This window comes from Gorilla gorilla, chromosome 14 (assembly GCF_029281585.2).
Source record: "Gorilla gorilla gorilla isolate KB3781 chromosome 14, NHGRI_mGorGor1-v2.1_pri, whole genome shotgun sequence".
In the NCBI taxonomy this organism is placed as follows: domain Eukaryota; kingdom Metazoa; phylum Chordata; class Mammalia; order Primates; family Hominidae; genus Gorilla; species Gorilla gorilla.
This window is the reverse complement of record NC_073238.2, coordinates 120672517-120744605: the sequence shown is the minus strand read 5'-3', so window position 1 is coordinate 120744605 and position 72089 is coordinate 120672517.

The following is a 72089-nucleotide window of genomic DNA, read 5'->3' as shown; positions in this document are numbered from 1 at the left end:
ACTTTGTTTACCTGCTTTTTAGATGTAATTGGCATAGAAACCATAAAGTTATCTTACATTTCTTGTATATGCTAGGGAGCAAGTACCCAGTGCCACACTGTCAGTGAAAATTGCATTGCAAATATTTGTGCATGTTTAGAGAGTCTAAGAGGATTTTCTGCCATTATTTTGCCAGTGATCAGAAGCTTAAGCTGTGCGACTTTCATGCTAGTAATGGCTCACTCCAGGTTGAAATGAACATTATGTTGTGTAGGTCTGTGTTAATTGTCTCTATGCTCTCGTATTTCGAAGTGGGATGCATACATGAAGTACTGAGCATTATTTGATATTAAAAATAAAATTCATTCACATATTTTGCTCAATAAAGAAGTAATAAATAAATGACATTCTCATACTCACAAAGCATCATTTGAAAGGGTAAGATGATCTAAATATTTTTGAGTTTGTCTTGGCGGAAAAAGAAATGACTAACCAATATGGTGACTCTCTTAGTTTCTGGGATACCAAAACTATGTAGGAAATGTTACTGTATCATTTAGTAAAGAACCATTCCTCCTTTGATAACTGTGGTTTGATTAGCTACTTTAGGTTAAGTGAATGTGTAGATGTCATCAAGACATCAAAGTTGAGACCCACATGGGCATCGTCTATATGCATTCTATCTTGGGCGCTTGGATGTCTAGTTCTCCTCTCCATCTGTGGTTAATAAGCTTCTTTTGATATTTAAACATGAAGATATTTGTCTTAACTTATGCTTTCACAATGCTTAGAACTGTTGCTTTGGTTCATTCGGACTATACTTGGGAAACTGCTAACCTTTTTTTTTCTTTTTTACCGATTTTGCTTAGATTTTAATTTTCATAACAGCATTATATTTTTACCAGTAAGCATTTGATATGCAGATTTATTTATTAGTGCCATCTGTTTCTGTGAAAGCTATTTAAGTGCTAAGCAGTTGCTTGAATGATGTTCAGGTCTGCATGGGGGGTAATTTTGGAAATCAGAATCCTTCAAAGACAAATATTCAATTACTCTATCAAAGATCGTACCCAAATTGGCTTATTTAGCATTTTATTGTGATCCCACCATAAGTGTGCCATCTGTATATACGGGTTTTGAGGAGGTTCTGTCTTTTCAAGGTTGATTGTTAATAAGCATTTTCTTCTGTCACTAAATTATCTTTTCAATATATTTAGAGTGTTACTAGACTGAGATTATAGCTCAGCGAAATGTATTTAGAAATGCTAGTGAAAGTCTCTATTACCTTCTCTGGATTATTTTAGTCCTCTCTAGCTGCATATACAAAACTTCACCAAATTAAATATAACTAAACATTTTAATGGGCTAAATTCCAAGAGTGGAAGTCGGGTGGGGAATGGTGTCTCCTCGCCTCGCTCAGTGTTTGCCACCTGGACAGAGCGATTGGGAAGTCACCGAGCTTTCCACCCCATCACGTTGTGCCTTACTCAGCTATTCCCAGCCTTTGTCTTCAGCTTCCCTGGGGCTAGAATACTCTTGGAAGGGTATGACAAAATTCACTCATTCTACCCAAATCCTTTCCAGTTCAGTTTTAACCATGACTCAACTTCCCATGACACTTCTAATGTGCTTTGGTGATAGAGTGAAGGTCTCCTATGTGATAGAGTGAAGGTCTCCTATTGAGTGCTTTCCCTTTTAACTTCTCTTAGAATTGTTTATGAGTTTGCACTACCTATTGTATTTTAAGCTATTTGAACGCAAACTCTTAGTCATCTGTATACCTTCTATGCCATTATAATTCAAAATTATTATTATTTGAGATGGAGTCTCCCTCTGTCGCCCAGGCTGGAGGGCAATGACTTGATCTCGGCTCACTGCAACCTCCGCTTCCCGAGTTCAAGTGATTCTACTGCCTCAGTCTCCTGAGTAGCTGGGATTACAGGCCCATGCCACCAAACCTGGCTAAGTTTTGTATTTTTAGTAGAGAAGGGGTTTCACCATGTTGGTCAGCTTGGTCTCGAACTCCTGACCACGTGATCCACCTGCCTTGGCCTCCTGAAGTGGTGGGATTACGGGCATGAGCCACCGTGTCCAGCCTCAAAATTTTCTTATCCAATTAAAATATTAAAATAAGGAGCTGTTGTTTATGTACCATGAAGTTTTATAAAGTAAAAAAGTTAATAATTAGATGTTAAACAGAACTCAATGTCTTCTACTTTTCTCCTTTTTTAACATTTTAATATTTATTCTCTTAAGACCTAAGAAAAAATATTCCTCATCCCACTAATTTACATCTTTTTGTAGGTTTTAAAATGATATTTACTAATTGTACCTATTTTGTGGGTACATGTGATATTCTGATATAGGTATACAGTGTGTAATGATCAAAGTAGGGTGATTGGGTTGTCCGTTGCCTCAAACATTTATCTTTTCTTTGTATTGTGAACACTACATGTCTTCTCCTCCAGCTACTTTGAAATATACAATAAAATAATGTTAATTATAATTTCTCTACTCTACCATCAAATCCTAGAACTTACTGTTTCCCTCTAATTGTATTTTTGTTCCCATTAACCAACTTTTCTTCATCTTCCCCACCCCATTTTCCTTCCCAGCCTCTTGTAACCACCATTCAACTCTGTAGTTCCATGAGGTCCATTTTTGTAGCTTCTACATATAAGTGAAAACATGCAGTTATCTGTCTTTTTGGGTCTGGCTTATTTTACTGGAATGACCTCCAGTTCCATCTATGTTGCTGCAAATGACAGGATTTTATTGGGTTGTGTGTGTGTGTGTGTGTGTGTGTGTGTGTGTATGAGACTTGATAGTATTTTATTGTGTATATATACTGTGTTTTCTTTGACCATTCATCTATTGATGGACACATTAATTCCATATCTTGGCTATTGTGGGTTGTGATGTAATAAACATAGGAGTGCAGATATCTCTTTAATATACTGATTTCCTTTCTTTCAGGTATACTCAGCAGTGGGATTGCTGGATCATATGTTAGTTGTATTTTTAATTTTTTGAGGAACCTTCATACTCTTTTCCATAATAACTATACTACTTTACATCCACAAACAATGTATGTAAGAGTTTCCCTTTATCCACATTTTCCCCAGCATTTTTTTTTGGGGGGTCTTTTGATGATAGCCATTCTAATTGGGGTGAGATGATAGCTCACTGTGGTTTTGATTTGCAATTCTCTGATGATTAGTGATGTTGAGCTTTTTTTTTCATAAATCTGTATGTTTTCTTTTGAGAAATGTCTGTTCAAGTCTTTTGCACATTTAAAAATCAGATTATTGGTTATTTTGTGCATTAGTCTGTTCTCACACTGCTAATAAGGACATACCCAAGCCTGGTAATTTACAGAGAAAAGAGGTTCAATGGACTCACAGTTCTACATTGCTGGGGAGGCCTCGCAATCATGGTGGAAGGCAAAGGAGAAGCAAAGGCACGTCTTACACGGTGGCAGGTAAGAGAGGTTGTGCAGGGGAACTCCCATTTATAAAACCATCAGATCTCATGAGACTTATTCACCACCGAAACAATGGTATGGGGGAAACCACCCCTATGATTCAATTATCTCCACCTGGTCCCACCTTGACCTGTGGGGATTATTACAATTCAAGGTGAGATTTGGGTGGGGACACAGAGCCAAACCACATCATTTCGCTATTGAGTTGTTTGAGTTCCTTATATATTCTGATTATTAATCCCTGTTGGATGGATTATCTCATTTTGTAGGTTATCTCTTGACTTTGTTGATTGCTTTCTTTGTTGTGAAGAAGCTTATTCGCTAGATGTAACACCTTTTGTCCATGTTTACTTTGGCTGCCTGTGCTTTTGAGGCATTACTTAAAACATCTTTACCCAGACCAATGCCCTATGGTGTTTCCCCAGTATTTTTTTTCTGTTAATTTTATAGTTTCAGATCTTACATTTAAGTCTTTAATTCATTTTGGGTTGACTTTTGTATCCACTTCCTTTTTTATTTAATAATATATCATGGAGTTCTTTCCAGGTCAGAATATATAGACCTAACTAATTATTTTTAAAGTAAAAACTCTTAATATATTCCCCTCATGATTAATATCTTTTTTCAGATTTGCTAAAATTATTACTGTTGTTATTTTGCAACTATAAACAATATTACAGTAAATATCCTTATGCATATATGCTTATTCACATATCTTTCATCTCTTCAGGCTAGATTTCAAACACGGAACAGACAGGTCAAAGTTTATATGTTTTATTAATTTTAGAAGATATTTCCAGAATATTTTCCAAAGAAGATGTAGTAATTTGCCTATTTACTGGAAATATGTGAGAGGGCAATTTCTCTTTATCCTTGCCAGAACTGGATGTTATTTCTTATCTATACTTTGATCCTACTGTACTTAAAACAGACTCGTATATAAATCTTCGTTGACTAAGTAAATCACTTTGGTATTTTGAAGGCACATTTTTCTTTACATCTTTTACTTAATACTAGTTTTCCTTTATTTACATAGATATTCATAGTCTTTACTCATAATGTAAATTCATAACTATGAACTTGAATCAGTTTAATTCATACGATGTTACTGTTTGTTTGTAGGTTTGAATATGAACATTTTTGAAATTTTTCTTACCCCTTGTCTCATGTATATCTCCATTACTACTGCTTTTATTATGATAATTACTAATAACAGCATTTTGTAAGGACAGTGTTTTTGCCATTGTTATTTCACATGGATTGCCACAGAACGCGAACACAGAAGGGTGAGGTCAGTAATTTGCTTGTTGTGTTTCTGGATTCTTAAGGGTAGGTCTTTGCTGACTTTTTTACTATGATGCTGTTTGTGTGCTTCTATACTGTCCCTGTACTACATGATATGTTATTCTTTTGCAAGGACCTTTGCTGAAAAAACTGCAAAATCCCTTTCACCATTAATTTGAATAATCTAATCATTTACAGTTTATTTCTATAAGCCAAAAATATTAATCAAAGTGCTTCAAAGTATAATACTAATATGTGTCTGGTGTTTATATACGTCGTAAAACATATACAACATTCTTTAAAGAAATTTTTTTTACAATAACCCTGTGATACTGGTGCGATGGTGTCTTTAGTTTTACTGACACAGAGACTGAAGTTCCTGAAGAGGGTCTGAATGGTGTCTTTAAGAAATTACAACCAGTAAATTTGAGAACTAAGATTTATAGCAGGATCTCTTGATTCTAAATCAAATGGCGTTTGACACTGGTTTTCAGAATCCTACATATACACTGCTCCTTTAAATATTCCAGTGTAAACAGCACTTAACTAAACAAGCATTTTTAACATTTATTGGCTATGTTCTGTGTTGACTGTAGTTTTAGTTAAATTTGTCTTAGATATAATGGAAAATGCATTAATTCTAAATATATTCAGTTTTTCTCAGAAGGAAGATGAAAAACCTTTTAAACCATGAAGTTCAGAGGAGAATAATAGACGAAATCCTTAATTATTAAACTGTTAGGAATTACTATACTAAGTTTGACCAAATTTTAATTTTGCAAATTAATATCACTTTTTGATCAACCATAGACAATGTTGCTGACTTTAAGAAAATCATCTCTCTTGTTCTGTGTGTGTGCACACACACGCATCCACACGTATGTTATAGTTCTAGTCCTATTTCCTGCTTGTTTTCTTGACTGTATTTGTATACAATAATAGTCTATATTTTTAGTGAAATGTGCGTCTAGAATCAGATATCACTACAGTTATACATGTTTAGAGTGAAAGGAGCATACCTTAAGTGTATTCTGGTGTTTACTAGATTCCTTCAGACTAAGCGTATGTTAAGATACATTTTTAAATAGGTTATCAATTTTCTTTATCAGGTGATTGGTGAACTTCCTGGTTCTGCTGGGGAACATGTCTTGACTACTGGAGGGATTGTGGATTCTTGGAGTTTCCCCGAAAAAGCTCACTCGGTGTGCTGTTTTGTTGAACTCATTTGATGAGATGTCTTAGAAAGTGATGTTCTTTAAGAAAAAAAGGGAAACATCTATCATTTAACTATTTACCTCTTACATTATATCTACTTTAATAATACTTTTCCATGTCTGATTTTACAGGTCCTTAAATTACACTTGTTTTTACTATCTGAACAAAAACAAGAACAACAAATTTTGAGTGTTTTTTCTTTGTTTTTGCACTGCTTTAATTTATTTTATCTAGTGTGTAGTTTGGCTTTAGTTTTGACTAAGTGTTCTCTACATTTTTGCTGTTGATACTAACACCAATTTATTAAAGGGTAAGATACCATATGTTCATTTCAGAAGTATCAGTTCCATTTTGTTCATTTTAAATTTTAGTATTTGCAAAGCAGTTTATGATTTACTGTTAACTTGCAACAATTTGTATCCTTGCCATTTTTCATTTTTACTTATTTTTGTATTTCAAAGAGTTTTATTTTCTATACTTTTGATTTTGCTAAGGATATATATATATATATATATATATATATATATATATATGCTCATTGCAAAGAAAAAGCAGGCAGCAGAAATTTTTGTATTTAAGCATAACTGAAGAAATTTGGCATGAATTGTTGAGTCCTAACACACCAATGGATTAAGAATTGCTATCCAACAGTTTAATTAAAGGAGAATGAAAATGTAATATAATGGAAAGAATTATAAACCAAGGTACACCTGGATAGGTACTAAATAGAAGATGTAAAATATGTGTCAATATGGAAATCAAATCAAAGTTATGAAATAATCATTTCTGAGAATTGGTCTACATGATACAAAATATCTGAATAAGTCATTTTTTAAAAACATGGACTTCCAGTTGTTATGTAGAATTGAAATCCCTCATAAAACTGGTTTTTCAAGCACACTCACTTATGATGATAGCAGTATCATTTTGGGGATAATCCTTGAAGTTGGATGCTAAAAGGGCATGTTGATTAACGGCCATTCACTAGTGTGACTGCTTATCTTTATAGATTTGTTTGACTTTTACTGACTTACATTTTAGACTCAGGACTGAGTTTTATCCAGGCAATACTTTCAAATGGAATTTGCTACAGAAAAAATCAATTTAATTGACCCCACTCACATTTAAATTTAGAGGTACAAGTATAAGTATGGTGTCATTGAAGTTTAAATGATGTGTAGTAATGAGATTGCCAACATTGTCTCCTGTTACTGTGACTTTATCCATTATACTTAGAGTGGTCATTTATACCCTTAGAATTGCTCATCAGAAATGTCACTAATAATGTTCCCAGAATAATACAATCCATAGAAAATGTTTATGCTAAAAGTCTTTGAAAAAATAATTTCCTTTAAAATGTGAATGTAACTTTAAAAAAATATCTGTATCTCTTCATTTTACATTTTCTTACTCCAATTTCTCAATTTAGACTTAAGCTTCTCAAGGGGAGGCAAAGACCTGGGTTCTGCTCTGCTTCTTAAATGCTCTTTGGAGAAGAAAAAATTGGTGAATATAAGTGGAGGCCAAACCAATGTGTTTATGGTGATCTGTAAAGCCAATCCCATAAAGATTTAAGAAAACACAAGCTAAATGTTCATTATCTCTGAAAATTAGTTTGGTAGACAGATAAATCTTTGAGGAATTTGGATTTATCCTACTGGTAGGTAAATCAAAATATTTGAAGTCTAACCATTGTTTCCATGTTTTACTACCATTTTATTAGTGTCAACATCCTTGTCATTTATAAAACTATAATATTATTGATAAAAACTAAAGTTGGAAATCACAGAATGGACATAATTAAATGGTTAAACTTAATGATATCTGTGGAAATTATTGGTCTAATTTTCTAGGATCTATGATGACATGATGATCTATGATGATCCCTAAGCTACTCAACTAGGGTAAATGAGAATATTTCTTTTGCAAAGATTATACAATCGAAGCATATTTTGTTTTTGTAATTAACAAATATCAAGTTGGTATTGCATCTCTAAGAAATGTACTTGAAGAAAATAAAGCATATGGCTTCATATGAAGTTCCAGGATCTGATTCTGCCTTGAGTCCCTAGCCAAGAGGGCTGGGCTGAAGAGGGAGGGAGTCCATTGCTGATATTATTTGTTATTATTTATTCTGGAAAGCTTATTAGTGACATTCCTGATGAGCAATTCTACAGGCATAAATGACCACTCTGCGTATGTTGTTTATTATTTGGTATATACCCTTATATTGTGATCTGAGGGTATATCACAATACGAGGGCATATACCAAAGAGTTTAAGTGTAAGAGACATTTACAATTTTAAAAAAACAAAACAATAATAATTAAAAAAGTGGGAGAGTCAACGTTATAGGCTGAACTCTGAATACTTATGTATTCTGAGAGCATTGGTGGAAATTTTGAGGCTGAAACTTCCTAAACTCTCAATTTTCTTGGAAATACACAAGTGTCAGACAGATATGAGGAATGCAGCTTTATATGGCAAGTATAGATGCAGTTTTAAACTGATAAGTATAGATGGCTGAGAAGGAGAAGCTACAACCATTTCAAGTCAAATCACTCAGTGATTAGAAACAAACTTAAAAGACATTCTGAATTAGTCATTATAATTTACAGTCCATGGTTTTATTACAGCAAACCCCAGTAAATGTTCCTTTTTCACATGGCATTTAATATTTCTAGAAGGACACTAGATTGACTGCTTTTTTTGAGAATTGTTTTCCCTTTTTTTCCAGTGATGTCATTTGGTCCACATTTAACACTGACTTTCATAATAAAAGTACTTAGTTTGAGAATTCATTTTTTGAAAGCGTGTTTGTGAATACTCTTTTTTCCTCCTTCCTACTCATTTCCTGGACCTTGCCACCGTTATTTTTCATTGTCATACTTTGTTAAAAAAAATACTAACATAGTTCTCACATTAAAGCCTTTTGCTTGGAGCATTTGAAACAGCATTGATTAGCTGAGCCAGGATAAATTCATAGAGCAAGAAGCCACATGGAGCATAAAGGGGAAAATATATGAACTCCAGTTAATCAGCTGCACACAGTGACTGGGCCAGCTTGAACACTGAAAGGACTGAGAGGCTCTTACAAAACAGCATTCGATCAGTGAGTCAGGACCCAACATTACTGAACTGTTACCATAAGTTGCAAAAATAAATATCAGATTGTGTGCTGTGGAATGATAACAAAATAATTCCAAGGATTATAAAGAGAGATCAGGTTATAATAAATACTCAGTTTCTTATTAAATATTTTTAGATAGGAATAATTACTTTGCTAATGAAAGAAGAAGCTGTGCATCTCTTATTTTAGGCATATGGTGAATAGATATTTGTTAATATATGCATGTATACAAATGTGTGTGTATATGCACACTCATATATTCCCTATATTCATTTGGAAAAGTTAAGCGATGGAAAATAAAGGTAGGAGGCAGAGTATGAAACGGGGAAAGTAAGGAGTCACAAGCTGAGAAGAGCAGTTACAAAAAGGCAGAAACATTGATCCCTATCCAGGTGAGGTATAGACACACACACACACACACACACACACACACACACAATGGACTAATGTATTATCTTCCCAAAGGCAAACAATTACATGAGTTTTGTTGTTGTTGTTTGTCCCTCTCTCGTATCTGATCTGACACTTGGTAACTTACTTGGAACTGAGTGTGCAGATGCCAATGGATAACTTTTCATAAAGAAGACTGATGCCATTTCATTATCATGTGGCAGTTGAGTCTTACTGAAACAACCTCAATTCGTCTTTCGCCAATTCAATTCAACCAATATTGTGCAATATATCAGTTTCTATGCAAGATAACTCAGGGTATGCAAAAATGAAAACCTTTAAGGAGCTTGGAATCTAGTCAGGAAGATAGAATCTGTTTATAATTCACTATAATACACCACAGAATACGTTAAGTGTTACAATAGAGGTACAAATGCAAATACAGATGGTCTCAGGAAGCAGGGAAATGCTAATTTCTATTTGGGAGAGTAGATTATAAAAGCCATCACTCAAAAACTGGCATGTGCACTGGATCTGACCTGTGGAGAGGGAGAAAGGGCAGATGGGGCAGGGGCAGCATGGTTACAGGTATGGAGGCAGAGGCTTTGGAGGGAAGGATGGGGACTCTAGGAATGTCGACTACAGTATGCATGGAAAAGTCAGGGCCAGGCGTGATGGCTCACGCCTGTAATCCCAGCACTTTTGGAGGCCGAGGAAGGTGGATCACTTGAGTTCAGGAGTTTAAGACCAGCCTGGCCAACATGGTGAAACCTCGTCTCTACTAAAACTACAAAACAACTAGCCAAGCATAGTGGTGTGTGTCTGTAATCCCAGCTACTTGGGAGGCTGAGGCAGGAGAATCGCTTCAACCTGGGAGGTGGAGGTTGAAGTGAGCCGAGATTTTGTCACTGCACTGCAGCCTAGGTGACAGAGCGGGACTCTGTCAAAAAAAAAAAAAAAAGGAAAGAAAGAAAAAAAGAAAGAGAAAGAAAGCAAAGAAAGAAAGAAAGAAAAAGAAAGGAAGAAAAAGTCTGAGGTAGGAGATGCACTTGGAAGTGAAGGTCGGTCCTTGGAGACCCTTGCTCAGAATTTTTACTCTGTTCTTAAATGCAGGGGAGAATCCACAAGGATTTTGAGCAAGAGAATGACAATGAAAGTCAAAGCTTTCCCGTAAGAAAATTAATCTCATTTTAATATCAGAGACGAAGAGGAGGTGGATAGGATCAACCTCAGAGCCATCCAATCATTAGTTGTTTTTATAACAAGCAATTACTGAGCACTGATTTGTTCTGAGGGCTAAATAGGAACAGCAATGTTGGGAATTGTATTAGTTTCTCAGGATGTCATGAAAAAGTAGTAGAAACTGGGTGGCTTAAAATAACAAAAGTGGATTCTCTCCTAGTCCTGATGGCCAGAAGGCTGATATCAAGGTGTCGGCAGGACCACACTCCCCCTAAAACCTCTAGGGAAAGATCTTTCCTTGCATCTGCCGGCTCTGTGGCTCCAAGCACTCCTTGGTTTGCAGCAGCATAACTTCCATGTCTACCTCTGTTTTCATGATTGTCTTTCCCCTGGGTCTCTTCTGCTCTTCGTATAAGAGCTATCAAGTGGGCTTCATCCCTGGGACGCAAGGCTGGTCCAACATACGCAAATCAATAAACGTAATCCAGCATATAAACAGAACCAAAGACAAAAACCACGTGATTATCTCAATAGATGCAGAAAGGCCTTTGACAAAATTCAACAGCCCTTCATGCTAAAAGCTCTCAATAAATTAGGTATTGATGGGACGTATCTCAAAATAATAAGAGCTATTTATGACAAACACACAGCCAATATCATACTGAATGGGCAAAATCTGGAAGCATTCCCTTTGAAAACTGGAACAGAACAGGGATACCCTCTGTCACCACTACTATTCAACATAGTGTTGGAAGTTCTGGCCAGGGCAATCAGGCAGGAGAAAGAAATAAAGGGTATTCAGTTAGGAAAAGAGGAAGTCAGATTGTTCCTGTTTGCAGATGACATGATTGTATATCTAGAAAACCCCATAGTCTCAGCCCAAAATCTCCTTAAGCTGATAAGCAACTTCAGCAAAGTCTCAGGATACAAAATCAATGTGCAAAAATCACAAGCATTCTTATACACCAATAACAGACAGAGAGCCAAATCATGAGTGAACTCCCATTCACAATTGCTTCAAAGAGAATAAAATACCTAGGAATCCAACTTACAAGAGATGTGAAGGACCTCTTTAAGGAGAACTACAAACCACTGCTCAATGAAATAAAAGAGGATACAAACAAATGAAAGAACATTCCATGCTCATGGATAGGAAGAATCAATATTGTGAAAATGGCCATACTGCCCAAGGTAATTTATAGATTCAATGCCATCTCCATCAAGCTACCAATGACTTTTTTCACAGAATTGGAGAAAACTACTTTAAAGTTCATAAGGAACCAAGAAAGAGCCCACATTGCCAAGTCAATCCTAAGCCAAAAGAACAAAGCTGGAGACATCACGCTACCTGACTTCAAACTATACTACAAGGCTACAGTAACCAAAACAGCATGGTACTGATACCAAAACAGAGATATAGACCAATGGAACAGAACGGAGCCCTCAGAAATAATACCACACATCTACAACCATCTGATCTTTGACAAACCTGACAAAAACAAGCAATGGGGAAAGGATTCCCTATTTAATAAATGGTGCTGGGAAAACTGGCTAGCTGTATGTAAAAAGCTGAAACTGGATCCCTTTCTTACACCTTACACAAAAATTAATTCAAGATGGATTAAAGACTTAAATGTTAGACCTAAAACCATAAAAACACTAGAAGAAAACCTAGGCAATACCATTCAGGACATAGGCATAGGCAAGGGCTTCATGTCTAAAACACCAAAAGCAATGGCGACAAAAGCCAAAATTGACAAATAGGATCTAATTAAACTAAAGAACTTCTGCATAGCAAAATAAACTACCATCAGAGTGAACAGGCAACCTACAAAATGGGAGAAAATGTTTGCAACCTACTCATCTGACAAAGGGCTAATATCCAGAATCTACAAAGAACTCAAACAAATTTACAAGAAAAAAACAACCCCATCAAAAAGTGGGCAAAGGATATGAACAGATACTTCTCAAAAGAAGACATTTATGCAGCCAAAAGACACATGAAAAAATGCTCATCATCGCTGGCCATCAGAGAAATGCAAATCAAAACCACAATGAGATACCATCTCACACAAGTTAGAATGGTGATCATTAAAAAGTTAGGAAACAACAGGTGCTGGAGAGGATGTGGAGAAATAGGAACACTTTTACGCTATTGGTGGGACTGTAAACTAGTTCAACCATTGTGGAAGCCAGTGTGGTGATTCCTCAAGGATCTAGAACTAGAAGTACCATTTGACCCAGCCATCCCATTACTGGGTTCATACCCAAAGGATTATAAATCATGCTGCCATAAAGACACATGCACACGTATGTTTATTGTGGCACTATTCACAATAGCAAAGACTTGGAACCAACCCAAATGTCCAACAATGATAGACTGGATTAAGAAAATGTGGCACATATACACCATAAAATACTATGCAGCCATAAAAAAGGATGAGTTCATGTCCTTTGTAGGGACATGGATGAAGCTGGAAACCGTCATTTTCAGCAAACTATCACAAGGACAAAAAACCACTCATAGGTGGGAATTGAACAATGAGAACACTTGGACACAGGAAGGAGAACATCACACACTGGAGCCTGTGGTGGGGTGGGGGGTGGGGGGAGGGATAGTATTAGGAGATATATCTAATGTAAATGACGAGTTAGTGGGTGCAGCACACCAACATGGCACATGTATACATATGTAACAAACCTGCACGTTGTGCACATGTACCCTAGAACTTAAAGTATGAAAAAAAAAAAAAAGAACTTCTGTGATACTGGATTAGGGCCCATCCTAATGACCTAATCTTAACATGATGACATCTGCAATGACCTTGTTTGCAAGTAAGGTCACATTCACAAGCACAAGAGGTTAGGACTTCAATATTTCACTTTGGGGAACACGGTTCAACCCATAACAGAAATGGAAGGCAGAGCCCAATGGCAAAGGTAGTGCCAAGGCAGATGTGATCCCCACAGCCTAGAAGTTGGGGAGAGAGGAGGCCTAAAATGCTTCCAGACTGGTTCTACCATAAAGGAAGGTAAGAAGGTAAGATACCTTAAGATTCGGTCATGGGGAAGGGGCAGAGAAGGAAAATTGCATGATCTCATACTAGGTGACTTCAGTACCAGTGAAGTTTTGATTGGATTTGCGAGCTGATCTAAGCCAACTCCAAAGTTCAACAATGGTAAGGGAACCCTTAGGAATTGACTTGTAGGTAAGGGCTACATATATTCTTCATTACAACCTGACTGTCTCTACCTCATTATGCATTTATATCTTTATTATAGCCGAGGTAGTTATGATTAAAGTAACTATCAGACTGAAATCCTCCCAAAGGGCAAACATTATTAGCAAGCAGGAAGAAAAAAAGACATGTCTAGGAGAGATTTTTAAGTGCAGAAATATCTCCACTCCGTCTTTTAAATGCTGAGAAGCATTTTGCATGAAAGGTTAATTCTCAGATTGATGCAATGGTAATTTGACTTTAGGATTGGCCGAGTCAGCTCAGGAGAGTTCTCCCTTTGTAGCTGGAGTTGAGGGGTAGGGTGAGGGAAGTGGGAAGTACAGAAGAGGAGAGGGTTTCAGGGGCACAAAAAAGGCTAAAGGTAACCATAGGCATGCTGCCTAAAGCTATCATGCGGCTAGGATTGCTGTATTCCAATATTTTCTATCTCATCATGTAAGGACAGGAGGCTCTATAAAATGTTTCACAAACACTATGCATTTCACCAATGCAAATTTATTTCTGGCATAGTTTATATAAATAAACCTGTGTAATTTAGATAAAGGTATTTAAAGCATTTGCTGTAGCTACTATATAGATTATGGATTACTGGTTAATATATTTCAAGGACTAACAAAGCAACACAAATAGATAAATTAAAATTAATGTATACACACAAGGACTCAACACTGTTTATCCTGAAAGATTTTAAAGAAATTACCAAATAGACAATATACAGGAGAATGTCCTTTTGAAAGCAATCTCACACACAGGGGTATGTGGCTCTTCAATGAAAAAGAAAAGACTGGAAGAATGGTAAGTCACTGAGACAGCTGGTGTAAGGAAATAGGGCTGAAGCCAGAAGCTGGAGGGAAGGCAACTATAGATCCGAAGTCTCAGGAAGAGAAGCTCAGCAAGGAGCCTGTGCCGGGTGGATGGAGTCTGGAGATAGAAAAGCTGGGAGTCAGGAAGTGTGAGTTTCGGGGATGAGGGGTTGGGAACACCAAGCATCACAGAGAAGTGAGAAGCATGAGGACTAGGAGGTGGTCCTTGGAGTTGATGAGGAGGCAAACTCTTAAGACTTTCAAAAGATTGTGCTGTAAGGATGAGAATGAGAGTCCCACAGTGCAAGGAACTTTGATGGGTAGATGGCAGTGAAGGCGGGGCTGTGGGGAGGCAGGTGATGTTAGTGATGGAGGAGTTTTTACTTGTTACACCTGCCCTTTTTAATGAGTGCAATTTTGTTGGGCGTGAGAGTTAATGGGACTGATATGGTGCAGTGGGCTTAGAATAAAATAGGAGCCCGGTATTAAAGCAAAGTCTGAGGCTGAGGCAGAGGCCACACAAGCAAGATTTTAAGGACAAGAGTGTTTGGGGATTATGAATGACCATGGATAACTCAATGATTATTATACTCAGTGGTTCCTCTGAGTGAGTGACCATTGACTATAATAAACGACCTTGACTATAATAAAAACAGACCATGTAATAGATGATGTTGACTATAATAAAAACTAATATATGTAGATATGTAATTTTCCCTTTCACTTGTATGAACCACGATTAAAAAAATCTTATGTATTTCTCAATAAATACTAATTGAATTAAATTTCCTCTTGAGGGATATTGAGTTCCTGTTTCCATTGGCAATATAGTTCTTACAGTTTTTGATGGAATAGTAAATCGATTTAACATGATAAGTTTTAACATATATGAGATTTGCAATTAGTCTTCAGGAAACATATTCTTTGCTTTTTTGGAGGAAGGGCTACTGTGGATTATCTTGGAATACTAAATCTCAGTACTTAATCATACTTATAAATGTAGTCAAAAGTATTTCTTGGGCAGCGAAAATATATGAAACAAGGGGCTGAATGCTATTGATGGGCAAAAGAATGTGTAGAACATTTTAATCTGGATGTGAACCTTATATTTTCTTTACAAGGACTGTGGAGATTCCTGTTATTTCCTGGCTTTTGGAGAATACCTCAAGCAAAGATACATATAATGTGTGTACAATACTTTCATAGCATTGTGTGCACTTATAGCTATGTTTTGCATACTCTGCATTTATTCACAATTTTAACATATCATTCCCCGTCTAATCTTAGTGCATGTTTTTGCTCCATCCTGTAGCTTTATTTGTGAAACATATTGTTGTTTATAGAAGTAAATTGACTTTTAATTGTAAAGGTTTTCTCTTTTGTTGTTTGCTAGTATCTATTTGTACCTACTTTTCTCACTCATTATGATTTTGATTCAGGCTGAACATTTTATTACAGAAGAGTTGAAGACCTATCATTTCCAATCATCTCTGAATTATCATCCTCAAAGTGTCAATGCTATTAAGAAACAAAAAACAACCTTAAGCTTATTAATAAAAGCAATTAATATCTGCATAGATACAATTTACTGACCACTTCCCCAAAACATTTTCTCATTTGATGTTAAAATATCTATATGAAAACAAAAGTATGTGAAATAAATACAACAAGAAGTTTTGTTGATCTTATTTTGGCAATGAGAAAACACAGCCCTGGAAAGCTCATTGTTGGGATGAATAGTCCACCCAAACTTCTGCTAGTCATCCTATGTACTTGGCAAGTCTACATACACGTTGCTTCCTGCCAAGACATACACCATCCATTTTGTGGGATATTCTTCTTTTTGTCTTAAAGACAAGGCATTTTTCTTTGATACGTGATCAATATTACTATTGCTCTAATTGAAACTATTATTTCAGTAGTTCATCCAGAGTACAGTTGTTCACATCTTGATTTGGGTGATTTTCAGGGTTAATTATTTTATTAGCTTCCTATGACTACCATAACAAAGCATTCCAAACTAGGTGGCTTAACAAAGCAGAAGTTTATTGTCCCAGAGTTCTGGAGGCTAGAAGCCTAAAGTCACAGTATCAGCAGGATTATGCACTCTCTGAAGATTTTAGGGGAAAACCCTTTCTTGCTTCTATCCAGCTTCTGGTGATGGTCGGCAATAGGTGTATCCTTGTCTTGTAGGTGCATCTCTTCAGTAACATGATGTTCTCTGTGCCTGTCTTCACATCACCTTCCCTCTTCATATAACTCCCTGTTCAAATCTCTCTTCCTAAAAGGACAGTCATTTTCTTAGGGCCCACCCTAATCTAGTATGACCTCATTTTAATTAGACGACATCTTCAAAACTCTATTCCCAAATAAGGTCACATTTTGTGGTTCTGGGTAGACAATCATTTTTGAGTGACACTATTAATCTAGTACATTTCTTAACATTGAAATTACTTTGGAATGTCATAATTCAGTTTTCTTCAAGACAGAAAGCTCAATTATGGGGTTTAATAGTGAGCAGCAGCAAATGACTTTATGGGATACTGTGAAAAAAATTATTAGTAATGCACTTACAGTGCTCTGAGGACCATGCCCTTCCTCTACCGTGCCATCCCCTTTATTCAGCACATCTGCGGGGCATTTGGAAATTGTGTTTGTTTTATGTATGATCTTAAATCATCTGCTCAGCTTTCACATCTTCTTGTCCCATGTTCCTCTAGCCACTCTGGATTCCTCCATGGGTCATCTCTTACTTTACTTCCAGTTGTACCTGGTTTTTGCCCAAAACAACTGTATAGTCCAGCCCAGGAACATTCTGCTTTCTCTTCCTGGGGTCGGTGGAGGGTGAATGTGGGTCAGACCACACTTTCTGTCAGTCACCATTTCTTAGACTCACTTATTTGTCTGCAGTGTTCATACTCTGGACTGAGTGTTCCACTATGAGATCCTCTATTCCCTTTTGGGAAAACTGCATTCTTCTCACAGGACTTATCTTGCCTAAGAAACCAAGGATCCAAAGACCCATTCCCTAACAGTTCACTTCCCAACGCTGGTGGAACTCACACCATGAGCAGGAGGGTGAGCTAGGCTGGGGTTTCTCCAGGTCAGTCCAAAGGGAGCTGAGTACTCCACTCTCTTACCTTCTCTAGGGGCTGATTTGGAGAAGCAGGATTATTTTTTATTGTCAAGCAGAAAAATTTTGATTGGTTCACACACACACACACACACACACGGACACACAAACATACATATCTAAAGACTAAAAATAGTTTTCAGAGGCAATTTAGCCTAGAAGCATATCAGGAGAAAATTATTTTTTAAAGACAAAATTATCAAACCTGATGCCATGCTTTTAAAACGTTTCCTCTGGTTTCCATAATGTTCTTCTGGACTGATGTAAAAGTAATGGATCTGTTACTATGCTTGTCACTTCATGATGTCAGTAGGTAGAACTTATAGAAACTTTGAAATTATGATGGTTTACTTTGTCCAGATTGTATGCCTTGGCAGGTGGTTTTCATGCCACTATTTCTCTAAAAATAAAAATAAAAATAAAAAAAGAAAAGCAACAGAAAGCTTCACGGCCAACTTAGCAGGCAGTGGTCTATGGGTTGACGATGTCAGTGGTGAGTTTTCTTCAACTTGCCTACACATTTGTCTTGGACTAAGGTATTAGCTTACCACAGCCTGAGCTGGCTGCCTTTCTATGGTAAGTGAATTCATTGCACTTTGCTGAAAGCTGGCTCTAGTGCCTGGCCAATTGATGGCATGTCAGTGGCATTATTTTTATGAATGCAGGAATAATATCATGTAATTGGAGAACATCAAAACAAATGACCATCTACAGTGGGCTCCACTCACTGAGTTAGGAAATTAATGATGCCTTATTGAAGGAACATTGCATGAAGTTCTGTGGCATATGCCTTGGTGGTGCTACGTAATTGCATAGTCCACAAACCAGAATGATTGAATTTTCTCAGAGGTGCATTCATCTATGTCTAGTATTGATTCCTATTTATTGTTAACTAATTTGGGGGTTATGTCATTGTTTACATGAGCCAGAAAATGACCAAAAGAGGGAAAATAATACAAAATGAAGGATGTAAGGAATCTTCTAAAGAGATTAACAATGAAATTTACTCTTTGAATGTCTGGGTGCAGATTTGGTTTTTAAAGCAGAATTTCTGTCTGCATCTTTAATCAATGGATTTATTCACTCATAGACATATGACACATATTGGTAAACATTCACCCTTCACCAGGCACTGTACTATGCTCTGAGCTGGGTACAAAGGTGAATTTTAAGAAATCTTGCCATTAAGGACTTTCTGGTCTAATTGAACTGGTGACTCATGCAACATCTCCCATCTTCTATGCCTTATAGTAAGTGCCAATGTCAGAATGCTGACATTAAATAAAACTCTATCATTCAGTTGATAGTTGCTAAGAACCACAATTAAGATGGGAAAAATGCCATAGGCATTTAGAAAAAAGAGAGAAATATAACTCTTGGAAGACTGGCCTCCATTGGGGAGTCCTACTTTCTTACTTTCACTTCATTCTTAAAACGCCTGCTGCATTTGTTTGTTTGTCATAACCATAGTATGACAATGTTGATTCTCCTGTCCCCTCCCCCCCTCCCCTCCCTCCCCTTCCCTCCCCTTCCCTCCCCTCTCTTTCTCCTTTCTCTTCCCTTTTCTTCCTTTCCCTCTGCTTCCTCTCCTCTCTTCTCTTTTCTCCTCTCCTAGTTTTTTTCTCTCTCTTTCGTCCATCTCTCTCTCTCTCTCTAATTCTATCTCTCTTGTGAACTCTCTGTCTTTGTCTATCACAATCTCTATCCCTATCACTATTTCTCCTTTTCCTCTCAAAATGTTTGCATCTCTTTATTTAAACGTAAGACAACCTCTCTGTGTACCGTCTACCTCTCTGGCCACACTTTTTAGTCTCCTATTTAAGGTCTACTTTCTTTGACAATCGTGGCTCCCAGAGTTCTAGCAAAGGTTCCCAGGTCTTTGAATACCACTCAATCTTAAAAGGCTAAAAACTGTATAATTTCATTTATAAGATATTCGGGAAAAGGCAAGACTGTAGGGATAGGATATGAATCAGAGACTGCCAATGGCTGAGGCTGGGGATAGGAACTAACTACAAATGGATATGAGAGAACTTTTTGGGGTGATGGAAATGTTCCATGTTAATTGTTGTGATGGTTACACTACTGTATATTTGTCAAAATTTGGCTGTATGTGCATTTTACCTCAATAAGCCTGACATTAACAAAAAAAGAAAAAGGAAACAGGAAACCTGTAGAGAGGAGGGTATTCACATAATTCTTTCCACTCCTTGCTTTTTTTTTTTTTTTTTTTGCATGGGAAGACTTGGAAAATCTTCCCTTTTCCCATCACCCTCTTTATGTTTTACATTTAGTACTCTTGACTAAAATTAGAACATTGTTGTGAGATTATAGACCAAGGAATCATAATTACCCAAGGATATTCTATGTATATGGGGTTCTCATTGGTAATCCCAAAAGGAGATGGCTAAAGCAAAAAGCACCTCTCAAATACTTCTAACTCAGTTATTTACATAACAGGGATGACAGCAGAGTCTACAAAATCTCATTCTATACTGTCTGGCATTTTAGAGGAACTAAAGCAATAAAAATTTAACTGGCTTTTTAAAGCCCTGAAACATTAGTAAATTTCCATGCCAGGTTAACTCATAGCTAAAGGGTTAGAGGCATATTTTTTATGAGTAGCAGTACTGAGGGAGAAGGGCTCCAGCTTACAATGGGAATTCAGTGTTTATAAACAAAGCTCGATGTTTTGATCCATTTCAGAAAACCATTAAAAAAGAAAGACAGTACTTCTCTTTTTTTTTGGATGTGATTTGAGTATATGCTTGGAGAAAGTGGGATTTTCAAAATAGAAATGTATATATTCCCAATTCCATATTATACATCTTGTATTTTAAATGAGCCATGGAAATCTCCTTTCTCACTTCTGACAGACAGCACAAAACTGTTGAATGAACTTTGGGTTAGCATTCCAGAGACGCATATTTCCATCCAGCTCTGCCATGAAACTGGCTCTGTGACACTGGGGAGTGGGTGAGGAGGGCATCTCTCCCTCAGTTTATTTTTTCCATCTGGTTGGTCTGTAAATGAATGGGAAGTTGGATTACATGATCACTGGGGGTATCTTCTTACATTCAAATACATTTTTCACAGCAGTTCAATACCCTGTCGTATTGTGGATTTTCATTACCACAGCCTTCCTCCTTGAATTCTCATACTTTTGAGTGTTCATACTTTCCCACCAAGATGGCCTGTGTTTATCCCTAATGCATTCCTGGGCACTATGGTGACCTGACCTTCTATGGCTCTTGCAACCTGGGTAGCTGCCATTTGTAGCAATCAATAAAAGGTGAATATACTGTCAAGCACGAAGACTTTCCAAAACTCATGTTCTGCTTTCTCAAGTAGTATTCTTCAGCATCTTGACCAATGGCATACTGACTTTCATAATTAATTGAGATTTCAGGATTTAGAATACACGTTTTAAAAGGGAAAATGCTTTTTAGTTTAAAAGCATTTACATTAAGTTGTATACATTATATGTATTTTCTGAATCAGGGTGTCATTTGTCTGTGTAAGCTTTAGCTATCAGGATGCATTTTAGGTAAGAACAATTGGTTTATTGATGAGTCTATGGTAAGTGCGAAAGAACTAGTAAGAAATTAGGAAACTCAAGTATATTGCTGTGAAATAATTACTTCATAAAATATTTGTAATGATGGAAACATCAAGATTGAGGAAACATGAGGTTATTTATCTCCCATTCAATTTCTGGTCAGACCAAATTATTTTTATTTAAGAGTGTATTAGATGCTTGCACTATCAGAGAGTGTTGTGTGTATTACCAGGCATTGCTGTGCAATGAGAATGCCTTGTGCTGTGGGATTCTGGTCTGGAAAGACATAAGAACAGAGATGACTTCCCAAAGATTTTTGATGCTCTACTGTAATTCTCCTAAATTATTTGAGATATTTTCATTTCTTTCCCAACTGTAAGATCCTTAGTGAAAGAGATTCTACACTCTTGCCAGTTGCAGAGCCAATTTCTCTTATCAGGAAGTTCCTGATAAATTGGATATCTCCTGCTTCTACTTACTTCAGCTTCTTCTTGCTCAGCCTTGAGTGGGAGTACAGAACCGAAGGGAAAGTTTATAGTTCTTTCGGTAGTAATCCCTCACAAAATAAAGCAATCTTGGGAAAATGCACACTTCAGCATCAACCTGGGTAATCTGAGCTTAGAGGCAGGGCAATTAAAAAAAAAGAAAGTGAGAAAAAATATAAGATAGTTTTAGAATTAATGACTGCATTATTATTTAACACATTAAGAAAGGGTTCTAAGTTGTAAGAGTTTGTCTAATGGATATGGGTTGAGGGTATGTACCTTACTAGGGTGCTGGCAAGACACGTGGGAAATATAAAATAGTGGAACTATGATAAATAGAAAGTTGGCTGGGCATTATTTTGGAAGAAATAAAGTGTTGGGAAGAAACAAAGTCATTTGTAAATTCAAGAACCATAAATGCAAGGAGATGGTTGAAGTATCTTAAAAAGAAGAAATCCATGGCAGGAAGAAAAAGGCCAGGGGTTGTGCAGGAGTTACCACACATGAACTTGCTGAACAAGATTCTTTCATGTCAATTGGTATTACATTTTTATCATCTTGAAGGAATTTGGATCTGATGGTGATGAATGTCACATTCTCTTTCCTAAAACCATAAAATGGAAACAACACAATGCAAAGGCTCTGGATTAATTATTTTGTGCATCATTAACTTCTCTACAATTAGAAGTCCCCCCCTTCCACATCTCTCAAGCCAATTATGCATTACACAGTAGGTGATGGCTGCGCAACAGTGGAAATATTGGCACAACTACGAGGCCTTTCTTATCTTTTCTTTTTACTATAGCCAACTATTCATTTACAAGGTAGGTCTAGGTCTCTGGTGCAACTCTCTTGGGATAACTTATGTTGTATGATTAATCCTTTTCACATATTTCCATTTACCTTTTCATTCACTCAGTAAGCGTTTACTTGATGTCTAATAGGTTTTAGGGTCTCCTCTAGCCAGAGATAAATCTTAAGTGCTTTTGTCTTATATTTTCAGACTATCGGTCCTTTTAAACATTTATTTAAAAAGTCATGGTAGGAAGCACCTTGAATCTCATGGCATAAAACACATTTATTCATAGGTCAATCCACTACTAATTCAGTCATTTAGCAAATATTTATGGAAAACCTCTTGGAAGCCAGGAACTGGCCTTGGTGGTGAAAACCCAGCAAAGAGCAGAGCAGAGATGTTTCCTGCACTCATGGTAGTTCTTATTCTTGTATACATAATAGAGGTTTAAGCTAGAGAAAGGACTGACAGTGTTGGTTTGGAATGTGTGTGTGAACAGGAGAGAAGGAGAGGATGCCATTGAAAGGTTATGGTGGAGATTTTCTTGAGTGTGTAAACTTTGAATTGGTTGACGCTTCTTAACAAACCTGTGCCCAGGTAAAAATTCACAATACTCCACGAAGGAGCTTAGGCTCTAGAATGGGATATTTGTTTAAAAAATAGTCCAGATTTAGTCTGTTGATTGATTCATGCTTCTCAGTCTCATTATGGAAAGACACTTTTCATAATCATGTCATGGTCCAGTCTTTGTGCCTCTCTCCAAGTTGTCATTGTCTTCCACCATTTCAAGATATTTAAAATTAGACATTTAATCTTGTAATCTACAGTAAGTATAGTAATATTTGATGCCTTCTGACTCAGAGTTGGAAGGGGCCATGAGTGTGTGATTGTCCAGAGGTTATCATTCAAAGTCTTAATAAACTGTATGTCAGATTCAATAAGTGGTAAGAACATGGGTTTGATGATCAGATGTGTTTTCAAATATTTCCTCTTATTAATGGCACATTCATGGAGAAGCCTCAATATGTATATTGGTAAGTGGGAATAATTAGATCTACTTTTCAAGGTTCTCATGAGAGATAAATGAGAAAAACGATGCAAAGCAACCAATCCAGGCTATTCAGTTTTCACCATCAAGCTATGATGACTTTGCAAATAAAACATAACAAAAAGGTTATTTGCTTTGTTAAGAAGCAAAATGCTTACCTTGACACACAATCAGCCCAAACCTGTTTCTGTTTCTGTTTGATTTTTTTTTTGCAAGCATAAGGTTAAATGTTTGCTCTTAAATTTAATGGAAAGTATAGCAAACAAACAAAAACAAAAACAAACAAACAAACAAACAAACTTAGCTTGTTTCAATGCAAGTTCTCCAAGAGTAGATGGGGCCATAATCTGGTAACTTCCCTAAGCAAATACAAATAGCTGGGCAACTCCAAAGCTCAAAGTGAATAGAATGACTAATTTGTGACATCCTCGCAATGAATATTGCTTTTACTTTATTGTTGAGTGTGTGAGATTAACTTCTAACCTGGGAGAGTTTGTCCTTGTAAACTGATGCAGAGCAGGTATTTGTGTTTGGCACACAGCATAAAGATACATACATCACTTTCATTTTGTCTTAAGGCAGGATGAAAAGGGCCACACAGAGAGGATTAAGATTCAGGATGAAAAAAAAATCCTTCAACATCTTGGCTGCTCCTTCTCTCACCAGTTAGATCCATTTCTCTTTAAACACTTGGAAGAGGATAGAAGTTGTCATCACTCATCTGTTTTTGGGAAGTAGCCTCATATTAACATCCAGGTGGGTTGGGTTGGAGAAAACAAAGAAATCTTCCTTCAGAAATGAACCTAGAATATTTATCTTGCCTGGGTCTATGCAGACCTCTTAAAGCTACATTTGCAAAATGAACACTTTACTGGACCAGAAATTTTGACATCCTGTACACTTCACAATACAACATTCAGCATTTGGTTCTCAGCTGACCACACTGTAAGTCAGACAGAAGATGCAGCCCACTTAAGAAACCAGTGAAGAAGGTTTTCCGTTTTTTATTTGTTTGTTTGTTTGCTTTTGTTTTAATGGGCAAAGGAGAATGCCAAAGAGAAATTCCCATATCCTACCATGATGCTTAGTGGGTCAAAATTCCAAATTGGATGTTTTCTCTTGCCTTGCTTAAAGCAACTAAATAAATAAGCATGTTCCAGTTATAAACAATGTTTTATTAGCCTTTTGGAGTCTTGATTTTCTATTCCTGGCACCAGAATTTTGTACTTAACATACCATTAAATAACTCTCTACTTAAAAAAAAAGTATATGAGCTGCTTATAAGTTACTATATAGTTGTGCATGACCAAGAAAATACCAGAATTACGCAAGCACAGCAGGAAATTAACAATGCAGAAGATAACCATGCCTGGTTATAGATAATGCATTCAGTGCTTTAAATAGCAGTTTGCCATCCATGTGTCACTTCACACCAGATGGTTGGAAGAGCACAGGACATGTTTTTTTTTTTTTTTTTGTATTAAAAGGGTACATATAAAAATCTGCTAATAGCAATGCAGTGAAAAAAGAAAAAAGTTCTATAATTTAGGATAAGTGAATCTTTGTCAAATTGCCTTCATCTATATCAAAGCTTTTTTAAAATGTATTCAGTAAGTAAAAATATTCCGTTTAATGAAATATCAAATAAAATAGTGACATTAAGCTTTTTTAGAGTTTTTAGTAGGGACCTGCTTTTGAGCCCAGTGCTCAGCTTGAACAGGTTAATTGAGCCTTCTGGGACAAATCTCAGCATTAGTTATATTATTATTTCATTTTTAATTCCAAATCTCAGGAGAAAAGTTACTGTCACTCCGGCAAGAGAGTACAAGATGTACGTGAAGGTGGAACTTATTGTTTACTGCTCTCCACATGTTGATGTCCTGCCCGCTGCAGACTTATAGGAATATTAATTATGTTCCTTAACCTTCGATGTGTTAAAATAGCATCTGAGTGAAAATATAAGTTTCTGCAAAGCACGAGCATTACTAGTTGGGTTCTGTACTTTTAAACGGTGGCTAACGCAGAGCAGACTGGGATGATACATAATGGCCTAGAAAAGTGGTTCTCAACTGGGATGATTTTGCCCCTCATCTCCAGGGGACTTTTGGTAATACCTAGAGGCATTTTTATTTGTCACAAGTGGAGGGACTGCTGACTGGCAAGAATGCTGCTAAACCTCCTACAATGGTGTGGGACAGCCTCCCTCAACAAAGAATCATCAGGTAGGGCCCTGTGATGATTAATTGTATGTGTCAATTTGGCTAGGCTATAGAACCCAGTTACTTAATCAAACAGGAATATAGATGTTGCTATGAAGATATTTTGTAGATGTGGTTGATACCTACCATTAGCTGACTTTAAGTAAAGCAGATGACCCTCCATGATGTGGTGGGCCTCAACTAATCAGCTGAAGGCCTTAAAAGCAAAACCTGAGGTCCCAGGATGGGAAATTAGTCAGATGTATAGAATACAGAATAAGATTTTGTCATTTGCAACAACATGGATGGAACTGGAGAACATTATGTTAAGTGAAATAAGCCAGGCACAGAAGACAAACTTTGCAGGTTCTCACACATTTGTGGGAACTAAAAGTTAAAACAATTGAACTCATGGAGTTAGGGAAAACATTGATAGTTATGAGAGGCTGGGATGGGTAGGGGGGAGTTGGGGGAAGTGGGGATGGCTAGTGGGTATAAGCATATAGTTAGATGGAATGAATGAGATCTAGTATTTGGTATACAATAGGATGACTGTAGTCAACAATAATTCACAGCACATTTAAAAAATAGCTCAGAGTATACCTGTAGTCTCAGTAACTTGGGAGGCTGAGGCATGAGAATCATTTGAGCCCAGGAGGCAGAGGTGGCAGTGAGCCAAGATCATACCACTGCACTCCAGGCTGGGTGGCAGAGTGAAAAAAACAAAAACAAAAACAAAAAAACAAAAATAAACAAAAAAAATAAACAAACAAAAAAACTAAGTATAATTGGATTATTCCAAACACAAAGAAGTATACCCCATTCGCTGTGATGTGATTATTACACATTGTATACCTGCATCAAAATATCTCATGTACCCCATAAATATAAGCACTATGTACCCATAAAAATTAAAAATTAAAAAAATTATATATCTATAATTATATGTGTATATATATATTTCCTCTTTCTCTGGAGAACCCTGCTATGGACTATTGGTGGCCCCTCAAAATAATTGATATATTGAAGCCTAAATCCTCAATGTGGTGGTATTTGGAGATGGGGGTTTTTGGGAAGTCATTAGGTCACGAGGATGGAACTCTCACAAATGGGGTTAGTGCCCTTATGAAAAGAGACAGGAGAGCTCATGCTCTGTCTCTGCCCTTTGCTATGTGATTACACCGCAAGAAAATGGCCATTTTCTTTTCTTTTCTTTTTTTTATTATTATTATATTTTAATAATATATTATTATTATATTTTTAGGGTACATGTGCACAATGTGCAGGTTTGTTACATATGTATACATGTGCCATGCTGGTGCACTGCACCCATTAACTCGTCATTTAGCATTAGGTATATCTCCTAATGCTATCCCTCCCCGCTCCCCCTACCCCACAACAGTCCCCAGAGTGTGATGTTCCCCTTCCTGTGTCCATGTGTTCTCATTGTTCAATTCCATCTATGAGTGAGAACATGCGGTGTTTGGCTTTTTGTCCTTGTGATAGTTTACTGAGAATGATGATTTCCAATTTCATCCATGTCCCTACAAAGGACATGAACTCATCATTTTTTATGGCTGCATAGTATTCCATGGTGTATATGTGCCACATTCTCTTAATCCAGTCTATCATTGTTGGACATTTGGGTTGGTTCCAAGTCTTTGCTATTGTGAATAGTGCCGCAATAAACATACGTGTGCATGTGTCTTTATAGCAGCATGATTTATAGTCCTTTGGGTATATACCCAGTAATGGGATGGCTGGGTCAAATGGTATTTCTAGTTCTAGATCCCCGAGGAATTGCCACACTGACTTCCACAATGGTTGAACTAGTTTACATTCCCACCAATAGTGTAAAAGTGTTCCTATTTCTCCACATCCTCTCCAGCACCTGTTGTTTCCTGACTTTTTAATGATCACCATTCTAACTTGTGTGAGATGGTATCTCATTGTGGTTTTGATTTGCATTTCTCTGATGGCCAGTGATGATGAGCATTTTTTCATGTGTCTTTTGGCTGCATAAATGTCTTCTTTTGAGAAGTGTCTGTTCATATCCTTCGCCCACTTTTTGATGGGGTTGTTTGTTTTTTTCTTGTAAATTTGTTTGAGTTCATTGTAGATTCTGGATATTAGCCCTTTGTCAGATGAGTAGGTTGCGAAAAGAAAATGGCCATTTTCAAACCAGGAAGCAGACCCTCTCTAGACATCAGATCTGCTGGCACCTTGATCTTGGACTTTGTAGCCTCCAGGAATAGGAGAAATAAACGTTTGCTATTAAAGGCACTCAGTCTATGGTAATTTGCTATAGCAGCCTGAATGGCCTAAGGCAGATCTTGACTGATGAAGTCCCAAATGTCAATACAGCCAAGGTCAGAAATGCTGGTCTAGGGACAAAAACAGACCTTCAGGCAGTTGGAAGACTGTGCAGTTTTGATCTGTCTTTGTATTCCTGCAGCTGGCCACATACTCCACATAGAGCCTTCTCTAGACCACACAGGTGCTGTCTTCTAAACCGTTGCAGCAGTTTTCTACGTAGGGCCTAATGACCTAAGAACCCCTAAGATCTGGGTCTCCATGGTTAAAGCCCTTCACTCAATGAGACTTGGTGAGGTGCAAATATCATTCCTCACCTTCCTGTTCTTTGGGAAGGATACGTTAGAAGCAGCAGCTCAAATCAAATCTCCCCCTCTTATTTTTCTCCCTTTTATATGATGACTCCATTTCTCTGATCCCTGTGGCACTTTTCTAAATTGCCCTCTAAACAACATATTAATGTTATTTCCAGATGTTGCCTTATATATAATTCCAGACTTAAGGTGATACAGCCTTTCATCAAGAAAGACTAGTCTTCACCATCCTCCACAGGTTTTTAAAAAAATAATAACCCATATTACACACACACACACACACACAAGTACATACACATACACACATATGTATGCACACCACACACATACTCTACACACACATATTCTACACACACACACATTCACACATACATACACACACGTACATACACATACACACATATGTATGCACACCACACACAAAATACTCTACACACACACACATTCACACATACATACACACACGTACATACACATACACACATATGTATGCACACTACACACACACATACTCTACACACACACATATTCACACATATATACACATAAACACATATGTATGCACAACACACACACATACTCTACACACACACATATTCACACATACATACACACACATGTACGCACACCACACATATATATATAGATACACACATACATACACATAAACACATACACACATATATGTACTAACACCACACACACACATACCTTGCACATGAGATGTGCAAATGTAGGGACGCTGTCTTTAAGTTTTGAACTTGAAGTTGCTGGTCTAGGATGTTACATGAAAAGCTTGAAACTTCTGGGATAGTTTTTCAGCCTTTTGGATTGGGTTTGAGAAGTGGTTCAGCAGAGGAGCGGAGCCTGCCGGGCTTAGTGTGCATAAATGCGTCTTTGTCTGCGGAATCCTCTAAGTTCAACCACTGTCTGAGAGAAATCTGAGAGTGGGAAGGACAGGGCTAAGAGGATCAAACATGTGTGGTGTCGCCTTCATGGTGATCTGTGTTCCCCTCCGTCTTTCTGCCTGAGGCCCTGTCTTGACAGCTGCCTGTCGCGGTGCGCACCAAACCCTCCGTGAATCAAAGCGGAACTTGTCAAAGGGGCCTTTTTGTGGGGTTAAAGGCGATTGGCCTTTCCTAGCTTGGTGGCCCTCATGGAAACAGAAATGAAGTTCCCCCTCAGGCTACCTCCAGCTGCCAAAGTGAGCAGAAAGCATTGCTGTGGCCAGGGCAGGGTGCGGCCCGGGGCCGTGAGACCCCGATCCAGCTGGAGCCTGCCCCTCACTGGCACTAGGCGTGCATCAGAGAAGGGAGCAAGAGTGGCTGCCGCAGCAGAAATGGGGCATGCAGCCTGCGTGGCCCGGGGCCAGTGAGCACGGGGGGCTCAGTCCTCCTGGGCCGCGGGCTCTTCTCCCGCACAACACCGCCTTGTCCTCTCCAAACAGCTGTTTTCATTTCCCCCTCCTTCCTGGAGTGTCATCCAATTATCACTCCCACACACTTCTTGCAGCTGTACTTTATGGATGACAAACGTTTTTGCTTTATTGTTCAGGGAGAGCTCCAAACATGAAAAACAGCCGATCATTTATCAAGAGGTTTGAATACAAAATATGCAGCGAGAACCCAGACTGGCTTCGGAGGCGGCAGTCAGCAGCACTGAGGCCTGTCTTCTGGAGGTGTGACCTGTTCAAGTTCAGTCACAGCTTACTGGGGGACAGAGTGTTTTGTGAAAGAGCTAAAATATTGTGTTTTTTTTTTCTTTTTTTTTTTTTTAATGCTTTTCTAAAAAGGCTTTGTGCAAGTAACAGAAAGGTGAAAATTATTCACTGTGGTTGGAGCCCGTGAAAAATACGGGGCAGCAGGTTGGTGCAGATGCAGGAAGGGGATGGCTCCACTCCTGGGGTGTCTAACTGTCCTGTTTGCTCGATACTCAGGAGTTTCCGGGGACGTGAGACCTTCAGTGTTAACAGTGGGACAGTTGGCTGGTTACCCTCTAGACACTTCTCTCAACTGGCAGAAGGGAGGCTTGTATCCTGGTTTAGATTAAGTCAAAGACAGTTTCTAAACAAAGTAGCTTTAGGGTAAGCCGATTTTTCAGTGTGTTTTACTGAGGTCCTGGGGATATCACTAATAATTTTTAAAAAGCTCAATCACTTGAACAGTCACAGCTTGCTCCTATGTTCAGACTATCTGCACCACATAGCTACATGTTTGCATAGGGCTTAGAAAAATTCGGAGAAGAAAAACTGTGCCCTTTGAGTTCTGGGAGAGAGAGAGAGGAAAAAGATCGCTAGCAAGAGATGTAAGCATGTGTTCCTTGGTGGTGATGTTTGCATTTGGTTTCCATTCCTTGTGTGCTGTAGAAAAACACAACAGGCAAGCACAGAGCGACAAGTGCAGTGGGGGCAGGGGAGTGGGCAGGACGCATTGTTTTGCTTTTATAAGATAAATCATCAGCATGCATGGGAAAGGAGCAGCGGTCAGTGGGAGGGTAACCTCGTGAAAGGTGGAATGATATCAGCCTGGCTACCCAACTATGCATCCTTTCTGCGAAGAGAACATGACACAGCTGTCCCAAGGCCTGAGTAGGAGATTAACACGGCAGAAATCACAGTGGCATGTGTACATTACTTTACCGTTTGCAAAGTACTTTCATCCACTTTATCCTTGTTCGTCCTCACTGCACACCCTGAGATGTGGGGCGGGCAGGGCAAAGATTAGTAACTTCATTCTTAGAAATGGGGATGCCAGCTGGGTGAGGAGCTTGCTTCGGATCACATGGCTAATTAAATCAGAGAGCCAGTACTGAGTCCTGGTCTTCTGGACCCTATTCCACTAGAAAGTTTAACATTTTAAAGGTTGTCAGTGTGAATACAAAACCATGGAAATACATGCTAGTAGAACCTTCTTGACATAGGGCTCTATCGTCCCAAGTTAAGGTGTAAGAACAAAATCTAGAATAACAAAAGGCGCAGCTTCACATAGCAGGAAGAGCCGTAGTTTAAAATTGAAGGCCAACTCTGCAAAAGCCCTAGAATGGCGACCTTGAGCCATTATTCAATCTCTTTGACCTTCGGTTTCCTTGTTTGAAAAATAAGCAATATGATGGCTTCCGGAAGGGTTGCTGTGAGAATTAAAGAAGATATTGTAGGTAAAATGCCAATTTAACACTGAAAAAATTGTTATTTTTTACTCTTATTACTATGTTTACCAATGCAAATATGGCAAGCAAAAATGAATTTGGATAAGTTAGTTGAAAACAACTGCTGTGGTAACAAGAGGATGCTTGAATGTCTTAATGCAGGGTGTGGCTTTTTCCAAATGCTTCTCCCATTAGCAGGCAACATTCCTGGCTGGCCCAAGCCACCACTGCTAAGAAGAAAGAGTCCCACTCTCCTGTATGGCCTCTAAAATACCCAAAAAGGAAGCATCAGAGACTTTGAGAGCAAAACGTCAGGACAGCAGGCCACATAGAAATATGGACAAGTGACAGTGACACTAATATTCCTGAATGTCATTGTGACATTCAGTTTAGCCCTGCAATGCAAATGGTTCTGTCATATAAGACAATGAGTTAGAAGTTAGCCAGAGGATAAAATTAAATTCAGAGTCACTCATCAGCTATGAACAATGTTACCTGTTCACTTGATTCTGTGTTGAAGCTGAATGTGGCTGCAATAGCCTTAGTAGGTTCTTCAGAAAGAATCTACTTTAAACAAATTAACACACTAAAGACTTCCTTTGGCTTTGAACTTTGTTCATCCCTAATACCACTCTAATGGAAAATCAGGATTACTTTTAAGAAAGTAGTCATCGAATATATGTATTCAACTTAGCTATTTTCTTTCCTTCAAAGGCATGTAACATCCTGAAACAGAAGGTGCCTCAGGTCAACTGCCTAGTCTAGTTCATTCAAGAAAGATGGTTGGCTCTGCTGTTATAAAAATTCCCCAGATTTCCAAAGGGGTTTATAATTTGCAAAGTGCATTTTTGTTAGCGAATGTCAAGAAGGTCCATTGTATAGCATTTTGTTCTCTAAAATCTATTTACCTCATGAACATTTTCAAGACTTCTCCTAACCTAATGTGAAATAAAATCTAGACACAACAAATTAATAACATTTGAAATATAAATGCTGTAAACTCAGATTTTTGCCCTTATCTCATTCCTCTTTTTATTACTTTCATAAAATGATTTACTCTCCTGCCAGATCGCTTTTGTTCTTTTGCAAAATTAGAAGCCTGTGCTTCACAAGCTCTGCTATCATGATGACTTTATCTCTAAGGTCTTACATTTGGTTTTAATTTCTTCTACTTTTCTTTTTTAATTGGACTTTCTGCTCCACCTCTTTAAAATCACATTGTTCCCACACTTTCTTTGACACTTTGCTTACCAACCGACTTGCAGGCTTTCATAGTATGATACATTAAGAGCTCTCCTGTGGGCTGTAACCTCTCCTGGTTCCTGGAGCTGTGGATTGGGAGGGGCTGGATCAGAAAGATTAAGTTTGAATCCAGGCTCTGCCTCTGAGCAGTTGATGACCTTCTGTAAGTGACCCAACTGATCTCATCTACAGCATGATAGGCCGCAACAGGGGCCATTCTTTGTCCCACCCTCTGCCACACCCTCAGGAACGTAATGTTGTCATGCCCACCCACTCTGACTCTGGGCCTGGTCCTGGTCCTATGACTTGCTATAAACAATGGGATGCTAGCGGAGGCTTGAAAACGCACCTGCACATTACTACTTGCAATCTTTCTCAATGCCATTGCCACAGAAGGACATGTCTGAACTAGGCTGTTGAGGGATAAGAAATGTGGACCCCACCTGAGTTGCTCCAGATCTAGCTAAGTCCATCCTGGAACAGCTGCCATCTGGTCTGTCCCCTAAACACAGGGCTCTAGCTTACCTACATTTGTTCACATACACTTGAGCAGGTTCAGCCCTTGTGCATGGGGCCTGACCCAGAACAGCTTCTCCTTGCACACTCCTCAGCACAATTATTGCTATTTTCCACTGAGATTGTTTAGCTGGTAACTTGCAATTCTTGTGGCAATATAGAACTGAATCACTCTGGTTCCTCGCCTTTAGATATGTAAAATATTTTGACTATTTCAAAAGCTATAGAAGATGAAATGCTAGCATGCATATAAAGCACTTCAGCTGGGGCCCGCCATATAGTACAGGCCTGGTAAATATTAGTTCTCACCATTCAGAGACCAGGGCCTGCCATGACTCCTTCCAGTCTCGACTTTGTTGCATCTTTCTTTTGGATAGATTCCTTCCTCTAACATATATTTCTTTTTGTTGGAAAGCGAGTTATTTTGTTAAGCATGCCATATATATCAACTATGACTTAATTATAATTATTCATTTTTTTCAATCGTTTTCAAGATGATGAAGTTACATTTTTACTTCATCCTTGATAGTTACAACAGGTATAGACTTCCTTTTGTATTCCATTATTCATAACTCCAAGATTTGCCTTTGTAGATTCTTGGTCATCTCTAATCTGTTAACTTCTGTTCATGCTATTTTGAAAGTTTTGTTTTGTTTTGCTTTTTACAACATCTTTGCTATTATTTCAGTTCTAACCTCTTTTCAACCAGGCATATCGAATTGAAGGTTTGTCCTTCACCTGTTTTTCCACTCCAACTCTTTAGGGTTAGGCCACAAAATGTAAATGTAAAACAACTTCCATTGACCATGCTGAATTCCCTCTCTCCAATGGCAGGTGAACCCTAAATGGTCAGGCTGCTGGCAGCGTTAAGAACTAGGATCAGAGCTTAAGCCAGAAATACACATACCAGCCATTGCAACACAAACGAATCAGTTCCTATACAGCTCACACATTTTTTTTCAGAAGACAGAAATATCCTCATCTCAGGATCTCAGGACAGTACCTACTCATAAATGTCTGACTAGGTATGTGCTATAGACTGAATGATGTGTTCCCCACAAGCTCACATATTGAAGCCAAGTTCTCTAATGTGATGTTATTTGAAGGTGGGGCCTTTAAAAGGTGATTAGGTTATGAGGGCAGATCCCTTATGAATGAGACTAGTGCCCACACAAAAGAGACCCCAGAGAGACCCCTCACTCCTTCTGCCATGTGAGGACACAACCAGAAGATGGATGCTTATGAGCTAGGAAGGGGGTTCTCTGCAGGTGCCTTGGTCACCATCACAGCCTCCAGAGCTAAGAATAATCAAATCTCGTTATTTATAAGCTACCCAGTTTACAGCATTTTGTTACATCAGTGCAAGTGGGCTGAGACAGTATGTGATTTAACACCTTTGATTTTCTGGTTTCCCTAACAGCTCCCTTGAGTCATAAGATTAATGCAGGACAGAGGTAAAGTGTCAAGAAGTAGTTCAAGGGCGAAGTGGAGAGAAGCCTTAAGTAGATATCCTAACAGGAATGAAGAAGAAGACCTGCTTGTGACTGGGCATGGTGGCTCAGGCCTCTATTCCCAGCACTTTGGGAGGCCAAGGCAGGCAGATAGCTTGAGCCCAGGAGTTTGAGACCAGCCTGGGCAACATGGCAAAACCCTGTCTCTCCAAAATTACAAAAATTAGGTGGGCGTGGTGGCACACGCCTGTAGTTCCAGCTACTTCAGAGGCTGAGGTGGGAGGATACGTTGAGCCAGGGAGGCGGAGGTTGAAGTGAGCTGAGATTGTGCCAGTGTGCTCTGGCTTGGGCAACAGAGCAAAATTTGTGGGAAAGGAAAGAAAGGAAGAAACAGAGAAAGAGAGAAAGAAAGAAAGAAAAAAGAAAGAAAGAAAGAAAGAAAGAAAGAAAGAAAGAAAGAAAGAAAGAAAGAAAGAAAGGGAAAGAGAGGAAGAAAGGAAGGGAGAAAGAAAGAAAGAAAGAAACGGAGAAAGAAAGAGAAAGAGAAAAAGAGAAAGGGGAGGGAAGGGAAGGGGAGTGGAGGGGAGGGGAGGGGAAGGGAAGGGAAGGGAAAGGAAAAAGGAAAAGAAAGGAAAGGAAAGGAAAAGAAAACAAAACTTACTGGAAGCAGAGAGGAAGACAGATAAACTGGCGACAGATAAACAGATAAACAGAGAAAGACAGATAAACAGTAGTGAGTGATTTCTTTATGGTACCTGTAGGCATAAATTAATTAAAACTCATATAGAAATGTATTCTCATAATGATAACTCCAATATAGAAGGAGAGTAACATTATTTCCGGAATATCCTGTTGACCAAGTCAGGGAAATATATAATGTGGTTTTAAAAGTTTTTAAATATAAAACTGAAAATGGCAATACACTGGCTGATAGACTCACTCAGCTGATCTCTCCTCTTAATGATGTCAGATATTCAGGTCTCACAAAATAAACAGAGTTTGTTGGTGGCATTTTAAACACTGACATACATAATCTATGAAACAAACCCTTCTAGTTGGTGACTAGAATAGACTGGTTTTCTGCTTTGGATTCATCCATTCATCAGTCATTGGGCAAGATAGTTTTCATTAGCTTCCTCCATTGTCAGCACTATCTAGGCATCCAAAAGGCAAAGGACTATAAAACACAGTCCATTTTGCTCTATGTGCTCATTGTGAGCAGCTGGATTCAGGCATGAAAAGTCAACACAGCAAAATATTACAGGAGCTGTGTCAGGAGTACGTGCAGAGCCCAGTGGATGCCCCTGGAAGGAGGCTCACAGTGTGGAAGGCCAGGGCCCTCCTTGCACAGTAGTGAGAAGTAAACAGGTGTTGCAGGTGGCATTCTTGGCAGAAGGCATTCCTGGCAGAAGGAGCAGTACAAGCAAAGGTATGGGAGATGTGGGGAAAGGAGCGGCGTGACAGCTGGAACTGGAAACTTAGCATGTCGCAAGAATGCAGTTGGAGGGAGGACTGCTGAGACAAACCACAGTAGCCAGAATACAGAGGGCTTTGTGTGTCATACCAAGGAGTTTGCACCCATCCTCCAGGCAATGGGAGCCATTCCAAGTTCTCAGTCAGGGTCAGCATGATCAGACTTGTGTTTGGAAAGTGACTTTTGTACCAGGCAGAGAATGGGTTGGAAAGACGTGAGTCAAAAGACCAGCTGAGAAACCAATTATTTAAGAAAAGAGTGGTGAGGAACTGTGCTAAGATAGTAAGCAGGTAAGTTCACTGTTATTACTCATTTAGACAAATAATTAAGAACATCTAAAATGCATATAGCTGTGCTAAATACTAGAGTGTATGAAGAAGAATATGACCATAGTTCTGCCATCATTAAGATTACAATCTGGCAAAGCAGATACTATTAACACTACACGGGCTATACCAGCGGATGATGTGTAACCTGACAGAAGAGGCAGTATGAACAGCTGTGGAGATTCAGATGGGAAAGTGAATACATTCTGTTGGGTCAACCAGAAAAAAACGATTTGTGAATATTGTGGAATATCAGACTGGCTTTGAAAGAAGAGTGAGCTTTTTTAGGGGAACATTGTGGAGGAGAACTCACCAAGTGAGGTAACAGCATGAGAAAAAGGCATCAGGGCATATGCATAGCCCACTTTTGATGAGCAGTGAGCCACCCTGTTGGTACTTGTAGAGGAGATGTGTGAACTGAGACTGGAAAGGGAGTTGGTGCCATATGGTGGAGGCTCTGAAATGCAAGAGTGAGCAATTTGTACTTAATTTGGTCTATCATTGGGAAACACTGAAGGTTCTAATGAAAGAAGGGACATACTGCAAGCTACCTTTGAGAAAGCCTTATCTATCATCACTGGATAGGATGAATTAATGATAGGGAAACCAGAAAAAAGCTATTGGCGTTAATGTGAGATCACAGAGGCCAGAATCTAAAAGATAAACAGGAAAGCAAAGGAGGGGCTCGGGAGTAGAAGTCAATGCTATGAGTCTTAGTGATGGGTTGGGTGTGGAGGATGGGGGTGGGAGCTGAGTCAGACATAGCACAGACATGTTGAGCTTGAATGACTGAGGAAAAATTAGACCCACAAACAGAAATAAGGAAGTGAGAAAAATGGGATATTTGGGGGAAGAATTTAATTTAGGCCAAATGGCTGGCAGGACATGCAGTTAGAATTCAGTAGTTCTCAAGCAGGGCAATTTTACCACTCCCCTACCCCACCCCACAAGGGACATTTGGGAATGTCTGCAAACACTTTGGTTGTCCCATCTGGAGCCAGCGAGTGCTACTGATATCTAGTGGGAAAACATCCTGTGAGGCACAGGGCAACCCCAACCACAAAGACTCATCTGACCCAAAATGTCAACAGGGTTAAGGTGGAGAATCCCTGAGCCGGATGTTTCTAGTAGAATAACAGAAATGATACTTAAGGCAGTCAAGATTTTGGAAATCACCAATTAAACAATATAAATTATAGATATAAATTATTGTGAATGTAGGCCCAGGAGTTATCTATCTAGAATCTACTGTTCTTTACTACTGCTGGTCCTGGGCTACAAACCCGTACAGCAAGCGACTGTACGGAATACTGTAGAAAACAGTAGTAAAGAAGATAGATAAATTTGACTTCAGAATTCTACCCTTGAAAACCCCACCTCTAAGGGAAGGAGACAAATAAATGGAGCCACATAGCAGACGGAGATAGAGGCACCAAAGAAACCTGAGAGCAGTGGGCGGTGGTGATGCCGAGGAGCTGGTGCTGACAGTCTCGGGAAAGGCAGCAGGGGCCTAGGAAGAACACACAGGGATGCAGAAATCAGGCTGTCCCTCAGGGGATCCACGGTAACCCCCTGCTAGCTGCACCATCTTGGACAAGTTACTGGCTTCTATGTTTTAGCTTCCCCATCTCGAAACTGCAAGAACAATGCTCACCTTGAGGGATTGTGAGGATTAGGATTCCTTTACATGGTCATGCATCATATAATGATAATGACATACATAACAGAGGTGCCGTAAGATTCTAATGGACCTGAAAATTCCTATTGCTGAGTGACGCTGCCGCCATTGCACCATTGTAGCACAACTTACATGCTTGTGGTGACGTCGGTGTAAACAAGCCCACTGTGCTGTCAGTCATGGAAAAGTCTAGCACATACAGCTATTAATATATACAGCGCCTAATACTTGATAATGATAATAAATGACTGTGTTAGTTGCTGGTTTATGTATTTACCACACTACATGGTTTATTGTTATTTTAGAGTGTATTCCCACTATTTATTAAAAAGAGAGTCACTGTAAAGCAGCCTCAGGCAGGTCCTTCAGGAGGTATCCAGAGGAAAGCATTGTTATCCCAGGAGATGACAGCTCCATACACGATACTGCCCCTGAAGACCTTCCAGTGGGACAAGACGTGGAGGTGGAGGACGGTGATATTGATGACCCTGACCCCGTGTAGGTCTAGGCTAATGTGTGTGTTTGTGTTTTCATTTTTAACAAATCAGTTTAAAAACTAAAAAATAAAAAATCTTAAAAGTGAAAAAAGGTCATAGAATAAGGATATAAAAAAAGAAAATACTTTTTGTACAGCTGTACAATATGTATTTTAAGCTGTTATTACAAAAGAGTTAAAAGTTTTAAAAATTTAAGAATTTATAAAGCAAAAATGTTATCATAAGCTAAGGTTAATTTATTATTAAATAAAGAAATTTTTAAAATGAATTGAGTGTCGCCTAAGCGTATGGAGTTTATAAAGCCTGCAGTAGCGTACAGTCATGTCCTAGTCCTTCACATTCACCCACCACTCCCTCACTGCCTCTCCCAGAGCAACTTCCAGTCCAACAAGCTCCATCTGTTGTAAGTGCCATGTACAGATATACCTTCTCCTTTTGTCTTTCATACTGTGTTTTTAACTGCATCATTTCTGTTTAGATATGTTTATTTTAGAATCACAAATGCTTTTCATGATGCTGCAGTTAACTACAGTATTCCATACAGTCGCACGCTGTACAGGTTTGTAGCCCAGAAACAACAGGCCATACTGTATCTCCTAGGCTATACCAAATCACGTCTAATTTTAATCCTCAGTGTTAGAGGTGGGGCCTGGTGGGAGGGGATGGGATCATGGGGGCAGATTTTCTCCTTTGGTGCTGTTCTCATGATAGAGTTCTCACACAATCCGAATGTTTAAAAGCGTGCGGCACCTGCCCGCTCTGTCTCTCTTCTTCCTTCTCCAGCCGTATAAGGCCTACCTGCTTCCCCTTCAACTTCCACCATGATTAAAGCTGAGCAGATGCTGCCATGATTAAAGCCAAGCAGATGTTAACATGCTTCCTGTATAGCCTGCGGTACTGTAAGCCAATTAAACCTCTTTTCTTTATAAATTACCCAGTCTCAGATATTTCATTATAGCACTGTGAGAATGAACTAATAGGCTATCTTCTAACTATATATGTATATGTAGCTATCTTTTATCTATCTCTCTCTGTTTCTCTCTGTATCTCTTTTGCATACCTATCTATCTAGTTATCTACCTATCTATCTGCGGTGATTAATTTTATGTAGCAATTTGGCTATCCTGTGCTAGCTAGTTAACTGGTCAAATATCAGTCTACATGCTTCTATGAGGGTATTTTATAGATGTGATTAATGTTTAAATCAATAGACTTTGAGCAAAGCAGATGACCTTCCATAAGGTGGGTGAACCTTATCTAATCAGTTGAAGGCCTTCAGAAAAAAGACCGAAGTCCCCAGAAGAAGAAGGAATTCAACTTCCAGACTGCCTTTGGACTCAAGACTGCAACATGAACAACTGCCAGCATTTCCAACCTACTGGCCTGCCCTGCAAATTTTGAACTTGCCAGCCTCCGTAACTGTATGAGCCCATTATTTAAACTCTCTCTCTTTCCCTCTCATCTCAATTTCTTTCTATATATATCTGTATCCTATTGTATCTTGTTGGTTCTGTTTCTCTGGAGCACTCTGACTAATATACTCCCACTCGTTGTCTATCTCATCTTTTTTTTTTTTTTTTAAAGTAAACTCCACAGGAGCATCCTATGTTCATTGCTTTTTATTTTATTCATTTACTATCTGTAAGTATGGTCTACCTTAGTCTCATCTGTATAATCATGCTTCATATGGATACACAATGCTGTGCATCTCCTGACTGATGTTCATTTAGGGAGACTGAACACTTTGGCTGCATTGAGCATCCTTGTTTATACTCTCCGTGCAAGTCTAAGAATACATCTGCGGTATACACTTCTAATAGCAGAATTGCCAGACAGTGGGGATGAGCGTATTACATTTTGATAGAAATTACTGAGTTGCTCTCTAAAATGTTTGCACCCATTTACAAAACTGGCACCAGTCAATGAGAGGGGTTGTTTTCTGTATTTCTGCCACCATTTATCATTGTTAGGTGAAAAATAGAACCCCATTGTTGTTGAAACTTACATTTCTTTAACTACATGTGAAAATTAGAATTCAAAATTACCAGCTTATTTTGTTTGTGTTAACTGCAAACTGGTGCCCATTTATTTGGTCTGCAAAAACATACGCAGTATTTTGATCATACAATGAGCCCCATTGCTAATGTAAGCCTGTATATAGCACCATAGGCATTTGGCTTTGATCTGTTGAGCTGCTGGCTCCAACAACTCCCTCAGTCATTTGGTAAACCTCATAGTACCATGGTTTTGCATTTGATGTGATTGCACTTTCAAGACCCAATTACAGCATTATGGTAGACATTTATTGTTTAAAATTAAGGCTAGAAATTAAGTATTGAATTTTATTAAAATATAAAATTTTAATAAATATTACTGATTTTTTAAAAAACAGGCACCATTTACTGTAATATCACAAGTCTATCTCATATACTATTATATATTCCTGTATAATGTAGGAATAAATCCAAGAAAAGTATTAAAATTTGCTAGGATAATTTTTTAATGAAAGAAATCATAAAGCTTCATTGATCACCATTAAAAATGGCTTAATTAAATGGATAGATATCTCCTATCTGTGTAAGTTGGCTAGTTTCAATGTTTTAAAGATATCAGATCTCCCAAATAGATTCAATGTAATCCAGCAAGAATCCTAATAGGTTTTTGGTAGAACTTAAAATGCTAAATCCAAAGTTTATATACAGCTGGACATTTATGTGTTTTATATAAAAGGGCCAAGAATAGCTAAGACATTCATGAAATGGAAGAATCAAGTGGGAAGACTTGGTCTAACAAGTATCAAGAATTCTTATGAAACTGAAGTAACAAAGGCAATGTAGTAAAGGAAAGGACAGATGTGAGCAGCTCAATGAAAAAACATATGTGTACATACTCGGAAGCAGCACTATGGAAGTAAGGAGATGACTAGATTCCCAACAAATGGTGATAAGAAAATCGAATACCTGTATAAGAAAAATGAAATTGACACTTATCTTACAACATAGCCAAAATTAGTTCCAGTTGTATTAAAAGAAAAAGTGTAATAAAGCCATAAAACTTTCAGAATATAAGATAGAAGCATATTTTCATGGTCTCAAGGCAGGGAAGAATTTCCTAATCTCCTTAACAATTAAGGAAGAGATGATAAACATAATTACATCAAATTTAAGATATATTTTCATCAACATAAACCTTACAAGAATGAAAAGACAGCTATGTAAAGAGACATTATTACCAATTTATATCAACATCAGTATTCAAACCTATATTCCTATTTATATAACCAAGAAAGGTTATTTATAGAATTTGCAAATCAATAAGAGAAAATCAATAAGATACAAATCAATAAAAGAAAGATAAGTCAATAGAATAATGGGTAAAAACATAAATAAGCACCTTATAAAAGAGGATATACATTTGGATATTAATTATGTAAACATTGCTAAATTCCATCTTTAAACAGAGAAAAGCACGTTAAGACTACAATGAAATGTATACTCACAAGAATGGTTAAATGAAAACACCGAGACTACCAAGTGTTGGCAAGTGTTCAACAGGAACTTTCAAGAGCCCCTCTGAAAACAGGAATGTGCATTAGTTTCCTATTGCTGGTGTAACGAATTACCACAAATGTAGTGGCTTAAAACAATACAAATTTATTCTCTTACAGTTGTGAAGGCTAGAAGTGAAGAATCATTTTCACTTGGGCTAAAGTAAAGGTGTCAGCAGGCTTGTTCTGGAAATTCTGAGATTGACTTGTTTTTCTTGTAGCTTCCCCTTACATTTTTAGCTAAATACTTTTATTCCCATTAATGAAAATAGTAATTAGACTCAAGAGAGGAGCTAAAGAAACTATGTGAACTATTGAGAGCTGATTGTCCAATTTGGTATTCATTGAAGTATAAAATGCCATTTTGATATAGTTAGGTAGAAATACAAATGAGATATTTTGTGGTTTGTTGGTTACAAGAATAAAACAGATCTTTATCATTATTTCCGTTTAAGAAGAAATCTGCAAGATAATTCAGGAGAAATTTTTAACTGTGGAGTGCCCAGGTAGCCAGTTTTTCGTTTGGTTTAACAAGAAGATACCAACAGCTCACTCAAATGCTCTTGCTAAGCATACATCAGTAGTTGAAACATGACATGCTATTGCAGTGTTTTCTGCAATAACTCCTTCATAGGTTATAGTAAAAGTTATTCCAAGAGGGGTAAGAAGGAAGCCACAATTTATGGACATTGCAACAAGCCAGCATCGGTAATTTCAACCAACGTAATTGGTGAGCTACACGCTGAGAATGGGTGATACTCCCCAAATGAAGAGATGTCACTAGAAAGAAAGAGATTAGCTTTTCAGAGTGCGGCCTGGATGAGTTAAGATAGCTGGGGTCCTGGTGGTTGGCCAGGCAATGAAATCATAAATCGCGGTGCAATGGTTCCAAATGGTTTTGGCTAGAGAAGACGATGCTGCCTGACCTTCTGGCCCTGACACTTAATTACTCTGCGAGTGAGCTTCCGGATTCTCCTTAGCCAGCCAACTTCAGAATGACAGGCCCGGACCCGGAAAAATGGTTGCCCCAAACCTCTGCTGCTGATCCATTCTGAGGGGAGGCACACACTGACAAGGAGCGTTCAGGCCACTACTGTTTCTTGAATAAAGAAGGCATGTGATTGGGAGGTGGCACAGTTAAAGGACATGTTACACGCCTCCAGAATCAGTGTGACGCCTCACTAATGCTACAGCAGAGTGAAATCAAATACATACATAGAGGAAATAACAAAAGATGCCGCTTTTGCTCAGGCTTGTTTCAGGGTTTAAGGATCTGGTGTGGAAACTGCCTGCAGAAAAGTTTGGGACCTTTGGCTCAAACATTCTGAAATTTCCATTCAGGTAGAAATGGTGATCTACACTATTATCAAAAATGTGTTTATTTTGGCTCTGAAGCCTCTTATGTCAAAGCTAAGGAATTTAGAATGAGAGAACTACTTTCATAAGAAAAGACTAGGAAACTCACCTATTTCAAAATCTACCTAAGCCCTGGCTCAGATTTCATCTGGCCAATTATCCACAGGGCACTAAAAATGCAGACAGAGGATTTTATTTTCTTTGCTAAGATTGATATATTCTTGATAAAACTGATATATTGTTGAACGTATTTGATAATCAATTCATATAAGGAAGCCTCATTTCTTTTAGTCCTGTAGGAGGTATTGAAAATATTTGAAGCTTTAAGGGACAGCAAAGAATAAGCATACAGAAATTTCAACAGCCATAGTTGTAGAAATACCGGCAAACTGAAATTCTACAAATTGGAGAATTGTACTTATCCACAGATTAAAAATGAATTGGCAAGTATAGTTCAGTTGTCAAAAGAGGATAATATCCCAATACTCAATATGAATAAAACATGTAGGGTGCATGTAGCCAGAGGCAAGCATGAATGCCAGAGTATTATTGACAACTGATGGTTGGCTGTTGATTGAATCTCCCATCTTTGGCACTTGGAACTTCTCTCTTGCTGTTTGCCTTGAATTTCCATATTGGACATATTTACTCTTTTTTTTTTTTTTTCCAACTGAGGACTCAAAACTAATTTGTGCTTATATTAAAAAAGCTTCTAGTATTAAACTTAAAGTTAACTGCAAATGTACAAAGACTCTGTTAATCATTGTGTGTTTTCATATGTCATATCCTATACAAAGTGTGTTTGGACAGAGACGGTTCTTAGCTTTCAACTTGATACGCATGCTGTGTCTTTTTTTAATTTAATGAATTTTAGACTTATGACCATTCTTTGTGTGGCAGTTTCTATTGGTCTGTAGATTGCTATCTGTCTGGATATTTATCCTTTCCAGCAAGTTTCATCTACTAAATAAAAATAGGCAAATTCCTACCCAACATGACTTGAGAGGTCAACAGGCAACAGCCCCTGCTCGGAACTAGGCCAGCCATCCACAACCATCTCCAGCCACAACCTCTATGGAGCATATTCCATGTACCCATCACTATGTGTGCCCCTGTAGGACACACATGTGCATTCCAATGCAAACCCCCAGGCCTCCTTCCTTCCTAAGAGTCACTTGACTAAGAGATGGTGTCCCATCTTCCTATTTTATCTATGTCCTCATTTGTGAAACATTTGAGCTGATTTTCCTCTTTTCTTTATTTTTATTGAAATGAGGTCTCATTATGTTGCACAGGCTTGTCTCAAACTTCTGACCTCAAATGATTTTCCCGCCCCAGCCTCTGGAAGCACTAGAATTATAGGCATGAGCCACTGTGTCTGGCTTGATTTTCCTCTTTGTGGGTTGACCAAAAGGAAAAACAACTGCCTCAACCAGCATTTACTCAAACAAGAGGAGATTTACGGCTTGCTATAAGAGGGGCAAGGTGTATCTTGGACATGGGTGTGATCACCCCAGCTCAACTTAAGCCCTTTCTCTCTGGCTCTGCAGCAGTCCTCAGTTCGGCACCCAGCTGAGAGTCGAATCCAGGGAAGGCCTGACCTGCTGGTGAGGCGATGTGCAGAAGGGGTCCCTGTCTTTGGCCACACACACTCGTTTGTTTACTCAGAGGCGAAGGCAGTTTTCTGTTTCTATAGTAATGGCACCTGCAGTCCCCACAGCTCCTGCACTGTGGAGCCAAACTACATCCCTAAATGTTTAACTTCAGAGCCTCGGCTGCCTCATCACTCTTCCTTCTGCTGTTCCTCTGAGGCCGTAAAAGGATTTTTGGTATTTAAATGTTTTTCATTGTAGAGCCTTGGTCCAAAGGAAATACCTGGCAGAGAAGAGATAAAATCAGGCCTTTTTGGTTGCATCTTGAATACTTGAGGCCTGGCCCTCTAGGAATCTCTATTTGTTTTTCCCCAGGAAGGTTTCTGGGTAGGGACCTGAGTGTGGCTGTAGGGTGTGTGCTGCACATCTGTAGGGGGCGCTACTGGCGTCATAAACATGAGAACTGCCACTTGGAAGTACCCCAGTCAGCTACAGCAGGGGGCTTGTGTGGACTGTAGCTTCCAAACCACTCTTTTAACTATGCAAGGGTCACAGATGGAGCTTTATCATAAATATGTTAACTCCAGTTTACACTTTCTCAGTGTTTAGCAGAAGGGAGCTAGGTCTTAGGAGGTCAAGGGTGTGGGACAGATAGCTGGAGGAGGGGCTGGGGAAGAGATGTGAGTCTGTCTGGTGTTAGAGAAAGGAGCCATCAGAGAGACATGGCAAAGCAGCTCTCTCTCCTTCAACGTTTTCCCCATGCAATCCTTCTCTAGGTGCTTGGGCTGGCAAGGGGTAGCCTGCCATTCTTTTGATTCTTTGATAATCACAATTCCAGATTTAGACGCGAGCCCAGAGAAAGAGCTAGGAAAGCTTCAGCTCCCTAAGGCCCAAAGGTGGTCAAGAAGGAATTATGAAGAGGTTTAATTTTTAAAAATAATGATATGATCTTGCTGCTTTAATAAACAGAATTTTGTGAAGTTCTAAAACAAAAAGAAACAACAAATAATTTTTTTCTCTCCTTCACCCCACCTCAAATGAAAAAGAAATTCTTTAAAAATAAGCCCATTTCCCCATCAGTTTTGTTCCTGGGTCCCTGTAATGTCAATCTTCCCATACACCCATGAGTGGTATAGAATGGCAGTAGTCTTAGGATCTGAAATTCTCTGGTTTCTAATGTATTCACATGACATCAATCTGTTAAACAGATGATATTTAACTTATTTAAATGTTTGATTCTTTATTTTTAAAAGTCATTTAAAGCTAGTCTTGAATAGCTAGAATTCATTCCGGATTTTCTTAAAATCTTTCCGGATTTAATAGCACAATTTGTATTTCATGCCAGCCCACCCAAGGTGTTAGCAGAGATGGAATCTCTGATACAGTGTAGTTTTTAATGGCCTGTTATATTATCCTTTTCTATTAGACTCTATAAATATTGCAATGCATTTGCAAATAGAACACCAGTTGAATAAAACCATGAGTTTGACTGAATGTAATATTATTTCTTAAGAAATAATAATGTGAAAAATAAAAAATAAATTCAATTAATACTTCAAATACCTTTTATATGACAGCCAAGCAAAACTTAATTAAAGTTAATCATAAAAGCTTAAAATACCATCTATTTTATTTGATCATTTTTGTACAGTATGTGTCAGGGACCTATCTATATGGAAACTGTTCTATAAGCCAATTGTATTTTACTGCTTAATTATATAGCTTGAAAAGCAATAGTGTGAGAATAAAATATTTAAAAAGATGTGGAACAGGCATAAGTGTTCTTATTTGACTTGCAGGCTTGGATGCTGCTTTCACAAAGATTTGCTTTTTATATGGTATTAATCAGTTACTTTAAAGGCAGAATCGTTAATAAATCCATCCTGCCAAAATTGAGAGCTTGGTTTTTGCAAAAATACCAGTGACATTTTGGTTGGACTGGGATATAAGGTGTCTGGAGGATTAACTGTACATACCATTGAGAAAGGCATCATCTATGCCCTTTAATGTATGTTAACAGGAGTTTTAGTGCCTTTTTATGAACCTCTTTCCAGGCATTTCATTGTCAGTCTTTAGGTTAACACTGTCTTCTAAGGCTACAAATACTTGGGATGCGAATTAAGCATTTAGTTGTGTATTAATTAATTTTGCTCTAATGTAAGTCCATTTAATTTGATCCTTTGTTCTTGCTCTCTCGTCACAGAATGAAAAACGCTCTGGGGAGGAAGAGAAACAAGTACCCCCCTTCTGCCCCAGACTTCAGTTAGGGAGCTCCAAACCTGAGCACACACTGTCAGAGTAGCTGGAGAGGGGAATAAAGATGAGACCACCTTACAGGAAGCCTGATTCTAAGAACTGAACATAAATTTGAAAATAACTCTCCTGATTTTATATTATTTTTAAAAGAACTGTCCCTGAAACTGTGATCACATATTCCCAAAACATCTGAGCATATTGTGATACCTAAAAGCAAAAGCATTTTTTATCTTGTATGCCAGATTTTAGACTTAAAAATCTGATATTCAAGAGAGAGTTTTCTGAAAAAACTTCCCAACACAACGAAAACAATAACTCAATAGCACATACACACAAAAACAAAAGAAAGAAATTGCAGACTATAAAAGGAATTTGCTTTTACTAGCAATAGAAGTGAGAAACATAGGGAGTAGAAAAAATTTTTTGCTCTACCTAATTTAGTTCTTATAAATAATTTCTTTCCACCAAAAAAGAATGCAATGAAGGTTTTCCAACTCATTCTTTTGTTCCAGAGATTTATTGCTGTGAAAATGTTAGCTCTCATCTGATTTAGTGTCTGGGTGGTGGTGTCCTCTGGTAGAAAGAGGAATCCCTTGACAAGCCCAGGCAGTCTTGGCCCCTGGAGATCTTCCAATAATTAGAGTCAAGCAAATCCCTGGAGGAAACCAGTAAGTCTGAGAAGCATTCCTCTTGTCTCTCTGTCGTCCTCTGCGCACTTGGAGTTATTCTGATAAAGCCACTCTGTGTCTCAAGAACTCAGCTTGCTAAGCTGTTGAAACTAAGGCAGAGATAATTGACGGGAGATGAAAAGGCCTGGATGCTGGGCTGGAAGTACTGGGGGTGTGAGCAGTTCTGCACTGTGAGCTGCAGTATCATGTAAGTACAGACAGGCAGTGTAAACACGATGATTATGGGCCGGCGCTTTCAGGTGAGTAGACTATGTGGGAGTAAATTCCAGGCTGCTTTTCAGTTGAACAAACAACATTTTCAGGTTCCTGCTGTTTCGTTTGATTCATTTCTACTGCAAGGCTCTAGCGATATAAAATCGTATGAAAGTGCCCATTTTGCAATGTTCTGGGATTATGTCCTGCAGCATAACAGCCCAGCCAGTCTGCCCAGCCTCCGCGTATGATCACACAAAATTCAGCTGTGCTATAGAATAACTGCTCTTCAATTAGGAACGCTGTCAATACAATTGATTCTTCCAGAAACCCTGAGGCAGATTGGTCATATGTTGAACACACTTGCAGAGTCACTTCCTACTCATCCCAAAAGGGATGGTCAGAAGTTAATGATCCCAGTAACTTCAAGACCTGCATAATGGCTGGATCTGCCTCTCCTAATCTGTCTTTCTATTCCGTTCCAAAGGTAACCTCCACCCTTGTGAGGCCAGCCTTGGGCCTGCTGGAATTATCCCTGACTTTAGGTCATTGCTCATATATGATATTTATTCCCCATCAAGGGTTTTATTTATTTTACTATTTAGCTATTTCCTGGGATTAAGGTGGTGATTTACCTTATATTAAGCTGTGAAAGTTCTTATTATTTTAGTCAACACATTAAACCTAGGGAGGCATCTAAATTTTATGATTCTCTAATTAGAAATGAATTCCTAGAATTTTTCTCTAAATCATCTGAGGTGGTGGTATCCCACTAACCCTAACACGACGGGACACATACACAGAGAACTGAGCATAGTAGATTGGACGTTACCTTGAATTTTCTTTCAAGTCCTGGATCTCTTTGGGGAGGACTGATAGATGTCCCTATGAGTTCATGCATGTAATGCTCTCAGAACAGTGTCTGTGGCCTAGTAAACACCCAGTGTTAGCCCTTATTTTTTCTTCACTTTTCACTGTTCTTCAGTAAAGACAGAAGTGGACATCTTTTGAGTCTTGCCAATAACCAACATGAACGGAGAGGTGAGAAGACTCCACCCCACTGCTAACTGAGGTGCTAAATGAGAAGATAATGCTACCTCGCCTGACTGTACGTCACTGCCCTCTAAATTCTGTTGATTCACGGATTACAGAGAAAGGAGATGAACACACTCCTCCCCACTTTCTGGGAGCCCAGTCTGGCCACATTTCCAGCTGTGAGCAAGTGGTAGATGTCCTCAGCCTGTGTGTGTTGTTTCACACATGCTGAGATTCAGAGACAGGAGGGCGCCCCTCCTACAGCCAATTTCCAGAGAAGGGCAGGATTCAGATTTCCTTTTCAGCCAATGGTGAGACTAAGGTTAACTTGAAAAATGATCCAGGACGCAAAAAGAATTGAAAACACATCAGCGGGACGAAGTGGCTAACGCCTGTAATCCCAGCACTTTAGGAGGTTGAGGCAGGCAGATCACCTGAGGTCAGGAGTTCGAGACCAGCCTGAATAACATGGTGAAACCTTGTTTCTACTAAGAATACAAAAATTAGCCCGGCGTAGTGGCGGGTGCCTGTAATCCCAGCTACTTGGGAGGCTGAGGCAGGAAAATCGCTTGAACCCAGGAAGCGGAGGTTGCAGTGAGCCGAGATAGCACCATTGCACTCCAGCCTGGGTGACAGAGCAAGGCTCCATCTTAAAAAAAAAAAAAAAAAGAAAAAAAAGAAAATACACCAAAAAAATATGGCAAGCAATGTTTTCATGTAAACCCTGATTTACTTCAGGCACTCATCTGAAGTGTTGGGTGTACACGATTTGTGGAACTTTTTAATGGCAAGATGATCATTGGCCAAAACACCAATGTACCAAATTTCTCTGGGCCCGTGAAATATGAATGGGCCTTGTCTACACGTCCTCTTGTGACTCTTGTTGTCCATGCTCTCCTTGAGGTCAAAGGTGAACAGGTTTCAAGCCTCCACTCAGAGGAAGGCTCCTTCAGGGTTCCCCACAGGCTCCCCTCATAACTGCATACAATAACTCTGACTTGGCACAGTCCGGTTCCTTGTCCATGTTGGCATCCCAGCTCAATGTCTGTTAGAACCACACATAAAATCCATACAACATCTCTAGTGTGCTCTGTCCACTGCCTCTGCGAGTCTTCCTGAATGAGATTGCCCACATCATGTGTTCTGATGCTTGGAAAGCCTGACAAGTGCTTTACAAAGAGGCAAAAGCAAACATCAACACCCAATACCATGTGTATTAGTCCATCCTCACACTGCTATAAAGAAATACCTGAGACTGGGTAATTTATTTAAAAAACAGAATGAATTGGCTCACAGTTCTGCAGGCTGTACAGGAAGCATAGCAGCTTCTGCTTCTGGGGAGGCCTCAGGAAGCATCTAGTCATGGCAGAAGTCAAAGGGGGAGTGAGCCCTTTCCATGGCCAGGGCCAGAGGAAGAAGAGATCTCATGAGAACTCGCTCACCATAAACAACCAGATCTCACGGGCACTCACTCACTACACAGCAGCTAGGGGGATGATGATGAACCATCCGTGAGGAATGCACCTCCATGATCCAATCACCTCCCACCAGGTCCCACCTTCAACACTGGGAATTACATTTCAACATGAGATTTGGGTGGCAACACAGATCCAAACCATATCACCATGGGCCCGGAATGTTCATTTGTGGCTTTGGGAAAGAAAGAACCATAGATAGGTCATTTGTAACTTTCCTGCATGGAGTTACAAATACTTGGGTTGCTTGTATTCCAAAGCTTCTCGATCACTTCTCATATGGTTTGGCTGTGTCCCCATCCAAATGTCATCTTGAATTGTAATTCCTACGTGTTGTGGGAGGGACCTGGTGGGAGATAATTGAATCATGGGATGCTGACTCCCCTATATTGTTCTCATGGTAGTGAATAAGTCTCACAAGATCTGATGGTTTAATAAGTGGTTTCCCCTTTCACTTGACTCTCATTCTTTCTTGCCTTGTAAGATGTGCTTTTATCCTTTTGCCATGATTGTGAGGCCTCCTCAGCCATGTGTAACTGTAAGTCAATTAAACAACCTTTTCTTTATAAATTACCAAGTTTCAGGTATGGGGTCGAAGCCCCCACACAGAGCCCCCATTGAGGCCACTGCCTACTGGAGCTGTCAGAAGAGGGCCACTGTCCTCCAGACCCCAGAATTGTAGATCCACCAACAGTTTGCACCGTGCACCTGGAAAAGCCACAAGTACTCAGTGCTATCCTGTGAAAGCAGCCAGGAGAGGGGCTATACCCTGCAAAGCCACAGTGGCAGAGCCGCCCAAGACCATGGGAACCTAGCTCTTGCATCAGTGTGACTTGGATGTAAGACATGGAGTCAAAGGAGACCATTTTGGAACCTTAAGACTTAATGACTGCCCTATTGGATTTTGGACTTGCATGGGGCCTGCAGCCCTTTTGTTTTGGACAATTTCTTCTATTTGGAATGAGTGTATTTACCCAATCCCTCTACACCCATTGTATCTAGGAAGAAACTAACTGGCTTTTGATTTTATAGGCTCACAGGTGGAAGGGACTTGCCTTGTCTCAGATGAGACTTTGGACTGTGGAATTTTGAGTTAATGTTGAAGTGAATAAAGACTTTGGGGGACTGTTGGGAAGGTATGATTGTTTTGAAATGTGAGGACATAAGATTTGAGAGGGGCCGGGGTGAAACGATATGGTTTGGCTGTGTCCCCACCCCAATCTCATCTTGAATTGTAGCTCCCATAATTCCCAAGTGTTGTGGGAAGGACCTTGTGGGAGATAATTGAATCATGGGGGTGGATTCTCCCATATTGTTCTCATGGTGGTGATAAGTGTCATGAAATCTGACGGCTATATAAGGGGTTTCCCTTTTTAATTGGATCTCATTCTGTCTTGCCTGCAGCCATGTAAGACATGCCTTAGCACCTCCTATGCCTTCTGCCATGATTGTGAGGCCTCTCCAGCCATGGGTAACTGTGAGTCCATCAAACCACTTTTTCCTTATAAATTACCCAGTCTCAGTATGTCTTTAACAGCAGTGTGAGAACAGACTAATACAACTTCTTTCTGTTTGATAGGGATGATGATAGATTTCTCTTTTCCTAAGAATTTAAGTCATGCCCAGTGGGAGGATGGAAGTACTATCCTTCTTTAGCAAATTTTAATGGTTCTATATGTACAGTGGGCTTGAGTAAGTACTGAGAAGCACTGTTTTTCTGTGCTAGGAAGAGCAACCCTGAAAGAGGGAGAGAAGTACCTGCTGGGTTCAACTCTTCTTCCCCAGGGCTTCCACCCAGACTGGTGGCAGTCGATGGGCTGGGTGCTGCACCCACGTTCTGTTTTGGACCCATTATTTAATGAACACTTTCCTTGCCATTGCAGGGTGCGTGTTGTTAACAGGGAGTCTGTTAACATGGCAAGGGGGTCTTGCCATGGAATCCAGGGCTTGTCTCTCCTCCCACTTCTCTCTCCTGTCCCTGCTGCCTTTTCATCCTCAGCCTCCTGTAGTTCTCCCCTTCTCATTTCCAACTTATATGGAACTCAATTTGCATAGAGAACGTCTCTGCTCCCAGATTCCCTGACACATTTCTTTTTTCCCATGGAAGAGAAAAAAGGCCTCATGCATTTATTTAATCCTAAATGTTCTTAGGCTCAGTCTCAGCCTATTTGTCAAAATTAATATATTGATATATGTCTGATGATTACTAGTCTATGCTCTTTGTGCATGGTGCTTTCGGGACAGTATAGCGATTAAGAACTGGAGCATAGAGTCTGCTCTTCTCACCACTTTTTGGCTGTGTGGCTCCAGACAAGTTACTTAACCTCTGTGTGCCTCAGTTCCCACCGCTATAGAACGGGAATAATTGTGTTACCTATTTCAAATGTGTGTTGTGAAGTTTCAGTGAGGTTCAGGAGAAGCATTTTTATTTGTGCCTAGTACAGAGCAAACTCTCAGTGTATGACAACTAATTATTTTTATTTGATTTTAATTATTAACTCTCCAAATTCTTTGAGCTGTCATCAAAATGCAAATGCAATGACAAATATATTACAGTTTCTTAATTTTGAGAAAATAGAAGTAATGATTCCCATTACAGTTAGCTAGAATATCAGGCTATGCTTTATTTATTTATTTATTTATTTATTTATTTATTTATTTAAGATGGAGTCTTGTTCTCTCACCCAGGCTGGAGTGCAGTGGCATGATACCGACTCTCTGCAACCTTCGCTTCCCAGATTCAAGTGATTCTCCCTTCTCAGCCTCCCAAGTAGCTGAGGTTACAGGTGCATGCCACCACACCCAGCTAATTTTCTGCGTTTAGTAGAGACAGGGTTTGATCACATTGGTCAGGCTGGTCTCGAACTTCTGACCTCAGGTGATCCACCCACCTCAGCCTCCCAAAGTGCTGGGATTACAGGCATGTGCCACCGTGCGTGGCCCAGGCTGTGCTTTAAGTGGTGGAGTTCCAGGCGGAAGCTCTCCTCTCTGAGAAGGTGCCACCTTCGCTTCGCTTGCTTTTGTTCAAGAAGAATGGTCAGAAAAGAGGTGGGTAGGCAGGACCAGAAATGAGGGACCAGGAATGTCTACAATCAAATTTGCCATATTAAAAAGAACATTAAGAGTTTGAGGACCTGGCTGTATATACAATTTTGGTAAAAATAACTTTTCTTCAGTTTTGCATATCTAAAAAATGAAGATGATACATTAATCAGCTAATTTTCCAGGGTTATTTTGAAGATAAAATGCATTGGTCTATTTGAGTAATCTTTAGACATTATTTATACGCAAGATACAATTTTTCTTTCTGTTTCTGGTTAAGCCCCCAGGGAGTGCTTGTGGGATTCCGGAAGGTGGAAAGAAATACTTTCCCCCTTCAAATCCAGTAAGGCATGTTGCTAAATTGTCAGTGTGCTTAAAAAAAAAAAAGAGACACATTCAGGTTTCCACACGTTTTACAATCTGAAATATAAAGCTTCCTTAGGGAAAGTTACTGTCCCAATTAAGAAATTTATTCATACATGTATTTATGTAAAACAGATGTATTAGACAAAAGCTTTGATGCTTTTCTCAGGATTTTAGAAAATTCTTACAATTCATAAGTTAGAATAAGAAAAAAACTCATTTCTAATTTCTCTTTACTTTTTTCACTTAGTAACAATTTACTGTGACTACTTAGCAAGCACTTTTGACATCTCTGATTCTGGTATCAAATGTCGAGAATATGAGAAGCTGCCTTTGTCTAGTACTCCCAGAGTGTCTGAATCGGCATCAGGTTCCAATCCTCACCTGGGACACTCCTAAGTTTTTCAAAGTTCCTTGAGAGTTGGGCTTGCATCACTCATCCACATCTAGCAAAGCCCTTGGCGCTTTACAGGCAGGTAGGAAAAGTGTGTTTGCGGAACTGCACTGAACTGCTGAACTGTGCCAGTCAATCCATCCACAATGTGAAGCTACAGAGTGACGGCCCACGAGGCCGTCGCGGAAATGGGCAGTGATAGATGCATCGTGAGACCGTTCAGACACCGTGAGCATATGTCCACCTCAGCGAGCCTTTAATTAACGAATGTCCCCATTTGCTCTTAGCCAAGACCACGTGCCTTTGAGCTGAGACGAATTCAGACACTCAGTCCCTCAGAAGGATGATCAAAAACAAGATCAGAAAGATGTCACAATTTACAATCTGCTGAGGCACTGCTGGGCTTCCTGCCTAATTTCCCCTAGCTCTCCCTGTAGATTCTAGGAATGTAGAAGAAAAAGATATTTGCAAGGCAGGCTTAGCTAGCATTCCACAAGTATGTAGTAGAATGAGTGTTCATGTTGACACCTGCAAAAATCTTACTCGAATTTTTCCACATTTATATTTCATATGGTAAAGCATTTTAGCCGTAGGGAGACAGTCAGACCTCATCTGTCCTGAGGCATTGATACGACTACTTTCACTACATTAAAAAACTTTCTTAGTGTGATTTCTAGGGACATCTAAAATCAGCAGCTGAGGATGACATGGATATTTGTTTTGCTTATGGACACAGGATGTAGATTAAATAATTCCATGGCAACAGGTATTGCAAAGGTACTTTTCCTCGGGAGTTTTCCTTTTGGCTGTTTTGCTCTTGGAAATATCAAACATCTGCCCAGGGCAAATAGCTAAATAGCTGCAATTTTCTAGCTCCTATTTTTGGCTTTCGGTGCCAGAGGCATTTGAACACCCATGTTGGAGGCTGGGTTCTCATGGAGACCTGGGAACCGAAGAGAGCCAAGCTGTTTTAGATCAATTGCTCCCCGTGCTTAAAGGGCTAGTAAAAACAGGTTATAATGTTGACATGACTTTTTATGGGTCAGAGTTTATTACAGTTCTATTCTATGGCCTACAGCAGAGGAACATTTTACAAGATTTTGCTACGTTTGACAGTTCTGTTTCAGTGCATCTGGTATGGGAAGTATTTTTTTTTCCTTCCTTTTATTCTGTCTTTTTCTTTCTGTTTTATTCTTGTTTTATTCTTTCCCTTCTGAAAACAAAGTGGGCTCTTCAGCCTCCCTGATTGCAAGCAATCTTTCTTTTCCGTTGAAAGCTATAAACCAGTTTAGACCCAAGATTCTACAGAAGGTTCTGAGAAACCCTACAATTTCAAATAGCTTTCAGTCTTCCTCTGGAGGTTCATATACATAATAAACAGAAGGATATTTTACCGCTATGTTTGCATTTGCATAAATGTCTTGTGATTTTTCTTTTCTCTGTGTTAGTCAGCACAGTGTGGTGAACCAGGCTCTGGACTCTGGGGACTGGCAAGCTGACATTTTTATTATTGTTCCACTATTTGTTTATTACTTCTGGCAAATTTCTTAACCTTTCTGAGTTTGGGGTTAACGACACCTACTCACAAAATCATTGTAAGGGTTAAAAATGAAATTATGCATCAGTCAGGCATAAGATCATGGTCATTTTATTCATTGTTTTATTAATAACTATTGTGGAACACCAACTATCTGTTGGACATTGTTATGTGCCTTAAAGATAAAGCAAGTGAACAAGAGTCATGGTTCCTGCTCTCAAATTCTTCTGGGAGAGAAATAGAAGATACACAACAGATGTTTGCCAGAGTTAAGTGCTAAGAAGAAAAATAAATCAGAGTGAGAAGCAGGGAGTGCTGTTTCAACTAGACTGGTCAAGAAAAGCCCTGTGATGAAGTCACATTTGAATAGAAGACTAAATCTAATGGCTGATTAGATTAAGCCTTAAAGCTGAGGAAGAATAAACAGGAAATGCAAGGGCCCTGAGGCAAGAGAAAGAGTGATTTGTTCCGGAGCAGCATGGAAGTCCAGGTGCCGGGCCCCTGCACTCTAGGGAGAGAGGCAGGAGATGAAACTAAAGAGATAGCTGGGCCAGATCAAGTAGGGCCTTCCAGGACGTTGTGAAGGCTCAATATTTAGTCTAAGAACAATAAGGAGACATTGGAAGCTTTGAGCAAAGTTAAGCCATAATCTAGTTCCATATTAGAAGTATCTATCGCAAGAACAAAAAACCATACACCACATGTTCTCACTCATAGGTGGGAATTGAACAATGAGAACACATGGACACAGGAAGGGGAACATCACACTCTGAGGACTGTTGTGGGGTGGGGGGGAGGGGGGAGGGATAGCTTTAGGAGATACACCTAATGCTAAATGATGAGTTAATGGGTGCAGCACACCCACATGGCACATGTATACATATGTAACTAACCTGCACATTGTGCACATGTACCCTAAAATTTAAAGTATAATAATAATAAAATTAAAAAAAAAAGAAGTATCATTTTGGCTTCCATTTGGAGAACAGACTGTAAGGGAGAAGGGGAAGGAACTGGGAAGAAAGCCTCCTCTTACATAGCCAGGGGCAACACAAACCCTGGCAGCCTTGCTCTCCAGAAGTTAGTATTTTATGTGTTGAATGGGTATCTTGCTTTTGCTAATATGTGACTTAGTTTATGTATTGAGATCATATTAATTTCATTTATTTCTGTCATCTTTTTCCTGTTATCAGCTTTATTTTAAATGTTTAAAATGATAGCACATCCTCTTAAGTGACGTTTACTCTTAGCTGCTTGTGTCAGAAGACCAGCTATCGGTGTCTCTCTTCCATAAGTACTGTGGTTTTTAAAAGTCAGAATAATTCAGCCCAGGTTGGTTATAACAATGGTGGCCAGGACACCGTCCGGTGAGTCCGTCAGGGGATGCTTTCTGCTCATGGAGTTATGAGTTCGACCAGGGTATTTGGCTCCTGGAGAACCTCATTCACAGATCAAATTCAGCCACCCAAAGTCTACCAAGAACTGTAACAGGAGGAAAATGTGAACTCCCCAGCAGGGTGGTTCTCAGTCTTCCTGTGCATCAAGTTTATCTGTGGAGTCCTTAAAAAATATAGAGGCAACTGCGCTGACGATCCGGCTGTTTAGAAACTTTCACTGTCAGCAAAGCATGCCCCGCACTTTTATGGGAGGAAGGAGAGGGAGGAGATGGGGCGTTTTAGTGATACAAACACTATGGAGCAATTGAACGTATTTATCTGTTCTCCCATCCTTATAACCCAAGCACCTAAAATAACCGTTTTCATCTTATGAATCACACAGAACAATAATGTTCAGAGCTCTCCTTACTTGCAGGCAAACTAGAGAGCTGTCTATGGGGCGAGACTTGAAGGGGCTGAGACTACAGTCCTCAGGTCCATGCTGCCAATCATGCCTGAAATTCCACAAGAGATGAACGTTTTAAACATTTGACCCCTATAAAAATGCAAACGCTGCTGGGAGGGATCGTAAATCATTAATACCACTCTGTGAGTTTATCAGATCACTCCTTGCTATGTTGTAGGAGGGAGAAGGGCTGGGAATGAGTAAAGAATGCTTACCTGGTGTTGAGTGTGGCAGGGAAATTGAGAACAGCATTCAGATTGGATCTTTTGAGGACAGGGCAATCAGGCCAGTGAAAGTTTAAAGTGCAAAACCTTACTTGTTACATACTTTGCGTGGGGGAAGCTGGTAGTAGCAGCGAACACTGTGATAACATGCAAATAATTATTCTATAGTTTCCATTTACGCAGGGGTAATTAAAACCATTTATGCGATTGGCCACAGAGAGGTGGTCAGAGAGGTGGGTTTACACTCCAAGTTGCTCTAATTCAGCTGTTTGAAATAGCAGGCTCCCCCATCTGTTAAGAAATATATATATATATGTTCTCCTGAATTTTTATGAGTTGGACTCATCACATCTCTGCTTTGGCTTAAGAAAATAGTAAAAGCCAGAATATATAACTGGTTTCCATCCCCAAGAGTGGGTACACATATCATATTATGTGATCCTTGGAAAACGTCCCTTCCTCTGCAAAACCTAGCCACACTTGGATGTTTTCTTATGCTCAAATTGACTCTTTTTGCCAACTGTTGGACTCACTCTCACAGTACAGGTGGTCAAATCAAAATCAGGAATGAACACATGGCACATTTCTTTTGACCTTATCATATGCGATATTAAAAGATAGCCTTTGTGTATTTACTTTCCGTCCAGGCCACACACACATACCAAGCAATGTATTCTTTGTTTAAATATACAGGACATGCTTAAAATGTTCACTGGGATTTTATATGGAATATTAGTTTTTTTTGGAACTTTTGGCCAATGGCACATTTTTGGAGAAATTCTCAAACCTGCATAATTCAAAATTGGCTGTCATACCTGCAATTGTCCAGACAAAAACAAACGATCCAAGATTCCCAGTGCAAATGTCATGGAATCATGACACAGAAATAAAGAAGATTACTTTGCAAGTAAATTACCTTGTCCATCTTTGTCTCCCCTTCAGGTTAGAGCTCAATGCTTGCGTATTCAAACCCCTCAGAAATGTGTGCTAAATGAATGAACAAAATCGAGTGTATGTTAGGGAGCCATGACTAGGATGCTGGTGGGCGTCATCTAATAACACTGAAGAAGGGAGGGCGTGTCTTGGCTAAGCAATAATTTGGATAAATATAATCACTGTCTTGATTGTTGTGAAGGTATTTTAGTGGAAGTGCACTTTTCTCTAAAGATGTGGGACCAGAGACAAAAGTTTGATCGGTTTTCAAGTATGTAATTATGACATTTACAACTGTTTGAATTATAGCAGTATCAAAAAGTGCTGCTCTAAAGGTTGCTAGCTCCTTATCATAAAAAATATTCCATAAGGGGTTAGATGATGACTCCTCAGGTTTTTGGGAAACAGTCTCTAAACTGAGAGAATGATTGATATTGTTAGAATCTACTGCAATTCTATTATTACATGATGTGTCTGAACTCATATATTGATATATTAATATCTCATTTCCTTCACATATGGCTGTTTCTAGCCAATATATTTTCATTCTTCACATAATGCCCTTAGTCACGTGGTTGTGTTTTGCTATCTTTTGATATATCGTTTATCCATTGCATAAGATTTCAGTTTTCTCATTTGACTTGTGAGATCAATCTCATAATTTTAAGGTCATGCTCTGTAAAATACTTAGTATTCTTGAATGATAAGTACCAGTGAAGACCAAATGCCCTGAGTTTTACGTGAAATTATCAGTGGGTTTCCTAGTTATCACAGCTGAACTGGAAGAGTTAAGGCACTACAGGTGTCTTTATTTCAGTTGACTATTTCTGACAAGACAAACTTTGAAGAATCAACTTCCTCTATATAAAACAATATTTAATTTATAATTCCTTACATAGCTAAAAGTAAAAAAAAATGCAGTATCCATAATATGCAAAATGCAAACAATCTGCAATTTACTAAGCACTTTATTTTAGTTCTCAAGATAAATGGGAATAATACATGATAAGATGCTGTCTTTCGAGAAGTTTAGTTTCTGGTTGGGATAAACTAAAGGAGATGAGATGATATGATATGATTGATATGATATGATAAATGCAGAAATGACTACTGCACATGATGGGAAGTGTTAACTGACAGAGGTGGCACCATTTAGTTGATATTTCAGTTCCAAAAAGGGAGTTGCTGAAGACTGGAATGTTAGAGGAAAAGCTGGCTTCGAGAGGGGCTTGGAGGGACCACAGACTGTGAATATACAGGTGAGGAAGAAGGGCTTTGAACCAGCCGTGGAAGGAAAACAATGTAAGAAATTGTGTCTTCCACTCCATGAAGGGAAGTCATGGGAAACAGTCCACAGTCTACACAGCCTGAAGGGCTGTGGTAACGAACTTGGGCCATGTGTCAGCACATGGGTGAGCCAGTGAATGCTGATGCAGGTAAATGGACAGAGACTCCATTATTTGAAGATGACCTGGAAGAGATGGGTAGGATTGATTACAGTAGGAAAAGAATGATGTTAGTGAGAGTCTAGGGAACACTCTCATCATTGAGCCAAAAGATAGCATGCACCAAGGGCCTGAAACAAGAAAGTGGTATGCAGACGAGGAGAAGATGAATAAGAGATACCACGAAATCACAATCCAAGTTGACTAGATGTTCAGCCTGAGTTTAGGAAAAAAGATGTGATAGGAACTTCAAAGAGAAAAGCAGGTTTGGAGAAGATGTTGAGTTTCCCTGTGACCATGCTGAGACGGGGTGTGGGCATGGCAGGTGGGCTTACATGTCACCAGGTGGCTGGGAAGGTGGACCAAATTTTAGAAAGTGGTTTGGGCATCTGTATATCCAAATTTGGGAGTGATCTACAAACAAGTCTCAGTAAAAGAATGAGATAACTAAGGGAGGAACACATAATGTATATTTTATGAATTATTTAAGCTTTTAAAATACGAACACATGGTATTTTTCAAAGCATATTTGTTTTCTTGAAAGAATGAGATGGATTTTGTGATTGGGACATGATTTTTGGGCATATTCCTGTAATAGAGAACTGGTTTTAAGAGAAAGAAAAGATTTCCTATATTAACTTGTCTTTATTTCATGTTTGTTTTTGCAAGAAGATGAACATGAAGCAAGGTCTTTAACAAAATATTTATGCTGTTTAATATCATTTTAATAAACTTCTAATATTTTTCAACCAAAAACTGATAAATTTTTAAATGAATCACAATATAATATAACATTTTATTGGGATTCAAGAAGCTGCCTTTTTAACTGCACATAAGAAATGATGATTTCATCAGCCTCCTCAGAGGAACAATTAGCATCAAAGGAGATACTGATTTGTGCTCAGCCCTCTATAACTGCAATAAGCCAAGAATTCCATGGTCTTTCCTATAATGATAATAACCATTGTCTACATTTAATTTCTCTGCAGTTAATCTGTTTTCTCACTGTTCTTGATATAATGTCCTGGAAAACAGGAAAATAAGTGTTTTTATAATCTATGTGGCATAAGTCTCCCAAACCAGAACGATTTCATGAGATCGTAAGTTCTTGAGCAATGAATCTCAAATACTGTATATCATGGAAGAAAAGTGAGCCACTGTATCCCTTTTTGGACAACTGTACATTTTCAACACTTTTTCTGCACAGTATCACCTCAAAGGGATACTCTAATGAGTCAAAGAACCTTTCCTCCCGGGTGTGACATTTTTGCAGACATGATGTCACCTTCCAAAATTTCTTGGCTCACTGAAGGAAATATGAAACGTGTTGACGTTACGCTGGAGATTAATTGGGTTCTAATTTTTAATTTTGGAAATCTTCTTGGTCCTTTTGAGTGACAGCTGAGATCAAACTTGCGAATATATTGGAATAAATCACCTAAGGGGATACTATCCCTAGGGAGCTGAAGATCTTCATGGAGATGTCGTGCAAGTATGAGGTGTTTTGTGGGCCACCTGTAGCAGACACACTGAGCTTTGTGTCAGGTTTCACTAGAAGAAGAGATTAAACAAAATGTAGATAAAACTAAACTAAATTAGTCCACTATTTTAGATTCTAGGCATTTGTTACTGAATTTTTCAGACTCTCTCAAATTTCTGGAAGGCTTTTGAAGATTACCTGGCTTTGTGATTTATCATTACTTTTTAAAATTTTAAGGATTTTTTTTTTACTTTAATCCAAAGTAAGATAGTAGAAACTTTCTATTTTTAAATAAGTCATTAATTATGTATTAATCCAGTAATATTAGTGTATGTATTTTGAAATTAAGTCATACTATTTTAACTTAAATTGATTTCATCATTTTTTAATATACATCTAGGTAAAATTCACAAAATATGTATAAATCAATTTCTTAGCTTGGGATTGAAAACTAATGCTACCTTAATATCACTTACACTTAATACCACTTTAGCAACATAAATACAGGTTAAATTTATTTCATCCGTAGGAAACAAAAGAGAGCATGCTTTAATCAAAGCTTTCACCTTCACATATGTTGTAAAATGTAATTTTATGTTAATATTGAGAATAATATCTCTTTACCTAATATAACAATAACTTTTAGGAGTTGAAATAAATTTGCTCTTACACATAGTAGTAGGTATATCTAAGAATATTTTAAAAACCATTAAGAAAAAAAGGCTGAATAGCTTTAAAAAGGTAGTGGCATCCTGAGATTAAGGAGAGTTGACTCCAGTGTTTAGAAGTTCTAGAGAAGATCAGATTTAGAAACTGAAGGTGAGTGCCAAGGAAATCTTACTAGTTAGGAGGCCAAAATCTCCAGGTGGGTTATGTAATCAGGGCCATAGACAGGCAGCCACAGTCTGGAAGCAGGAAGGGGATTGAGGGGAAAGCCTGTGTGTCAGGGCGGGGGCATGCTCTAAACTGACTTAAGGGTGGCACACCCAGCAATGCAAGGTATGGGATTTTAAAATATTTTTGTCTAAGCTCTCAGAGCATAGGGGCAGGGTGGGGGAAGAACACACCAATGCCAAAAGGAAAGCTACCAATGCCAGAATCCAGGCAGATTTTTAAAACCACCTTGACCAGAGCTAGAAAATCTGATGCCTGAGAGGGTCATGAAGTGAAGCACCGTGTGAAGCAGGCAGGTGTAAGATGAGCTGCTTCTGCTGCCAGTAGGAATAACACCGGCTTCTTACACCACAGCGCAGGTGTGCAGTGGACACTGCCGGAACATGTAGAGGAGACAAGGTCCAGGGGCAGCAGAGCCTGACCTTGGACGACCTTGGACATGAAGTAAGGAGTGTGGATTCAACATCGATGGAAAGCCTTTGGATGCTTAAACAGGTGGTGACACAATCTGGTTTGCAGTTTGAAAGAATGACTGTGACTTCCAGGTAGAGAATGGAAGGGAGGGTGTCCAGAGTGGAATTGTTTAGGCCAATTAGGAGGCCGGGACTGCTCCAGGTGCGACATGATGATAGTTGGGAGCAAGAGGTGGTGTTGGATGGGAGAATAGGAGATGCCAGATCCAAGAGGTATTCTGGAGGTGATGTCAGCAGGACCTGCTGAGCGAGGATGTGGTGGTTGAGGGAGAGAAAGAAGTCCACCATGACTTCTGGTCTCTACCTTGAGTAAAGGGACAGATGCTGAAAGCAGACCTCATTTATAGGTGCTGCAATCTCGTTGTTTTAGGTCATCTGAACTTATCAAATAATCTTCTTGTTAGTGTATTCCTGAGAAAAGCTCAAGCAACCATCACCAGCTAATACCATGCTTTCTCCTTACCACTGACAAATGTTGCCTCACTGAGAACCTAGAAACATCTTTAAATAAATCTTTGCTCAGGAATGAGTAGGCATTTTTGTCCCAGTGTCCTAAGTTTCTGTGGAATATTTTGACAGGTTTCATTCAAAGCATACTTTATTTTAATAATGAAGAAAGATGGCACGAGACATGAAATAGATAGAAAAAACAATGAGGTGACTTGAAGGTATTGGCGCACATGTGCTGAGGGCAATGTGAAGACACAGGTAACCATGCTATCTGTGCAAGTGCCTGCATCTGAAAGCAAACCTGAAATGCCTTGAGGAAAAGTTGAGAGTTGGCAATGATGAAATCTCACTGTAGCATATAAGCTGTGTCCCATTACTGGATATATGCCCAAAGGATTATAAATCATTCTGCTAAAAAGACACATGCACATGTATGTTTATTGCACACTATTTACAATAGCAAGACTTGGAGCCAACCCAAACACACATCAATGATAGACTGGATAAAGAAAATGTGGCACATATACACTATGGAATACTATGCAGCCATAAGAAAGAATGAGTTCATGTCCTTTGCAGGAACGTGGATGAAGCTGGAAATCATCATCCTCAGCAAACTAATACAGGAACAGAAAGCCAAACACTGCATGCTCTCACTCATAAGTGAACATGCAGTGTTCAAGCTGAACGATGAGAACACATGGACACAAGGAGGGGAATATCACACACTGGGGTCTGAAAGGGGAGGGAGAGCATCAGGACAAATACCTAATGCATGCAGGGCTTAAAAGCTAGATGATGGGTTGATAGGTGCAGCAAACCACCATGGCACATGTATACCTATGTAACAGACCTGCGTGTTCAGCACATATATCCCAGAACTTAAAGTGAAATAATAAACAAAGAATATAAGCTGTGTAATAAGTACAGTGATAGAAGTTTGCATGGATTGTAAAACCACTCTACCTGGACACATATGGAGATTCCTTTGCTGCCCTTGCAGTACACTTTGATCAGGACCAGACCTGGCTTCCACTCCTAATTCTGCCACTTACTATCCCTGTGGCTGCAGGAAAATCATTCATCTTTCTGAGTCTCAGTTTCTTTATTTGTAAAAGGTGGATAATAAGACCTACTTCGCAAGATTGCCATGACATTTAAAAGTACTCAATTTGAAGTGCCTACCACACCTATTTGGCCAAACGTAATTTCTTTTTATTAAAAATTTTAATAAGATTATCCATTCATTTATTGCCTTATTCACAGACCTATTTGAGGCTCATTAACGGTTGCTACGGACCAGGCTAGCCACAGCAGATAGAAAGATGAATGAAAGCCCTGCCTTGGCCTAATATTACAAAATAAATTCTAAACTTAAGGTGCACTAGTGCTATTGGAACTAAAATTAGAAAAAAAAAGATTATCTGGGAAGGCATGAGAAGGGATTGGAAGTTCGTTAGAGCCTTATTCAAAGCACAGAAAGTTAGAAAGAGGTAAATTGTAAAATGAAGGCAGGAAATGAACAAAATGTATGCAAAGAGTTGCATTGCATATGCAGGAAACGGTGAGTGGTCTAGTGTAGGTGCCATGTGGAGCATATGAGGGGGGTCAGACAGGAGAGATGGTAAAATTGAAGAGAGCAGGGAGTCTGGACTTCACGTGACACGGAGAAACAGATAAGTGTCATTACATTTCTAAGCCAAGTCTTGAACACTCAGCATATACGTGCACACCTTCATACACAACGTCTTGGCATTTGCCATTTGAAATGGCTGGAATGTGTTTCACCTGCCCTTTACACTGGTAAAGAGCCCTTTTATGAGGTTCTTTATGAGGTACACTTGGCATATGCTAGGCTCCCATATGTAAAGTGTGCTGTATAGTAACTTTGACATATGTATAAACCCGTGAAAACGTCATCATACTCAGGACAGAGGACACATCCAATGTCCCCAAGAGTTGCACAGGTCCCTTCCTCATGCTCCCTGCTACCGCCTTACCTCCCTTCTCTAGGCAACACTGATCTATTTTTTGTCACTGCTGATTAGTTTGTGATTTCTGGAGGTGTATGTGAATAGAATATTACAGTCTGTCCTCTCTTTTTTGTGGACTTCTTTTCCTCAGAGTGACTATTTGAGATCCATCCAGATTGCTTTCTTTATCAAGCCTAAATTCTCCCAGTGCTGAGCGGTGGTTCACAGAATGAATATGTTAGGATGATCTATTCAGTCCCCTCTGGATGGATGTTTGGCTTGTTTCCAGTTTGGGGCAACCATTATTTCCTCTCACTCCCACTGAGCAGACCTTAGTCACATGGTCACTCTGAATCTCAGGAAAGACGGGAAGCTGTCTTTGACCCGATTTCCCCTGAAGCAGGATGAAAAGGATGTGGTGGGCAGCTATTGCATGTGTCAACGTGAATGAGCTGAGTTTAGCTTGGTACATTTGACTATTTCACCAAGTTAACCTTGTGGGCAAGTGACAGGAGGTGTAATGTGACGGGAACCTGTGTGGCTAGAACCACATCAAAAACAGGCTTCGGAAGAGGGTTTGAAACACATGGACACACACGAACATTCCTGCCTCCAGGGCTTTCCTGACAGACACGTAAGGCACATTCAGAATTTGAAAATCATTTTATATATACTGTATTCTCTCAAGCCCTGTTCCATTTTTGTGATTTATAAAAAGTAAATTTGGACTTAATGAACCCTGTAAAACTCCTTTTAGTTTAACATCCATCAGCAAGATTGTGAAAGACAACATTCACACACTCACAGAACATGCCCGTGCCCTGGAACGGCAGACCCCAGGCTCTGTGTGAACCTCATGTACATTATTCAGATGGGAGTGTCCTATCATCGTCAAAATAAAAATGTTCTTGAAGCCCTTTTTAAACTTTAAAACTTCAAGATAGTGATCAAAACCTACAATTTCCTATCAGAAATGTAATGTCAAAAACAAATAACCCAATACGATAAAATAGTTTATTTTTTAAATTAGCAAATCTCAGTTATGGCATAGTAAAATTATCACAAAGAGAAATATTATACTAATATTATTCATATTTTTGGTTTTTACAAGTTAAATGTCCATTTTTTTATTACCTCCACCTTCCCATCCTCTAATGAGAATCACTAGCATTCAGACACGCATTATCAATATCATTTAATTTCACAGTGAAAAAAACGACACAAGAAGGTATTTAAATGGTAGGCTCAGACACAGAGCAGTATAATGAATGCACATTAAAAACAACAGAAATTCCTTTAAAATGTCTAAGTAACTCCTAATCCTTTCTTGAGAAATCGAGATATTAATTTTTGACTTGTTCATTTTGTACTATTCAATAAACTACTTCAAGTAAATGAATAAAATTAAAAATCATTTCTAGGATTACATTTAGTGGAATGAGAGCAATGATGAAGCTTTTCCATTAAGTTCCAGGGGTGCAGTGAATATATTAGCTTGCGGTTGCCACCACGGCGGATCAGCATGAGGCAGCACCAATAGGCATGGAGTTGTTTACCCATCCTGTCCTAATTGGCCCCCTTAGGCTGTTGCCAGCAGAACTGGCTTTCTGATTCTAATGAGTAATGAAGGCACTCGGTATCTCATGCCAGTATCTGAATGGTGGCCCAGTCCGGCCCTTGCCAGGGTAAGCAGTGGTGGTGTTAATAATCATGAAGCAGCCTTGTGGAGCACCACTCTGAAATTAACTCTGCAATCACAACTTATTCCTAACCACTTAGTGTCACGAGTCGTAACAAATGTTGAAAATTACATCAAGATATTCAAATAAGTGATTTTAAAATGTTACTCAAGGCTTCATAGTTAGCATATTTTATCTAGGGAATTTAAGACAACTTATTGCATCCAGACAGTATAAAAAGGGTCTTTAAACGTAGATTTTGGTTTTTGCTAGAGGTGTGGAGAAAGAGTAATTGTACATTAACCTCTGCAGTCTTGCCCCCAGTCTCCCACACACTTTATAAATCGAGGCGCGTCTCTGAGACACAGTCTGTGACCAAAACTCCCTGCTGTGTCATGGCATTAGGGAGAGCCTGGTAACTTGAGAAGTACTCCTGAAATGGAATGGAATATCCAGCTCTCCACATTCTATTTTATCAGTGTCTTCACTGCTCGGCTCATGCATTTGTTACTCTGCTTATCCATTCTCATGATACAATACGGCCAATGCACTAAGCACACACATCTTTGGCTTCCTTTACTTCAGATTACTTTCCCCCAACTCTTCTTGAGCAAATTGTTTCCAGGGCAAAATCTGTATGTTTACCTTGATCTTTCTAATCACAGCTGTTGATTTCCCTTCCTTTCTAACCCTACTCTTCAATGTCAAGATTTCCAATGTGCTGACCCACTCCACTTTTCTAGTCTACCATTCTGTGCCTGAGGCCTGTATGGTCCCCATTTTCCTTGATGACTGAGAGAATAAATTCAGTTGCAGACTCAAGAGAACATTTAATTTTCTCATTCCATTTGTATTTAACTTTAAAAAAATCAATATGAAAATCGACCCAAATATTCTCTTCCCAGTCTTCTTCTGGTTGAAAAATTTTTTTTTTAGTGGACACTATTGAGACCAGTACAAGTTTCTTACTTGAAAAGCAAATTGTAACCACAACAGGACGCCTCTACACACCTACTGGAATGGCTAAAGTTTCAAAAGGAAAGACTGAGAAAGCCAAATGTTAGTAAGGATTTGGAGCATCCATTGCTTGGGGTGGTGGGAACTAACAAAACCACCTTTGAAAACCGTTGGATGCTTTCTTTAAAAGTTAAACATTTGGCCGGGCATGGTGACTCACGCCTGTAATCCCAGCACTTTGGTAGGCCAAGGAGGGCAGATCATTTGAGGTCAGGAGTTCTAGACCAGCCTGGTTGAAACCCCACCTCTATTAAAAATACAAAAATTAGGCTGGCCTGGTGGCAGGCTCCTGTAATCTCCGCTACTTGAGAGGCTGAGGCGGGAGAATCACTTAAACTCAGGAGGCAGAGGCTGCAATGAGCCGAGATCATGCTGCCGCACTCCAGCCTGGGTGACAGAAGTCTCTGTCTCAAAAAAAATAAAAAAGTTATTATATGACCTTACCATCTTCATAAGATACATTTTTATACATAGTCCTGCAAAATTTTTGAAATAGCAATATCAGTTTGCTTTACTTCAAATCCGATAGTCCAGTTAGAGCCTACTGCAATATTATACCAAGTCTGCTCTCAATAATGTTAATAATTTCCTAACTGGTCCATTTACCTCCTCTTTCTAATTCTCTTCATTGTTGACTCTTAGGCTATTTGACACTGTTGACTACAAGCTTTCTTTTTAAAGTTCTCATCTTCTTTGGTTTTTGTGATATTATTTTGTTCCAGTTTCTTTTCTATCTTGAATATATTTGTTTGGGATACTTTCTTTTAATAATTAAAGGCAAACGCTTGTGACTTCCCCAGTTTCCGCCCTGTGCCTTCCTTCTCTTTGCCTGTTTTAAATATTCCCGTAGAATTAAAAAAAATACTTTGATGCCAATTATTACTAAATATCTAAAATAACTGTTGACCTTTTGTCTGAGATACAGACTGCAATTTTTCAGTGCAATTATTCCTGGCTGTGATGGTTAATATTAAGTGTCAACTTGATTGGTCTGAAGGATGCAAAGTATTGTTCCTCTATGTGCCTCTGAGGGTGTTGCCAAAGGAGATTAACATTTGAGTTAGTGGAATGGGAGAGGCAGACCCACCTTCAATCAGCTGCCAGCACCAACTAATCAGCTGCCAATCCGGCTAGGACAAAAGCGGGCAGAAGAACATGGAAGGACTGGACTGGTTAACTCTTCTGGCCTCCGTCTTTCTCCCATGCTAGATGCTTCCTGCCCTCAAACATTGGACTCCAAGTTCTTCAGCTTTTGGACTCCTGGACTTACACTAGTGGTTTGCCAAGGGCTCTCGGGCCTTGGCCACAGACTGAAGGCTGCACTGTCAGCTTGCCTGCTTTTGAGATTTGGGACTTGGACTGGCTTCCTGGCTCCTCAGCTTGCAGACAGCCTATTGTGGGACTTCACCTTGTGATCGTGTGAGTCAATCCTCCTTAATAAACTCCCTTTTTGTTTACATCTACTTTATTAGTCCTGCCCCTCTAGAGAACCCTGACTAACACACTAACAGTTCCACATACACCTCAAAATCAAAACCTGAACTTTGTGTCACATCAGCTAGAGAATCTCTTCCATCTGTACCATTTCCTTTCTGGCCAACAGCCTCAGTAGTTACTGCTAATGTAAGAAACAAACAACAACACGAAAAGAAAAAAAAAAACCCTTTGGTTAACTTTATTTCTTCACCATCCTTAACTGTACTCCATCCTTAACTGTACTCCCTAACACTCAGCCAATCAGTTACTTTTACTATAATCAAGAAAATAATATTAAAACAACTTTACTGCCATCCATGTCCGATTCTGCTTCGTCCAGGCTCTCGTCTTTTCTCACCTAAGCTACAGTAAGTGCCTCCTGGCTGCTCTATGTTTATTCTTTTTCCTGCCCCAGACTAAACTTTCCATTACCAACAGAATCATCTTCCTAAATTACGACTCTTGTTGCAGTGATTTCCTACCAAATCTTTCCATGGTTATTCATTAACACCATGATAAAAGCCCATTTATTAATACAGCATATCAAATAAGGATTCCATATCTGGCCCCCAAATACACACAATAAACATTGCTTATTGCCTACTTTAAGCCACCTCCTCCTTTTTCTGCAGAATCCAATTTGTGTGAAGTGTCTGGATGAGAACTCTTTATCAGGGAAGCTGGGGCTGAGCTACTTGTTTAGTTTTGGGCATGTGATCTTCCTCTGCTGTATATTTGGGAAAACCTCATGGGAGTTTCTGGCAGAGATGTTCCTCTCTGCCTGAAGCCACAGCTCCTTGCATTTCAGCTTTTGAATGCAATAGTTTGAAGTCCTAATGCCTGAAGCTCTTGTGGACGGACTGTAGCCATAAGGACAAGCCAAGGGAGCTGGAGAGATGCCAGCTCAAAGCTGAGATGTCGCTAAACAACACCAGCAACATGCCAAGCCTAAGAGAATTTAGATTTGAGAAAAAATAATCCCTATTTTAAAAATGTCCATTCGCCGAATGAATGCCTTCCTGAACGACCCCTGTCTTAAGAGAGATGATCTCCTACCATTCCCTCCCTCACTTCCCAGGATCAAGTCCCAGTAGTTTTCACTCTGTCTAGGGCACAATGTTGCTCATTTTGTGTTTTCAGTTACCACTATTATTTTGAGACAGAGTCTTGCTCTGTCACCCAGGCTGGAATGCAGTGGTGCGATCTTGGCTCACTGCAACCTCTGCCTCCCACGTTCAAGCAATTCTCCTGCCTCAGCCTCCTGAGTAGCTGGGATTACAGGCACCCACCACCATGCCCTGCTAATTTTTGTATTTTTAGTAGAGACAAGGCTTCGCCATGTTGGCCAGGCTGGTCTCGAACTCCTGACCTCAAGTGATCCATCTGCCTTGGCCTCCCAAAGTGCTGGGATTACAGATGTGAGCCAGCATGCCCGGCTGAATTATTTTAATCTCTTGGCCTGGAATATTTTTCTCTGCCGTGTGGCCTTCTACTCATTTTGAAGATATACTCAGCCAAGGTTTCCTGCATGAAGCCATTACGTAGAGCTAGTTCAGATTTTCTCCATGTTTCTATAACCCTTGATATCTATCTATCTTCATTTTTGCCCTTATCTTTTTTCATTATTAATTATTTTGTACTAATCTTCCCTCTAAAAATTGAGTATATTGTCGACAAGAACTGCAGCTTATTCCTTTCTATATATATTTAGATTAGTTCTCAGTAAGTATTTGTGGAAAGCAACAGAGGAAGAGTAGTGAGCTAAACCTCCCCGTATGTGCATGCATTTTTCTACCAATCTATTCATTTGTTCTTAAAAAATATGCCTGGGTGCTTTCTATCCAGG